At 35.7% G+C, this 70,380-nt stretch overlaps 1 protein-coding gene across 1 annotated transcript; it reads left to right on the top strand.

Moving 5' to 3' along the window:
- The first annotated feature begins 11,942 nt into the window (after positions 1–11,942).
- LOC131941537 (uncharacterized) lies at positions 11,943–50,196 on the top strand. Its single transcript, XM_059300814.1, has 55 exons — positions 11,943–12,519; positions 12,901–13,046; positions 14,299–14,470; positions 14,652–14,769; positions 15,030–15,283; positions 15,394–15,525; positions 15,675–15,785; positions 16,263–16,376; positions 16,575–16,665; positions 16,754–16,871; positions 17,223–17,359; positions 17,850–17,992; positions 18,120–18,268; positions 18,560–18,635; positions 19,188–19,369; positions 19,456–19,544; positions 19,945–19,994; positions 20,252–20,404; positions 26,370–26,999; positions 27,452–27,594; positions 28,477–28,648; positions 28,826–28,943; positions 29,873–30,126; positions 30,533–30,664; positions 31,032–31,142; positions 31,295–31,408; positions 31,662–31,749; positions 31,975–32,092; positions 32,280–32,416; positions 32,630–32,781; positions 33,472–33,620; positions 33,770–33,845; positions 34,927–35,108; positions 35,283–35,371; positions 35,515–35,567; positions 36,195–36,347; positions 41,000–41,605; positions 41,798–41,940; positions 42,220–42,391; positions 42,653–42,770; positions 43,225–43,472; positions 44,172–44,303; positions 44,753–44,863; positions 45,257–45,370; positions 45,555–45,642; positions 45,801–45,918; positions 46,098–46,234; positions 46,538–46,689; positions 46,975–47,123; positions 47,287–47,362; positions 47,510–47,691; positions 47,848–47,936; positions 48,785–48,837; positions 49,137–49,289; positions 50,121–50,196. The coding sequence occupies exons 1-55, from the start codon at positions 12,142–12,144 to the stop codon at positions 50,181–50,183; spliced, it is 8,388 nt and encodes a 2,795-aa protein (XP_059156797.1). The 5' UTR covers positions 11,943–12,141; the 3' UTR covers positions 50,184–50,196.
- The last annotated feature ends 20,184 nt before the right edge of the window (positions 50,197–70,380 follow it).

The raw sequence follows: 70,380 nt of genomic DNA, 5'->3' as shown, positions 1-70,380 counted from the left end.
GTTCAAACCATAGATTAAGCTTATTTTTTTTTTCTGGAATTACAAACAAAAAGTGCGAGTGAGCCGGACGAAAACTCTACCATGAGAATTGTAGCTGTCATCGCTTCACGTCAAGCAATTTTTATTTAACGTGAGCTGTCCCTACAATAATAAAACGTGTGTCGCTGAATTTAAATAAACGTGTTTTTGATTGACCGTTTTTATAAGACACAACCAGTGAGTACATCTCACGGGCTTAGCCTAGTTTGCCAGATCTGCATGTGTTAAGTGGACTGATCACACACATCAACAGCCCCCTCTCCTCCCCCCGAAGAAATTCTACCGCCCCCCACGAACGAATTGAAATTTATATAGAAAATATATACTTTTAATAGTATCCCACCCCCCGGAAATTCTAGTCCGCCCCCCTCCCCCAAAAATTTCAAGTGGCCTCCGCCCCCTCGGTAAAAAGAGTCTAGAAGAAACACTGGTTGTTTACAGAATCAAGTTCACAATTTCTGAAAGGTTTATTCCCTCCTAGAAGTTCAAGCTAATTTCTTTAAATATTTTGGTTGGATAATTCCCCGCAAAAGTGCCTGAATGCCTCCTTTCTCCATTTCCCCCACTCACTACGCCACTCGGCAGTCTACTGTATTAATAACACCTACAACTTGAACTGTAGGTTGGTATCAATTACATTTTCTCAAATTCTTAAATCAATATGTAATTTTCTGTGCAGTACGACTCATTACATAGTTTATAATTTGGCATCATGATATGTGTGTGGCGTAGACATTGGGGAGGGGGGGAGGACTCCGTAATACACACACACACAACTATATATATATATATAATATATATATATATATATATATATATATATATATATATATATATATATATATATATATATATACTAATTTACAGAGGGGAGAGGGGAAATTGCTCCGGGGGTAATATCGAAGGAGTAGGGAATGTTGGGGGGGGGGGGGGGGTAACTGACGGGGAGGGGTATTATCCTAGACCCGTTAGTGGCTAGTGAGGTGTGGGACATTGATAGTGAAAAGTTTGACAAACAAAAGAAGACGACCATGACGACGAAACATTTCAATCACAAAAAAAAAATTTTAAAAAATTAAAAAAATAAAAATAAAAAATAAATAAAAAGGACAAATAAAATTCGTTGATGTAGCAATAGGCCAGGCATTTTGTAATTTGAAGGGGAAAAAAATTTCTTGTAGTTTCTGAAGTCTGGGAGGTGGCGAAGTAGGCGATGTAATTGGTATCTACCATCTGATATGCTCGGCTTCTAACAGTCTCAGCTGTAAGACTGTCGGCCACAGGTCTCACACTTTTTCCTCTAAATACCCTTTTAAACAAGATCAAAGATAACTCCTCGGTCTGCAAGAACCTTGGCTGTTTTTCTAATGTCTTGCTCATATTGGGGAGGGGGGGGGGAATAAAGTGCTTTGTGTGTTTTTTTTTAAAAATATATCCATCTACTAATTTAGTAAAAACAAAGAAATAGCAGATTGATGTTTAAATAGATTAAATATAGGCAAGTACTTGCAGAGGCGTCGCGAGGCGCGGGCCGGGGGTGCGGAACGCACCGGATGACACCGTTTAGGGGGGGGGGGGGTGACACCAAGTAACAATATATATATATATATATATATATATATATATATATATATATATATATATATATATATATATATATATATAAGAAAATGCTTTTTGATAGTTCAAAGGAAAATTAATAAAAATTTAAAGTATTTTAAGTACAAATTGACGATGCCGACACATTTGGAGTGGGGGGGGGGGGGGTGACACCATAACGTATACATGCTAACTATAGAGAAAAACCGATGCTTCTTCCAGCTATATTAATAACCGACTGTAGATAAATATTAATTTAAACTTTGCACCGTTTAAAGCTATCACCCGAGGTGGTGTGGGGGAGGGGGCTTTTTGACACAAACTGCTAAATTTACAGAGGAAATAAAAGTTTTAGTTGAATATTTTCAATAACTTATAAGTCAGTCAATGCCCGGGGTGGGGGTGACACCATAAAAAGCAGCTCCGAACAAAGGTAAAATATAGTTTCTATATAAATTCCATTTCTTTGGGGGGGGGGGGGTGATGATGACTTTCTTCGGGAGCCCCCCCCCCCCCCCACCGAAGAGAGGCCTGGAAGAAACTCTATGAAGATGTTAAGATACAAAATAATAATTTTTAGACACCTTTCTGCGCAGCTTAAACTAACGAACTGCTGGCTCGGGAAGGTAAAATTTGATAAAGATTCCCTTGTGGTTTTATGTTTCATTCGGGATACATTAAAATTTTGGTACAAAACACCGAGATAACGCGCAGTCCCACTCAGTGGCGTAGCGAGGTCGGGTGTCACCCGGTGCGGCACTTAATTTTGTTCCAATTTTCGATTTGCACCCCCCCCCCACTCGAACTTTCGATTTGCGCCCACCCTCAAACTTTCGATTTGCACCCCCCCCCCCTCAAAATTTTCTCTATATATTTTACTATTTTTTGTCTAGGTGTCACCCCCCTAAATGGTGTCACCCGGTGCGGTCCCAACCACCTCCCCCCCCCCCTCGCTACGCCTCTGGTCCCACTTCTCTCTTGTCCCCTCCTTATTGTATTAGTTTTATTGTGCAGTAGGAAAATGCAGACGTTTTTGTTAAAAGGTTTATAGAGATGCAGAGACTATTCTAAATTTCTAAAGCAGTGGTTCCCAACCTTTTTCGAGTGGCGACCCCCTTTTATAAAAAGTAAGTGACCCGCGACCCCCATAGAATTAAAAAGCCGAAATTAGTATGGAAATTAATAAGCACTAAAATAAGATTTTCTAGTAGACTTTCAATATGAAGTACTCTTGATAACTGTTTTAATAGCATGAGTTAAATTGCATACTATTCACTAAACCTTCGTGATTAAGTTTTTAATTTTTAAAAAATTGTTAACGCCAACCTATGTCATTATAATTATCTTAATTTTGTTTTTAATCGAAGAATAGTGTTGAAAATATATTCTCGAAAAGTCAATCAATTTTACGTTTGGGTATGAATGGTGAATACTACACCAAAATTGTGTCTGCAGTTTTTCATCTTACACGGAATCATTCTGCAAATCAAAGAATTCATCTTGTAATTCATCGGGAATGCTGGCAACATCAAGGGAAGAAGAGAATGGGTAATGCGTAAATGCAGATTCTTCTTTTTTCAGCTCAGAGAAATAGCGATGCAGTTCATTTTCAAGAGATTCAAGATGCCCAGAAATCGCTTCTTTCAAAATTTTAATTATCTCACAATCAGATTCATCTACCACACCGCAGAGTTTCTCAAATTTACAATACTTCCAAGATTTGTTTTCTTTACCGATTTTGCAGCTTTGATAAAAATGCCCCGAGATTATCATGGAAAGTTATAATATTCGTTCATTTTCCCTGAAGCTTCAGGTTGAGCTTATCTTGATGTTCGAATATATCTGCTAGGTAAGATACTCTCTCCAACCACTCTATCGTTTTAAGTATACCAAAAAGTCTTGTTTCCTTTGTACTCCCAAGAACAATTTGATTTCAGATTTCAATTCAAAAACACAATTTACAACTTTTCGTTTGACAGCCAGCGTACTGTAGTGTAGAAGAGCAGAACCTCGTGATCACTATTTATGTTTTTGCTCAGTTCTTTGAAGGCTCCAGATTTTATATAATTTACGACTTATACTAGCAATGGACTCTTGATGTCGATTGGTTAGAGCAGTGGTTAGGAAGCTAAATCTTTTCTGTTTTCTGAAAGCCCGATTTTGAGCTAAACATAGATGGCGCACCATCCGTTTTAACCCATTTTAACACGTTTTTAACACGTTTTTCTTAACTCAGCTTCGCGTTTGTTTGTTTGTTTGGATGTTTGTTGTTAAAATTGACATCGAAAATTAGCCCACTTCTGATTGCTCTATAGACCTGAAATTTGGCATGCATGCTACTTTCGCCTAACAATTTCAGATGCAGTCATAAAAACTAGCAATTAGTGACCGTAATTAGCTTAATTTAATTACGCCCCAAGGACCATAAAATTGAGGACATGATTTCTAAAGATACCGACAAGACTGGAGGCCTATTGACCCAGTTACTTCGGCCCCAATCGATGTGAGAGCGCTGGCCGTGATCGTATAGTGGTTAGTACTTCGCGTTGTGGCCGCGACAACCCAGGTTCGAATCCTGGTCGCTCAAGTTTTTAGTCCGTGTATTTATAAACACTTTTTTAAAAACCACGTTTTTCATGTGTAGCAACGGACTAAAAAGGAGAAAATAAAATACTTAAAAAAAACTTTTTTAAAAACCACGTTTTTCTTGTGGACTAAAAAGTAGAAAATAAAATTTTCTTTTGTGCTTCCTCGAGCTGTGCAGGTTCTTGTGATGACTGACAAAAAACGTGGGTCGGGCAGATGGGTCGGGAAATTTGATGGTGAACGTACCCACGTTTTTTGTCAGTCATCACAAGAACCTGCACAGCTCGAGGAAGCACAAAAGAAAATTTTATTTTCTACTTTTTAGTCCACAAGAAAAACGTGGTTTTTAACACGTTTTTCTTAACTCAGCTTCGCGTTTGTTTGTTTGTTTGGATGTTTGTTGTTAAAATTGACATCGAAAATTAGCCCACTTCTGATTGCTCTATAGACCTGAAATTTGGCATGCATGCTACTTTCGCCTAACAATTTCAGATGCAATCATAAAAACTAGCAATTAGTGACCGTAATTAGCTTAATTTAATTACGCCCCAAGGACCATAAAATTGAGGACATGATTTCTAAAGATACCGACAAGACTGGAGGCCTATTGACCCAGTTACTTCGGCCCCAATCGATGTGAGAGCGCTGGCCGTGATCGTATAGTGGTTAGTACTTCGCGTTGTGGCCGCGACAACCCAGGTTCGAATCCTGGTCGCTCAAGTTTTTAGTCCGTGTATTTATAAACACTTTTTTAAAAACCACGTTTTTCATGTGTAGCAACGGACTAAAAAGGAGAAAATAAAATACTTAAAAAAAACTTTTTAAAAAACCACGTTTTTCTTGTGGACTAAAAAGTAGAAAATAAAATTTTCTTTTGTGCTTCCTCGAGCTGTGCAGGTTCTTGTGATGACTGACAAAAAACGTGGGTCGGGCAGATGGGTCGGGAAATTTGATGGTGAACGTACCCACGTTTTTTGTCAGTCATCACAAGAACCTGCACAGCTCGAGGAAGCACAAAAGAAAATTTTATTTTCTACTTTTTAGTCCACAAGAAAAACGTGGTTTTTTAAAAAGTTTTTTTTAAGTATTTTATTTAAAAAGTTTTTTTTAAGTATTTTATTATTAACTCAGCTTCGCGTTTGTGTGTTTGTTGTTAAAATTGACATCGAAAATTAGCCCACTTCTGATTGTTCTATAGTTCTGAAATTTGGCATGCAGGTTACTTTCGCCTAACAATTTCAGATGCAATCATAAAAACTAGCAATTAGAGACCGTAATTAGCTTAATTTAATTACGCCCTAAGGACCATAAAATTGAGGACATGATTTCTAAAGATACCGACAACACTGAAGACCTATTGACACAGTTACTTCGGCCCCAATCGATGTGAGCGCGCTGGCCGTGATCGTATAGTGGTTAGTACTTCGCGTTGTGGCTGCGACAACCCAGGTTCGAATCCTGGTCGATCAAGATTTTTAGTCCGTGTATTTATAAACACTTAGTCAAGTCATACAATTGGATAAAGTAGAAAATAAACTATATAAAATTTTTTTTTAAAAAACACGTTTTTCATGTGTAGCAACGGACTAAAAAGGAGAAAATAAAATACTTAAAAAAAACTTTTTAAAAAACCACGTTTTTCTTGTGGACTAAAAAGTAGAAAATAAATTTTCATACATTTGATGACAAAAAACGTGGGTCGGGCAGATGGGTCGGGAAATTTGATGGTGAACGTACCCACGTTTTTTGTCATCAAATGTATGAAAATTTATTTTCTACTTTTTAGTCCACAAGAAAAACGTGGTTTTTTAAAAAGTTTTTTTTAAGTATTTTATTTTTTAATCATCCAGTTTCAAAAAAGGTATTTATTTTCTCCATGCTATCTTCACAAAAGAGCAACTCTTCTTTGCTATCATCCGCATGAATATAGACACAGACCAGCAACTGCGAACACGAACTCACGTGTGTTGATTTATCAACTTGAAAAGCAAACAATGGTGTTATTTAACATTTACGTACATGCAGCGTTTGATGAGATTTTCTCCTATTGTTTTTTTTTTTTTTTTTTTTTTTTTTTTTTTTTTTTTTTTTTTTTTGCTTGGCATTTTCTATCGCGACTTCATTTGATGCTTGCACTAATGCTGGTGAAAACTTCCTGTTCGATCAAGTCTCTGGCGTTTGCAACTAGCTTCTTATAGACGAAAGAACTCCATATATTTTTGGTGTGTTCCGAATGACTCGTCTCAAATGACGTTTTAGTTTTGAAGATTTCATAGATTCGTGACTGAGAACAACTTTGTACAGTGCGCTTTGTTTCTTCTCTATTACATTTCCAGTGATGTTAATGAAGCCGAATTTCAAAAATTCTTCTAAATATTCATGTTTTGTTTCAAATTACTAAGGTTTAGTATACCAGTTGGCGACCCCCCAGAAAGACCTTCGCGACCCCAGGGGGGTCGCGACCCCCAGGTTGGGAACCCGTGTTCTAAAGTGATAGTACTAGTAATATTTCGCCACTATTGTGAGAACTTGTAATACCGTAAATATCCTCAACCTATAATTAGAACTTGAGCAGAAGTAGCGTTACATAAAACTTCGGCCTACATTTCTGTTGTTTTTTAATCGTTGTAACCAGAGGCGTCGCGAGGCGGGGGCGGGGGTGCGGACCGCAACGGATGACACCATTTGAAGGGTGACACCATGGCGGAAAATTGCACAATATATAGAACAAAATGCTTTTTCCCAGTTCAATTAATTAATGCCATTTGGCAAAATGGGAAGGCGAAGAGACCAAATGTAACAATATATTTATGTATGTATGTATGTATATATATATATATATATATATATATTGTAACGTTTTTACTACTCTCAAATGTACTGTTCTATTGTAATATTCTTGCTTCTATCAATTGCAACGTTCTTCTTCTCTTCTATTTCTCACTCTCAGTCACAGTCACAGACGATCAAGAATGAAGAATAAGCCGTCTTCTGCAAATCTTTATTTGACTATCTTTCTTGAGCGGGAATTGTCTGTGTAGCGCGCATCTAACAAGACTATAGCGCGAATACGTGTGCTGCATAAATTACTGGCTAGGGCCGTCGTTTCTCCATCCCCTCTAAGGCTAACGCACCGGCTTATATACCCCACCCGCGAGCGTCTCGGATGACACCTTGCTCTTGGCACGAATTCTAACGCTTACCTGTGAAAATTTCCCCCGCTTTTGTGCTAACCGACCCCAATTAACCCTATATAAAAACTTAACGCGATCTCCTAAAATTCTAATAAGCTTATCTCTGAAACCACAGACAATTCCCTTTACAATGATACAAATTACAATAAACATCAATAAGTTGTTCTTCAACAATAACACTTCAAACATGCAAATATTGTAAAACTATCATCAAATACACCTAATTAAAGTAGATTTCCATAATATCGGCTTGCTCCTAACTAACACAAAGATATTCTAATTAAAGATCAAGCTTGGCCTAATAGTTCTTCCAATTTTCAGGCTATAATAATAACTATTTATTAAGATATGAATTTTTCTTCTTGCCCTACTAAGCACAATTGACTGATTTCTAACAAATTCACTACATTTGACCCTACCAAAGTTAAGAATTTTGTCCTCAAAATTGATTTAATTTATTAAAGGTTTTGTATATTCAACATCTTAAATCACATCTTCATAAATGTGATACATCATAAACATCCATTATAATTATCAAAATGCAACATAATGATCAAATAAAAAAACAACAACAACCAGAAACTGGCTCCATTGTAATATCGATTAACATGAAGTTATTATACAGTCTTGTTTTGCATTTGTAATGTCTACGTTCCTTCTGGTTAGATCTGTACATCTTATAATTTCAATGTTCCTGTGGTATGTTCACAGACCAAACCATGAGCATAATTGTAATGGTTCTAAATCTTCTATATTGGTCCTAGCACAAAGTTAAACTGTATCTACTTACATTTCGTTGGAATACATTCACATCCAGGAATGTAATGAAAAACACCCGATTTTACAAAAATTCACAAGGTATCTTAATAATCCAGATCATTATTTAAGAATTCACACGATATTTAAGTAATTTAGAACACTATTTTAAGAATTCACACGTTATCCAAATAATCCAGCACACAGTCTATAGTTATCAATTTAACAGGCTCTATTTTTGTTAATCCAACAGTCGACGAGGTCGTTTGATTTCTCGTCGGGGTCTTGTATTTCCCCTTGCGTCGTTGTGTGTAGTAATAGTTAGTTTTGGGCCTGTTTCATCAACCCCGTGATCATTTCCTCTCTCCGACAGCTGACTCTCTGTGTCTTGACCTTCGTCGCCTGTCTCATCGTCCGTTAAGTATTCCGACAGTTGAGGTGAACCACCATCGGGATGAAGTTTGAGTTGTAAGTCAACGATCCATTTCGTTGGTTCCCGTTGGTGAAATGGTTTTAATTTGTCGTGGTGCACGACTTTTGTCTTTTTGTCCTTGTTCTCTATCTCAAAGAGAAGGTCACTTAGTTTTCTTCTTATGACGTATGGACCTTTCCAGTGTCTGGGAGCCAGCTTCCTACTCACGCCTACTTTCCTTGCCTCCTCCAGACACAACACTACATCTCCAACATTGTAGTCATTGGAGACAATGTTGAGGTCGTAGTATCTTTTGTTCCTCTCGTGTAGGCCTCCTGTCTTCTCGACAGGTTGTTGCCTAACTTGACATCTCTCGCAACAGTTCACCCAGTTGGTGACCTCATGTTTCATTCTAAACCAAAAATAATATTCTTGTACCTTGGCTAATGTGTTTTGAATGTCAACATGTCTGGCACCCTTATTATTGTGACACTTGTCTAGAACCTTAGACATTAGGAGATGTGGCACTATCACCTTTAGTTCTGTCTTCCGTTCTTTTGTCACCCACTTCCAGCATAATATCCCCTCTGCAAATGTCAGTCTGTTAAAATTCAGCCAGTAATAGCGGAGTTCCCGGCCTTCTGCGGTTAACTCCCTCTGTTCAGGTCTCTGTTCGTTCTGCACCCAGGTAATACACTTCTTCAAAACATTATCATCCTTTTGAGCCTTCTGAATTTCCTGCTGGGAGAACTGTAGACCCTTCCGCAGATAGAATCGATCATGTTTCTGGTCTGTAATAGAAGCTTTCAATATTGCGGCAACTGGTGCCACTCTATGTGTATTTTGTGTGCTTCTTGGAACTGCGTCATTAAAGTTGTAGAAGTTGGACCGCCATCTTTGGTCTTCTACTTTGAACATCTTTTCTCTGCTTCTGGTCTGTGTTGGGACTCTTCTACCATTGAGGTATAAGCCCTTTTTAGCCGAAAATTGAAACTCATGTTTCATTAGGAAGTCCATCCCCAAGAAACCATCTTCCTCAATGTCAGCTATGACTGTTGTCCACCTTGTGACAACATTGCCAGCTCTCATATCTACTGTACATGTGCCTAGACAGTTTATTCTGTCACCCCCTGCAGATTGCAGTGTGACCTTTCTGTCCATGGGTTTAAGTTTGTTTCTAATGGCTTGTGGTAACTTGTTGAAGGCTCTTGTGGACATGACAGTGACAGCAGCGCCCGTGTCTACCAGAAACATCATATTGTGTCTTGCTACCGTTACAGTCACCACTACTGAACACCCAGGGGCAACACTACGGATTGAAATCTCTGTTGGCACGTCCACTTGCTTGTTGCTTGCCGCGGCTTTTACTTTCAGAAAGTTAAGGCCTAAAAGATTTTCATCATTGTTATCTGTATCATTCTGTCGGATTTCATTTATTCTGGCTGTAGCTTGGGTCGGCCGGGCTTGATAATTGTTTCTATTAGTTGACCGACGTTGGTTTATTTCTTGAAATCTACTATTTCTTGGGCAATTCCTAGCCAAATGTCTGCCCCCACAAGTGTAGCATCCCGAGTCGCTGGGCCTACGTTGATTACTGACCATCTCTTGTAGTCTTTTCACCTCCTGCTGTAGGCTATCTATCTGGCTCTGCTCCTGCACCGAACACATTTTCGTTTTTGTTGTGCAGTCTCTAGCACTGAGGTATTCGTCCAGAATGTTTCTGGCCTCATCTGTGCTAACTGGGCGTTGGGCGGCAATGATACCCGCGAGGTGAGGATCTTGTAGCCCCTTGAGAAAATAACGCAGTGCAACTGTTGCTTTAGTTGCTTGGTCAGCTGACGGGAAAGCCATGGCCGTCAGTCGTTTCACATCGGACGTATATTCAGCGGTTGTCTCCCTTGCTGACATCTTTCTATTCTCTAACTGGGTCAGATGTGTAGCGGTGCCCACCCTGGTGTCAAATCTAGCGCTCAGTGCTGCGACAAACGTTCCAAGTGTTGCTCGGTCAACTTGAGTGAGTTCAAGAAATGCAAAGTTGGCCGCACTCCCCTCCAAACAAGCTGGTAGATGCAGTAGCTGTCTATCTTCATTCCAGCTGTTAATGCGAGATATCGCTTGAAACTTGTTCCAAAACACTTGGAATGGCGCTGACCCGTCGTATTGTGGTAACGCCTGGTTCATACTTAATGGTCGCTCATCTTGTCTAGCGATTCTGAGTTCTTTAATCGTTTCTTGCAGGTTTCTTATTTGAGCCTGTAGTTCAATCTCTGCCATTTTTGTCCTCTGTATTAACTAGCCTGCTTTCAGTCTCTCTGGTTGCGTGTTAAAGATCGTTTCTTTCGCTGCCACCAAATGTAACGTTTTTACTACTCTCAAATGTACTGTTCTATTGTAATATTCTTGCTTCTATCAATTGCAACGTTCTTCTTCTCTTCTATTTCTCACTCTCAGTCACAGTCACAGACGATCAAGAATGAAGAATAAGCCGTCTTCTGCAAATCTTTATTTGACTATCTTTCTTGAGCGGGAATTGTCTGTGTAGCGCGCATCTAACAAGACTATAGCGCGAATACGTGTGCTGCATAAATTACTGGCTAGGGCCGTCGTTTCTCCATCCCCTCTAAGGCTAACGCACCGGCTTATATACCCCACCCGCGAGCGTCTCGGATGACACCTTGCTCTTGGCACGAATTCTAACGCTTACCTGTGAAAATTTCCCCCGCTTTTGTGCTAACCGACCCCAATTAACCCTATATAAAAACTTAACGCGATCTCCTAAAATTCTAATAAGCTTATCTCTGAAACCACAGACAATTCCCTTTACAATGATACAAATTACAATAAACATCAATAAGTTGTTCTTCAACAATAACACTTCAAACATGCAAATATTGTAAAACTATCATCAAATACACCTAATTAAAGTAGATTTCCATAATATCGGCTTGCTCCTAACTAACACAAAGATATTCTAATTAAAGATCAAGCTTGGCCTAATAGTTCTTCCAATTTTCAGGCTATAATAATAACTATTTATTAAGATATGAATTTTTCTTCTTGCCCTACTAAGCACAATTGACTGATTTCCAACAAATTCACTACAATATATATATATATATATATATATATATATATATATATATATATATATATATATATATATATAAAATAGGTTGTTTCTGGGGGGGGGGGGGTGACACCATGAGGTCCTGCACCGGGTGATACCCGACCTCGCGACGCCACTGGTTGTAACAACACATTTTCTAAACCCTATTTCAATGTATCTTAAATTGATACCATTTTAAAATGAGATAACATATACCACCATCTTACATGCTGATAAAACAATTGCTTTTCTTTTATTTAGGCTATTTAGATGTAGATAAAATACTTTAAGTAAGTTAGAGTATTTCTTTCAGTACTTTAGGTATTAATTCATTTCACTGCATCTTGAGACGTTGATATGTTGGATTAAGAACCAACAATTATATCTCTAGTGTAGCTGGAATTACTTGTAGGCAGATTCCAGTGACGTAACTGCAACATTCTAGTAAGATGTTCGCACGAAAATTCATCTTACAAACAGTTTGTTGTTTGTTAGTTTTGTTGTTCGTGATTTCACTCACTCATGCAGCTGATCAATGCAGCATAGAAGAAAACAACAGGTTCGACTGCTGGCCTGACAGGAGCGGCTCCACTGAAGAGGCATGTAGCAGGAGAGGGTGCTGTTGGAAGCAAGCAACGTTCCCTGATACTGCCCCCAACTGTTTTTATCCGTCAGACTATAATGGATACACCGCGACAGAGGTGACTATGACGGCGGAAGGTATAGATGCAACGCTCGTCAGATCGACTGCCAGCTTTTACTCCCCCGACGTCAAAGTCTTAAAGCTAAGAGTTGACTACCAAACGGAGTCTCGACTGAGAATCAAGGTAATTCTAATTATAGAATCACGGTAATTCTGATTATAGAATCACGGTATTTCTAAATATAGAACCACGGTAATTCTTATAATAGAACCAAGGAAATTTCTAAATATATTTTCGTTTAACTTTAACTTCTTAACTATAGCACTTTAAAAAATAACGTCATGTAAAGTCCATGGGCCAATGGTTCACAATTGCTCGAGTGAAATTCTTTTTAATAAGGTAGGCTACTAAAGAATCACCAAACTAGGATAGGACTACAGCTTATTGCAATAGTGGATTTACGGGGATAATGCTACTTTATTTTTTTTTTTAATTTTCTTCAACGAGTATCAATGAAAAAAATCCCATAAATACGATACAATCTGATTGTTAACTTTTTTTTAGTTCTACGATCCAAGCCACACAAGATATGAAGTTCCCCTGGATGTTCCAACAGGCTCTATCAATGTGCAGAATCCTCTGTACACAGTCAGCATACAGAAACAACCTTTCAATATTGTGGTGTCTAGGACATCAACAGGGGCTACAATGTAATATACTTTCAGAAATTATCTCGTTTAATTTAAAGAAGTTTATTTTTGGTTTTCAAAACTTCTAATTAATGCTAAAATAGTGACCAGAAAATTGTGCAACAGAAGACTACTTCCGGTCATCGGAAATCACTCAAAATTTGACAGAAATGTCCTCTATCTATCACAAACTACTCAAGTTATAGGCTTTTGAAAAACCGAAAGTTGAATCAATTATACTTCCGGTTACCGGAAATAGCTGAAAAGTTGAAACAAAGCTATAAATTTGATGTAATACTTATATATAAAATTTCTTTAACCTAGCTTTAGCGGTACTCAAGTTATCGTATTTACAGACACAAACACACACAGACGTACAGACAAGATTGCAAAATTAAGTTTTTCCGACTCGGTGACGCGTAAAATGCCGAGATTTTGATAAATCTGGATTTAAAGTTTATGCCCGATTAAAATAAGTCACACATAGGCCTACCGCATACACAGTGCATATATTATGATGAAGTACTGAGGTGTAAAAAGGTGAAAACTCAAAATTTCATATGATTTTTGTGCACGATTACTTACAATATTTCCTCCATACACTGTAGTAAAAAGGATTCTCCTACTTGCATTTTAATAGCTAATTTTCACTGAAATTGTACTAATTTGTAGGCTTTAAAAAAAAAAGCTTCGGAAGAAGTTGTGTTTAAAATCGTCACAAAAATTTATCAACAGAGCCTATAGAATAGATCTACTTGATCTTGGAATGGTTTTCTAAAATTTTCTATGCTGAACAATTTTAGTGAATATGGATGTCCTTCGCAAATCAACCTAAGAATAGCAGAGGCGTAGCGAGGGGGGGGGGGGGCGACACATGTACCAAATGGGTTGGAAAAATAAATTGAAAGGTTGAAGGGGGTGCAAATCGAAAGTTTGTCCCCGGGCGCCGGGAAGGGTCGCTACGCATCTGAAGAATAGCGGAAAAAAGTTATTTGAAGTAGCTTTTGTCTTCTATTGGTTTTATCCCATTATAAGGGAAATATCAATTCATGGTTTAGAAATGGTTATGTTAAAATAATTTTAAATTTATTTTTTAAGAGGCTGGAAAGGACGTCTTTTTATTTTTAGAATGGGAGATGGTGTTAAAATTCCGAAAAAAACAAATAAAAACTGTCATTATTGACTGATGGTATATTTCCAATTTTTAAATAACACATTTTACGCTATTGAAAAAAAAATGAAATGACACACCTACAACACTTTTTGCCCCCAGATTTGATACCACAGGAACAGCACCGCTAATTTTTTCAGATCAGTTTCTGCAAATTGCCACCAAGCTTTCCACGAGCTATCTGTATGGCCTCGGTGAACATCGCTCCTCGTTTATACAGATGTTAACAACATGGAAGAGAGTTGCTTTTTGGAACAGAGATGATGTGCCCAAGGTTCGGCCATTTCACATCTTTTGATTCGTTGAATTAAGTTGACTTTTAAAATACAGAAAAATACTTAAGAATGTTGTAAGTGATGTGATACATTTTTTTTATTACTGCTTTGCTTTTTAATTGTTTAGAATAAGTTAACTATATCGAGACACTGTTTCATATTTTATGTTTATTTTTACAGGTAGATAACAATGGGTATGGAACTCATCCATTTTTCTTGAACTTAGAGCAGTCCAGCGGTTCTCAAGATGGTCCATATGATGCACATGGTGTATTCTTATTCAACAGCAATGCAGGAGGTCAGGTGAAATTTTTTGGAGCAGCTGTTACCATTTAAAAAAAAAATAATTGTCACATGATTTAAAACTTTAAAATCGTATTATAGTAGGCTTACTTATACAATAATACCAAAATTTATATTTCTAGCAGTAAATAGTATGTGTTTTTATATTAATTTAATTTGTAATTTTGAACAAAATAAACACATTTGAAGAAGATTCAAGTGATTTAGTTTGACAAGAATTATAAATAAATTTGGAAAACATTTTCTCATCTTCAGAAGTGGCGCTACAACCATATGGTCCAATGCAGAGTGGTGCTATAACATTCAGGGCTTTAGGAGGAGTCTTAGATTTCTTCATCATGATGGGCCCTAGTCCATTAGCTGTCTCTGCCCAGTACACTGACATCATTGGGCGACCATACTTGCCGCCATTTTGGTCCTTAGGGTTCCACCTTTGCAAATATGGAATAGCCAACACCACTGTGCTTAAGGATGTCATTAAAAGGAACAGAGAAGCTGAGATGCCATATGTAAGACTTTAAAAACATTATATCTAAAAAAATATTTGCACAGATTTAATTTTTTCCCCATTTATATAGGGTTAACTATTTTTGGTATAATGATTTAATTTTTTTTTCAGGATATACAGTGGGGTGATATAGATTACATGAATGCATCAAAGGACTGGACCTATGATCAAGAAAACTATGGTGATTTGCCAAGTGTCATTGAAGATTTGCACAACAATCAACAGCGATATATTATAATTATAGTATGTGAAAACTATTTTCTGTTATAAAAGTATTAAAAGCTATTCAATTTATAAAACCTCACATACTCAAAAGTGAATTATTTTATATAGTGAAAGAAACTAATAAAACATGGAGGGTATTTACTGTGCTAGTTTTAATACATTTTAAGGACCCCGCTGTATCTGTAGAGCAGCCAGCTGGGACATACCCACCCTTTGATGATGGACAGAAAATGGACATCTTTGTGAAAAATGCTAGCAATGAAATTTTGATTGGAAAAGTAAGTACTTATTAGGGATTATATTTTGTATGTTTAGTTTGCAGTAGTATTGTACAGAAAATGGACATCTTTGTGAAAAATGCTAGCAATGAAATTTTGATTGGAAAAGTAAGTACTTATTAGGGATTATATTTTGTATGTTTAGTTTGCAGTAGTATTGTACAGAAAATGGACATCTTTGTGAAAAATGCTAGCAATGAAATTTTGATTGGAAAAGTAAGTACTTATTAGGGATTATATTTTGTATGTTTAGTATTGTACAGTGGAGAGCTTTGGGATTTCCCTTCAAGCTTCAAATCCACAAAAGATGGGATAGATTTCATATTCTCCACTTCGCTAATACATTATATAGCCTACTAATTTCTCAAAATTTAATATCTTGTATTATTTGAGATTCTAAGGTACTAAGTAACAAACAGCACACCACTGGTATTGATCCATAAGATAAATAATTTGTTTCTATTTTTGCACTTGCAGCTGTATTCTGGGTTGGTTGCCTTTCCAGATTTTTTTCACCCACTAGCCTTTTTTTACTGGTACAAGCAAGCTCAAGACTTTCACAAACAACTGGCATTTGATGGATTGTGGCTGGTAACATGCATGAACTTTTTTTTGCACACAACAATGCCTCCCATTTAGTCAAACTATAGATAGACATTTTTCATGCCTATTCTTAAAGTTAAAGTGAATTTTTATTTTCATAAAATATTACAGTTTAAATGATGGTACTTATTATTTTCAGTTTTACTGTAGCTACACATATACATAGAATAATGTGTTTATTTACAGGACATGAATGAACCTTCAAATTTATATGCTAATGGCTCTATCCATGGGTGTCCACAGACTTTGTTAGATAACCCACCGTACATCCCTGCAAGTAAATACTGATAAATGATAGAAGTGTCTTTTAAGTACAGTTTTTACAACGTTCTGCATTTAACTTGAACTTGTATTGTCTAAACTAGCTTTAGATGGTGGAAGTCTTTTTATACATACGGTTTGTCCCTCTGCCAAGCATGCAATATCAACACACTACAATCTCCACAACTTATTTGGTTGGTCAGAATCCAACATCACCAGATCGTGAGTTTAATCCCATACATTGTTAGCATTGCTAATTAATCTCATACCTTGTTGGCATTGGTACCATTTAATCTTATACCTTGTTAGCATTGCTAATTAATCTCATACCTTGTTAGCATTGCTTTTCAATCTTTACCTTGTTAGCATTGCTAATTAATCTCATACTTTGTTAGGAGTGCTGCTATTTCATAAGTCTTAATAATAGGATTACTATTATATATTTTTTAAGTGAACAAAATTATATCAAAACATACATTTTTTAAAATGTGGTATAACTTAGCAAGTAATTTTATATCTTTAACTTCACTAAGTGTACAACACAAATCCAAACTAGCTTTTTCTTTGTTCCAGTGTTCTACACACTCTATTTCCTAACAAAAGAACGCCAATGATAAGTAGATCAACATTTGCAAGTAGCGGAAGATTTACCGGCCATTGGATGGGAGACAATAGTGCACTGTTCACTGATATGTATTATTCAATTCCTGGTCAGTGGATTTATTATTTGTGTACCAGTAGGTGTATATAAAAGAATTGTGTGGCCAGCAGTATCCCCAGCAATCTTACTGAACAGGTTCCCATCAGAGCTGAGTCGACAGGCACTTCATAACAACCTGAATATCTCAGATTGTGCATTCTACTATGTATTCTCATTCATCATGTTTTTCTATAAAATTAATATGAAACTAAACGTAATCTATATTTTATTCAAAGTCTGATAATGTATCTTTGATCACAGAATAAGCCCCTCTGGATGAGTATTTAAATTCTTGATTTGTATAAACAGATGATGTGCAGTAGAGCACTAATGGCTCATGTACTGAGTTGAGATGGCTTTGAGCTGTGGGGAATATCTGATGAAAGACATAAAATACAGCACAGCATTGTGCTGGCCACACATAGCTATTATATATACCTCATGTGCTAGCTGGCCTCAATTCAGGGTGTATGTTTGCATATTTTTAAATTTATTTTCAGCAATTTTAAACTTTAATCTCCTGGGAGTTCCTTTTGTTGGAGCTGATATTTGTGGATTTTGGGGTACACCAACTCCAGAACTGTGTACCAGGTGGCATCAGCTTGGAGCTTTTTACCCATTCATGAGAAACCACGCTATAACGGTACTTTTGTTGGCACTTAGTTTTTAGTTACATGGATAATCAAACATTTAAGTCAATCATCTGCCGTTAATACCTGCACTAATGTAAGATAATATAGTTATGTCACTATGTAAAATTTGTATTGTAGTTCCATGACCCTGCCATCTTCCCTGAGCCTTACAAAAGCTACATACGTCAAGCTCTACAGCTGCGCTACACACTTCTAGCTGTTCTCTACACTGCTTTCTTCAGAGCACATGTTGATGGTCATCCTGTTGTCCGACCTTTGTTTTACAGGTAGTTTACTTTGAATTTCTCTGTGTATAGGCACTAAAAATAATAACTTTCCACTTGGTTAGATTTTGATAACAAAAAGAAGTTTATTGCCTCATAATATCTAGATTTGATCTTTTAAAAGATTTTTAAAACCAAGTCACAATTATCCAAAACTTAATACAAATACTGGCCTGTTTTTCAATTAATTTACAGAGAAGTATGTTTTAATGTGGATTTGTGAAAATGTTGAAGTTAAATAGAATGATTGGCAAGTTATAATCATTAATGATGATTTTACACTGATCTGAACAGGTACAAAGGAACAGAATACATTGATAAACAGTTCATGTTGGGAGACTCATTGATGGTGGTACCTGTACTAGAAGAAGTAGGAAATTCACTGCATATAACTACTAACTTTAGCAGATATTGTTTAACAGATACTGATTTAATACCAGCTTTGGTTTACAAACTAATTTGATAAATTCTTTGCTATTACTAACTATACAAATAACTATAACACATATTGCTCAACAGTCATTGAAGAGCTCTCTTTAACAAATTAGCATGCTTAAATTTTTTTCTATTAATGCTAACCATAACACATATTTTATAACAGTTATTAAATTATGATAAACTCTGGTTTACAAATTAGATTGCTGTCGATGAAAATTTGTCCTATGATCCAATTTAAAAAAAAAATTAAAAGCAGGCAATGAAAAAAACTCTTGTCTTTTTTTATTGTGACTTGACAAACCACTATAAAAAATATATAATTATATTGCAGACTTCTTCCTTCACTAATTTGTAAAATTAAGTAAAAGTACCATTATTTTAAAAAATCTGAAAAATAGATTAAATGAAAAATAAAAAAAGAATAATTTTTCAACAGACCTTGAAATGAAAAGACGAAGTGTTAAATTTTTTTTGTCATTTCTAGAATGCAAGACAAGTGAATGCCTTTATTCCGAATGACACCTGGTACGATTTTTACGATCACAGTGTAGTAGTAGCTAAGACTACCTACATAACACTAGATGCACCTTTGGAAAAGATTAACTTACTTGTGCGTGGTGGATCTATAATTCCTCTTCTGCCAGCCGCTCAAAGAACAGATATTTCGTAAGTAACTGAGCTAATGAAACAACATAATGTTGAATGTCTGAATTATTTTTTAAAGCTTAATTATGTTTTCTTGTTTTTTAAAGTCGCCAGGAAAAGTTTCAAATTTTTGTTGCTCCTGATGTTGATGGTAATGCACTGGGAGAACTTTTTTGGGATGACGGAGAGAGCTTAGGTTAGTCAAGTTAGTGGGCCAAAAAATATTTTGGATTTAATGTGATGCTACACTGACACTGTATGATCAACTCTTACTGTGACCTTCGCGTATGGAGGAATAGCAATGTATGACCTATGCCCAAACGAACAGTCTCTATAGAATTAGATTACTAATCAGAAATGTTTGAGTTTGGGCCAAGCCTTGGTTTGATAAGATAGCCCTGGTCCACCTAGCTCTGATAGGCACCCGATTCACGCTGGGGAAAGTATAGAGCCAGAGAAACAGATAAGCTCTCTTTCATCTGCCTTATGGACCATTTGGTTTAAATGGCTACATTAGACTTTTTTCATTCTCTTGGTATTATTAGCTTTTTTATCTTTCCTACCAAGTAATATTATAAATATATATTTTTTTTCAGATAGCATTTCATCAAATGTGTTTTCCCATATAATCTTCAGTTTGCATGGAGTAAGTTTAATAATAATTTTAAAATTTTACTAGATAATTTAAGGAGGAATTATAATTATTCACAAGCGTAAAAAATGCACACAAAATATTATAAATAAAAAACAAAGTAAACAAAAATAATTTAAAATTTAAAAATTAAGCAGAGAAACAATCTAGATCTATTTGTTTCTGTCATTTTTAAGAATATGATCAATGGTAAAATTGGTGTTTTTAAAGATTTAGTTTAAAATTTAAATATTATGAATGTCTTTTATCAGGATACTCTTGTAAATGTAATACTGCGATCAGCATATAATCCACCTCAAGGTGTAAAAATGGATGAAGTTGTTGTAGGTAATGTTCTACAGTCCCCAACAAAAGTATCACTGAATGGCTCACCAGTTACATATGAATATTTTCCTAATACACAGGTATGCCTAATTAGTTTTACCAATACAAATGGTAGGCTTACCTTAAAAATCTTAATTGAAAATGTAAAGATTTATTAAATTTTTTTCCACCGCATAAAATTTTCTAATAACCCAAACAAAAGTTTGGAAACATATTAACAGTTCAAAATACCTGTATGCTGATAATTATATGGCAATTTACAAAACTGTTTCTTCATTTTTCCCCCTTGTGATTTCTTCTCCAGGCACTAAGAATTTTTCTAGTGGAAGTGGATTTGCTTGAACCATTCACAATTACCTGGAATAATTAAACTTTAAGTTTAATTAAGAGCAAAATTCAAGTTACCATTTTTGATCTGCTTGCTACATAGAGCAAGGGAAATCGGTAACAATCCACCAGTTTCAACTGCCAAGACATTCCAAAAAAATGTGCTTTATTAAGTATATTTATTAGAACTTTTGTAAAGATAAATCAAAATAGTTTTAATTAATTATTTCTTAAACATATGATCAAATGTATTTTGTTAAAATATTATTTGTATGTTGTACTGGTAATAATTTTAAAAACTTAATAAATGTCAGATTCCAAACATGGTGTTTGTCATAATTCTCTAGAAGTAAACACAGGGTATGTTTGCACATTCACCAAATAAATCTAATTACCTTAATTGAATATGTTCTTTTATGGATAACTTAACTCAACTAGAGTTTCAAACCCATTGTAAGTAAATTTTATGCCTTGAAAAATTGTTTCTAAATTTATCATGTTTAATAGTTGCCTTTATTGGCTCCACTTGTTTTTTAGTTTTTCTCTTAATAATGGTTTTCATGTGGAAAGATGCAAGTCAGAAATATGAATTACATTTTGCATCCAGGTCATAAATAGTGTTAGAAATAGTTATTTGTAATTGTTATTTGTGTTTTGTTTCTGTTATGTTGTGTTTTGCTTTGTTATCTATCTATTATACTTGGTGAGCACAGTTTAAAACATGCTTATCTGATGCCTTAAAAAAAAAATTCACTGTCATTGTATAAGTCATGGTCAGATTTAGAGGTGTGCTTTTTATTTTTGTTGCTTTTGTTTTGGTATTTTTTTTATGTGTAGTGTTTTTGTTGTTATTATTTTTTTCAACTTTTAGTATGATATGATGTGTTTTGTTGCTTTTTGTGTTTTTTTTTTTTTAATTTTTATTTATTATTCTGTATTTCAGTAGCTTGTGTTGCATTTTAATTGGTAGCTGTTTTGCTGTGTTCCATTTTTTATTGTGTTTTGTTTTGTATATTTAGTATGATGTTTTGTATTTCAAACTGTAGTTTGTTGACAGTTCATGTCTCGTAATCACATTTCAAAAAGACCTTTTTTTAAATATTTTGCACAATTTTTTGGTTTATAAAAATTAGTTACCCTTTCAAACCTGGCAGTCCATGGAGCAGATGAAGTTGAGTACACTTGTATCTGGCATATGAAAGGATAGTGTGGCTAACACCATGCCACCTACCTTTACTTTCCCCTTACGTAAGTCAGGGGGATGGTGGATATGGGTGGGAAGGGTAAAAAGTAATTTTTGTATGGACATCAACTTGATGACCTCAAATCATTGGCAGCTCTGCTCTAAGTTATAATTTAGTAGTCTTCAACAAATTTGTGAGGAGCCTCTTCCCCTTGTGCCTCACCCACCTCCAGTGTTTCTTCCAGACTTTTTTCTCCGGGGGGGGCACTTGAAATCTTCGGGGGGCGGTAAACTTTCTTCGGGGGGGCGGACACTGTTAAAAGTATATATTTTCTATATAAATTATATAAATTTCATTTCGTTCGGGGGGGCGGTAAAAATTTTTCGGGGGGGGGGGGACAAAGCCCCCCCGAAGAGATGCCTGGAAGAAACTCTGCCCACCTCCATGGAGTCACAAAGTAAGGTGACACCCTAAATGGTACCCCGGAGTGTAACTCACCCTCCACTCTCCACCAACTTCAAGGCATGCAGCATACATATATGTTGCACTAAAATTATAGGCAACCTGGAATGTGTTTTCTTTTGTAAGTAAAGTTTTATATAAAAATGGCAAAGGACAGAAAAGCATTGATGAGAGTTTAAAAAAAAAGAAGAAATCAATTTGATAAAATTTTGACACTAAGTTAATAAAGTTCCTTATTTTTCTTTTTGATAGCAGTCGGCACACCCCCCCCCCCCCCCCCCCACCATTGCTATTCCACTATTACAAATAGAAAAATATTAAATATTTTCAGTGCTTATTACTTCTTTTTCTAGATCAAGACCCCTTAAATGATTATAAAATGTGTTCACATTCCAAGGGGGGGGGGGGGGCACTTGCTTTTTCGGTGGGGGGGGGGGGGGTGGCGGGGGGGAACGAAGGACTAAAATTTCCTCCGTGGTGGGGGGAGGGGGGCAGACACTGGTAAAAGTATATTTTCTATATAAATTCTATTTTGTTCGGGGGGGGGTAGTCGGAGGGGGGTGGGCTCGGTCTCCCCCGAAGAGATGCCTGAAAGAAACTCTTTATATGGGACGAGGTCTATTGAAGCATATTTATTTATCGTACTTCCTCCCCATTGTATGGTTTAAGCCTACCTAAACCTTCGTTTCCTCCCCTGAGTTACTGAGAGTGTAAAAAGTAGGACGAGAATAGATTCGGAAATCAGCTGATCCTATCAGCTGCAGCAGACATAACATTAGGCTAAGTCTACAAACAACAAGAGTTTATTACTTTATATTGTGAATGCCACTTGGACTATGGACTCTACTTTTTAATAATTAATAATTAACGTTTCCTCTATATATCCAGATCTAGATCTACTATGTTATAGTTTTAGTATACTATACTACTAGTCTAGTAAAAATAAAAGGACTGCGACTTAGTTCGGACTTAGCCCAATCAACTTCAATCAAGATCAAGGTGAAGGTATTTCAATTTCAACTAATCTAGATTCTAGACCTTACTAGATCTATATTAATTGTTATATTAGTTATTTATTACTAGATCTCTATTTCATTTTCAAGGTAAGCCACACGACAAAATTATTTTAAGTTCAAGGGCTAAATACAAAATAGTAAATAAAATAAAATCTTGTGTGTACATTTAATTTAGATACTGAATCACTGATAGAATCTAGCTTCTAGATCTAGATCTACTTTATAAACTCCTGGTAATCTATCGTTTTAGGTACGTAAAAATCGGCTAGTAAGTAATTTGAAAAAAGGGTGACTCATCAAATATTATTTCACATTTTTAAAAAAGATTTCGAAGTGACTACGCGTCTCGCAAAGCGTGGCCCCTAAAGAATATACTACGCGTCTCGCAGGTTTGATTTGCCATCTTATAATTGAAAATGCTTACTTTTGACATCTCTATCACATTCGCTGTGGTTGAGTCAACAGTGTGCCAGCTGAAGTCTGAAGTTCATAGACCCGGAGTTCAGAGTTTCGAACCCGGGGTTAACTCGGCCAGTATTTTTTTTTTTTTACATTTTTTATTTATATTGAAAATAATTTTTTTTTAAATAAAATTTCCAAACATTGTCATTGTCCTGATTGCTTGCCTTACGTTTACTATTGCATGAGTGGAAAATCCCACCACGGCCCACGGATGGCGAAGTCACTGACTTTAGGCGAGGCCTAAAGCATACGTCATAGACGTTCACACGAGATCGTTTGTCTTCACTTCTCTCTTCCTCCCACCCCCTCAAGCAAATTGAATTTTTTTTAAGTTCACGTAGGATAAATAATATAGACTTAGATCTACTATCACGCATGCTAGATAGCCATGCCTAAAGGTTAAAGGACAGTTTGATTTAGCTAAGTTGCTGCTAGATCTAGGACTATCATCTGACCCATCTGACCTCACAAACTTTCCTTGACACTACACTGTACTGTTTTTTTTACAAGTACTAGACTCTTATGTGTTGAAATAATATAGAGATCTAAATACACTTAAACTCGATCTAGATCTATGTCAACATTAAATTGTTACCACGAAAAAAAATTGGGCAGTCCTGATATCTGTTTTGTTTTTAGATCGCGTACCACCTAGGGTAAAGTTTATGCGTAACGCGGAGCGAACTGCGCAAAGGCGGCCTTACGCGTAACGCAGAGCGAACCGCGCAAATGCGGCCAAAAGATTTATTTATGTACAGAAATGTTTCAACCCTTCATTCATGTACCTGTTTTTAAACAATTGTATTAAAACTTTTCTGTAATAAATAAAGTAAATAATGATTAGCGATGTTTTCATCAGATGCAACCAAGCTCATTTACTTTAGAAGCCATCTTGTTTAATTTTTTGGTAACATTTTAGTTAGCCAGAGATTCAGGGGAAACCACTCTAATTCACAGATGACTGCTGTTTATAAAGCAAATCTTGCTCGCAAACAAGGCTGTTTAAAGTCAATTTCTGGCCTTTATTGATATATTTAGACATTGCTTTAGGTTTATTATTCAACTAGGCATACTGCCTAGCTTCGCTTAGGTTTTAAAAAACATTTGAGGATTTGAATACTTAATTATTTAGAGATGGCTGAGGTGTGGAGTGCTTAAATTTAAACAGTAATGCTATTCAGAGAAAATATTGGAAAGTTCGCAATGTATGACTAAAATTGAATGAGAACTACAGAGATTCCATGAACAGTTTATCTCATGATTTATATTACATTGACTTTTAAAATTAATTATTTTTTTAAAATTAGGATACGTACATTAATTAGCAACTTAATTTTTTCTAAAGCAAATGCTATACTTCGTCATTTTCTGTTTATGTTTAAAATAGTATACAATTGCCCTAAAATTTGTTTTGAAATTACCCTCTGTTTTTCCCATAAAATACAAAGATTATATTGGGAAATACAACTGGTCAGTTTTGACCCATTTCCCGATTTTTCCCGGACATGGCGAGTTTTTTATGACACCCCAAGGCGTTCTCCTACCACCTCAAAAAATTTCAAGGTGGGGTCGTCGGACGAAAGTTTTTTCGTAATAGAGCTCATATAAAGAGAACTCCATTCGCAGTCACTTTTTAGCCCTCGTCGAGGGCTTTGAGTGACACCGACAGGTTTGCCCTACAGTCAAGCCATTTACCTATAAGCATGCCAAAAATTTCAAAGGGGGTCGTCGGGCAAAAGTTTTTTTTCGTAATAGAGCCCATATAAGGCGCCGGTCAGTCGAGGTCAGTTTTGACCCCCTCTACGTGGACTTGTTGGCTAACCGGCACCGGCTCTCGTGTTCTATCGCCCCAAGGACGACTCATGTCAAATTTGAAGCGCCGGCGGCACCGTGTCGGGCACTTGACCACTTTGCTTAATATATATAGATTATCTATTATATTTGACACAAAAACTTTTTAGATTATTAATTCAGCTTGGTTAAAATTAGGTATATTTAATTTTTCTATTGAATTCACAAAAGTGTCTTATATTATAAGTTTAAAATTTAAGATAAAATTCTATTAAAAGTTTTTTAATGTAAACAAATTGATTCTTTCTTTTTACCACCAATCCTTTATCATCAGTCTGATCCCCCACTCACTGGGGACAGCAACCAATCTAGGAGAGAAAACTCCAAAATCAAACAACTGAAATTGAAGTCAATCGCCTATATGGCGCTTTACAGGTTGACACATTATACTTAATTGTGTTGGAGGAAAAATCCAGTTCAACATTAGAATTAAGATGAAGAAGAAGATTTAAAATCAGAACAATATTAGGGTCATACAGTGACACACTTTAGTTTAATCAGGTGATTTTTAAGGGCTGACTCTTGACACAATGGAAACATTTTCGTACGATAAGTTAGCTTACAACACCACCCTACAGGAAAGTTCACTACTTCAGTAGCTGGTGATAAACATGTCAAGTAAGAATGTATCTGTGTATAGCCTACATCTGTGTAGATAAGAGTTGGTTTATTATCTTGCAGGAGCAGTGTTGTAATTAATATCAGATTGTGTTTTGTTTTGTTGCAGGCAAATTGGGATTTAGTTGCTGAACATCTGTGTAGATTGGCCTCCAGTTTTTCTTAAAATGGATTCTTTAAAATTCATGAAACAGAAACTAACCAGAGATCCAACAAGATGGAAGCGCTTACATGACACACAGCAACAGAAGCCGGAAGTCAAATATGACAATATTGAGAGTGCGTTGTACAAATTAAGCATTGACAAGCATCATAAAAATGATTCAAAATGTAGAAAATCTTTAGCCAAACTATCTATGATAGTAGGCTGGTTACTTGTAGTATGCTTGATGGGTTTAGTGGCATTAGTCTTATACTCAGTGTTATCAAAAGCTGTGAAAACACCAAAGGTTGAAGAAAACCAATGTACTACGGAAGAAAATAATAGGTTTGATTGCTGGCCTGAAAAGCATGGCGCTACAGAGGAGGGGTGCATCAGCAGAGGTTGTTGCTGGAAGATGTCTTCTATCCCTTATTCTGCACCTTTCTGTTTTTTCCCAACCAACTACAATGGATACAATGCTACAGAGGTCCTGATAACATCCACTGGCATTGATGCCACTCTAGTTAGAACTACCAACACATTTTTCTCAACTGATGTCAAAACTCTCAAGCTTAAAGTAGAGTATCAAACTGATACAAGGCTAAGAATAAAGGTAATGTGATTTTTAATTTGCTGTTGCCTAAAAATATTTCATAATTAATTTCAACTAGTACACTATTATTTTAAATAAATACCATGCTACCTTACAGAATGAATGTAACCCATTCTAACAGTTTAGTTTTTTATCCTATGCAATAGTTTCCCATACCTTTGAATTGGAAAAATAAATAAATGCTATTACTACTTAAACAGCTTTCTAATGTAGTTGAAAACTGATAAATTAATAATTTGACTTTGTTTAGACTTGATAGTTCAAGTTGTAGCCTATGCATAAATATGACATAAATATTGCCTTATACATTTTCAGGTGTAAAGTATTTAATTAAATATTAACGTTATGATTATGAATCAGATTTAATCTAACATTATTTTCATACACTTTGTGCTACTTTTAATATTATTGTGTGAAACCAATTAGCAATCTAATAAAAAATATTTTTTCAGTTTTACGACCCAAGCAATTCCCGTTACGAGGTGCCACTGCTAGTACCATCTGGCTCTATCATTAGGAATCCACTGTATGATGTGTCTGTACAAAAGGCACCTTTCAACATCAAGGTGACAAGAGTAGAAACTGGAGCCACAACGTAAGTCTACTGAAAACTTAGTTTTATATTAGTGTTATTTAGTCCAAAACTGTAATGCAACTTCTGCAAAGATCTGTGTTCTGTTTTATAAGTGAAACTTTTAAGTGATGCCTAGTCAATCCTATCTGTATCAAATAAGTGTGTTCCATCACTCTAAGTGGTCATTGGCTACACAATTATTTTCTGTCATTTTCCATCAAACAAACAAAGAATATGCATGACCTGAATTGTAAAACATTTTCAAAATTTTACGTCTTTCAAACTTTCCATTTTAAAGTTAAAACTTATCTAGGGTTGTGTACTTTGGTAATAAAGCTATTCAGTCCCAAAATAAACAGAGACATAAAATTTTATTGTGAAGATAACCAGGTAACCTATTTTTAGCTGGGCAAAAGATGTCCAACAGAATGTATCATTAAAATGATATAAAGCATAGTGTGCCTATAATACATAGGCTATACCTACAAAAATAACTAGCATAAATTTAAAAACTAAATTTAGAAAGTTATTTTGTCATTTCCATATATGGTTAAAGTCATTTAATCAATATCATGTAACAAATTAATGTACGACCTTTTCAATTAGAGGCCTAAAAAGTATTTAATTTTCATAATAATTTAAAAAAAATTATTTTGTCTTTGCTTAAGCCTATTGGTAGAAATATATTTTAAAAGGTCACTTATGTGATAGATGTGAAAGTCTTATTGTGATCTCAAGACAAATGTGATTTATTTAGAAACACTTTATGATTTATTATAAATAAATTTATCCTTTTTTATGTTTGATTAAAATATCTTCAAATACAAAATTAAATATTTTCAGTGCTTACTTAGGTATATAGATCAAACACATTGTAAACTAAATTTCTGTTCTTCATCATAGATTTGACACCACAGATACAGCCCCTTTGATCTTCTCTGACCAGTACTTACAAATTGCTACCAAGCTGTCCACCAAATATCTGTATGGTCTAGGAGAACATCGTAGCACTTTTGTTCAAGATTTGTCCTATTGGAAAAGACTGGTGTTTTGGAACAGAGATGCATCGCCCAGGGTTAGTAGTCTTTATATGAGAAAGTAAATTTAAATTTTTGTTTTGGATGTAATGTAGAATTTCTACTTTTTAATTTAAAAAAAAAATCACCTACTTAGTTATAAAGAGAAAAAAACTTAACTATTAGTTTTCTTTGATATCATTGATTTAAAAATTTGTTTCCTAAATTTTTTGTAGGTTGATAACAATGGCTATGGGACTCATCCTTTTTTCCTTAACCTGGAGCCTTCAAATGATTCCACACCTGGACCAAGTGATAGCCATGGTGTTTTTCTACTCAACAGCAATGCTGGAGGTTAGTACAGCCTCACTCAACAACTAGATCAGCCGGGATAGAAATAAATTCTCAGTAGTGTTAAGTTATGGATTAAAATAAAATTCATATTAAACTGGAATATTTAAAAAAAATAATTTTTATAATAATTTATAAATTACAAATTAAATTTTTAGGTTTTTTTTTTTTAATTTTTTAATTTTTAAATTTAATTTAAAAACCAAAAGTATTTTTTTTAAGCTGATAAAAAATAGTTTTTAAAAATATAAACATTTTTACCTTAAATATGCACATATTTTGACACATTATTTTTAATTGACTGATGTGTTAGGTTTTATTTTTAACACTAACTTCACTGCAGTGTGCTCTGATATGTAGAATGATATATTTGAAATGTATCTGCAAGACATGAAAGTAGATAAGGATATAAGAGGGTCACTTAATTTTCAGAAGTGGCATTACAGCCATACAGTAGCTCAGGTGCTGTCACCTACCGTATGCTGGGTGGGATTCTTGATTTCTTCATTGTACTGGGACCCAAGCCCCTGACAGTGGCCGCCCAGTTTACAGAAATTGTAGGCCGAACTTATTTCCCACCATTTTGGGCTCTTGGGTTCCACTTGTGTAAATGGGGCTACAATAACAACAATGAACTTCAGAATGTAATACACAGAAACAGGAATTTTTCAATGCCCTATGTGAGTCTAGATCAGGTTTACAGGAGGGACAGAAGTTAATCTGAATGACAAATGATGCGTCACTGCAGTACAACATAATTTGATGACTAAATTTTGCATAAAAATATTTTATTTTATCTATCAACTGAAAATATATCTCTCTTATTGTTTGAGTTTTGGTTTTCATTTGTCTTTCAAAGTAGCTTTTTCCCTTTTTTGTAAACTTTTTTACTCTGCAGTTTGATAATTTTAGAAAATTGTGTGTTTAAACAGAAGTAGCTCTCCAGCCTTATGGCAGCCAGCTAGATGGCGCTGTCACATACAGGATGCTGGGAGGAATCCTTGACTTTTTTATTGTCCTGGGACCCACACCTCTGTCTGTGGCAGCACAGTTCACAGATATCATTGGAAGAACATATTTTCCTCCCTTCTGGTCCCTGGGCTTTCACATCTGCAAATATGGGATCCATAACTCTTCAGAGCTTCAAGATATGATTAAAAGGAACCGTGATGCTAATATGCCATATGTACGCATTTTATGTCCATTCTGTAGAAATATTTTTGTCTTCTGATTAACAGGATTTTTTTTACTCAAAAAACTGTTTGTGCAAAATATTTTCTGTGGTAGTATAAATATAAGCTGCTAAATCGTGTGTTATCACTATTGCTAGTAGTAGATATACTGAAGAAGCAAAACCAATTTGAATTTGCATCACATATTTTACCTGTGCAGTTGTCTTTCAAGATATTGTAGAGTTATTTCCTGTCAATTTTTTCCCCTAGTTTAGAGTCGCTACTGATAAAAGCTTAGTGTGAGTTTAAGGATATCCTTAGTATCCTGTATATAACTATAATCTGCCATGTTAAAACAGTAAATATTAAATATGACTAATGTGAGTAAATAAATCAATGTGCAATGCTCTACTATCCCAGGATGTCCAGTGGACAGATATTGACTACATGGATGGACATAAGGATTGGACCTATGATAAGACTAATTTTGCTGGACTACCGGGCATTGTTCAAGACCTTCACAACAACCAGCAGAGATATGTTTTAATGGCTGTAAGTAATGGCTAATGTCTTGTTTCACCCACTAGAGGGCAGGCCTGTTTTAGTTGGGCTACAAAAGCTTATTTACTTGAGTGACCTTAACATTGATCTTATATGACAAAATAGCTACTTACCATATCTAAGATACTTTTTCCTGTCACGGCTGAGCACAATTATTAAGCTTATAATAATATTTTTTTAAATTCTAAATTTTTACATTCTGAATTTATTTAACAAAAATGTAAATGCAAACATCCTAATTATATTTTACCGAGGCAAAAGTCCCTCAAGTAAGTTGTGAATATTGAACTAATTTTTTGTGGATTTGTGTAGCGTAGGACATCAGTAGTGAATGCCAGATAATTGTGATGTTTTTCAGGACCCAGCCATATCTAGTGAGCAGGCACCAGGCACTTACCCACCATTTGATGATGGTAAACAGATGGATGTGTTTGTAAAAAATGCCAGTGGGGACATTCTGATTGGAGCTGTAAGTTAAACTGTAATTTATCATAACAAAATGAAATTTCATTTGTAAAATTTAAATATATATATATATATATATATATATATATATATATATATCCAGTTTTCTATATATTTTATTCAAATTTTTACTATATTAAACTAATTTTAATAAAGGTTTGGCCAGGTAAAACAGCATTCCCAGATTTTTTTCACCCCAATGCCTTCCAATATTGGTATAAACAAGCTAGTGAGTTTCATGCCATACTTCCATATGACGGACTATGGATTGTAAGTAATGTCACCACTTTATATTAAATTTAATTAGACATAATTATCTTTTAATATAAGCAACATAATTATTGTTTAAGATATACCCTTTTAGAAACTACAGTCTTTTTGTTTTAGTAAACACCTGTTTAAGCAAGAAAATTTTATGAGATATTTTTGTATATATATTCACATTGTCAATTTGAACTGTTTTTTTCCGCCAAAACTATTCAACTTATTTTTTATTACTAACACAAAATATTGTTTTTAATAGGATATGAATGAGCCTTCTAGTTTTATTGATGGATCTACAGATGGTTGCACAAATTCTTCATTGGATAATCCCCCTTTTGTTCCTGAAAGTAAGTGATGTGAGAACATTTTTTTCCAAGGAGTTATGATCATAGAGTGAGTTTTTAGAACTTCATCAATTTGAATTACAACTCACTCTTTTTTATTGAGATAAAAATATATCAAACTTATCAGTTTTGTTGCAGAACAGTTATAATGTAAAATTACATTGGAAATAATCTACTTCAATAATATATGTTGTTTAACTACCTGGTAATTATTTTTGTGTGAAATAGCTATAGATGGTGGAAGTCTGATGTCTAAAACTATTTGCCCTTCTGCTAAGCATGCTGTGTCAACACATTATAATCTACACAATATGTATGGCTGGTCACAGGCCAACATCACCAGACAGTACGTCTTGCTTTTGTGTTGTTCTATGGTTTATTTTGTCAATTTAGTTGTCTTGTATTAATCACAAGCAAAAACAATTTTAATTAGTAAAAAAAAGTAATGTTAACTTGATAGAACTATAATTTTTTTTTATTCCAATGTCATTAATACAACACAAAATCTTTAAATAAAGTATGTAATATAACAGGGTCCTGACGACACTACTACCTAACAAAAGGTCACCACTTATAACACGCTCCAGCTATGCAGGAAGTAGCAGATACACTGGGCATTGGCTAGGAGATAACAAGTCAGATTTTGAAGATCTGTATTACTCCATTCCAGGCTAGTCAAAACATTTATTTTTAATTATAAATGCTCGACAATTTTTTTAACAAATCTGGAAAATGGGTTTGATATTTACTTTTTGAAACAAAAATATTCCTGCAAAATGTTTTTAGCAAATTAAGAAAAAAGTATGCTTTGAAAACATACTCTTGCTCTAAAATAACAATAGAAAACCTAAGTTGCTTTTTAAACAAATTATTTTTTCCCCAGGTATCCTGAACTTTAACTTGTTTGGAATTTCTTTCATTGGTGCTGACATTTGTGGCTTTGGGGGTGTCACTACACCAGAGCTGTGTACTCGCTGGCACCAGCTTGGGGTTTTCTACACTTTCATGAGGAATCATGCAGACTTAGCATCTCCGGTATGTGATTAATGGGTCTTAGACATTACCCCCCCCCCCCCCCCCCCCAATTACCCCCCTCTTTAGAATATATATATATTCTACTAATCACTATCCATCTCCTTACCCCTAACCCATCCCTTAACTCTCTATTCCTAATAGGATCCCTATCCTTAACCCTATTCCTAATTATTATATCCCTATTCCTACTAATATTATCCCTAACCTTATCCTTACCCCTATCCCTATCTTAATGACCGTAGAGGGGTGGGGGTATTGACAAATGTCTGACATCAATTGTTTCGGGCAGTATGTGGGTACAGGGGATAATTGATGTGGGGGTTAATGTCCTACTCCCATAATTTTTATGCTAAAAAACACAAAATGTTTATCATTAGTTTCAAAAGTAGAAATAATATATATATATATATATATATATATATATATATATATATATATATATATATCATTAGTAAAAATAGAGAACATTCTGAGTAGTTAGTGCTGGAATTTAAATCTTGTTAAAAAAAAATATTTAAAAAAAAATGGCTTCCTTTTCAATTAAATAGAAATAATCCAATTACTCTTACTGTTTTAAATTTTTAAAAATTAAAGTTCCTAAAATATTTATTTTATTCTCAATAACTAAAAAGTAACATTTTAGTTCCTAAAGTAAGGCCCAATTTTTAAATTGTTTAAACATTTTTGTAGGCACAAGATCCTGGTACATTTGATGATCCCTACAGAACTTACATTCGTGATGCTCTCAAACTACGTTACACTCTCCTGGCTGTGCTCTACACTGCCATGTTTAAAGCCCACTCTGAGGGACTTCCAGTTATAAGACCTCTGTTTTACTTGTGAGATATCATTCTAAGAGATTTTGAACTCTAGAGTAAACATTATTTTTATGTATATCAGTAACAAGATTTAAGTAAAAATACTATATTCTCGAATTGATTTACTTAGCAGTTACTAATTAAGTTTTAATTGCACTCCATTCTGCTAGGTACAAAGGTGTAGAAACCATTGACCGCCAGTTTATGTGGTGTGATTCACTTATGGTCGTACCAGTGTTGTTTGATGTAGGTATTTAGATATTTAGGCATTTTAAAAATGTGTGAACAAAGCTTTTATTTAAGAAAGCAAATTAGTATTATTTTATTTTCAATAGATTTAAAAGTTTGTTATTATAAAGGTTTTTATATTATTTTTTTTTTAATTATCTCTAAAATTAATCGTAACATTTGACTCCTCAATAAAGCTTAATTTTATTTAAACAAGTTAATTAAAAAGTCTAGTGACAATTTTAGCGCAATTTCCTTATGTTATCTAAAAATAGCTCTGTCGTAGCGTAAATCAAGAGCAGGGTTAGTAAAACCATTGGTTAGTTATTAAAACGTTTTTTATTAAATAAACCTAACCACTAACTAAACTAAGCACCTTGAAATCAAGAGCAGGGTTATTAAAACCATTGGTTAGTTGAACTTGATTATCAACATGATAATCATTAAGATGATAGATCTCTACTTCCGGCATGTATATACAACCACACCACACGCGTCATCACGTTCAATAGATGCGTCATCGCGTTCCATGGCTGCGCCATCACGTTCAGTAGGCGCGCAAGTTAATTAAAAAAGTCTAGTGACATTTATGCGCAATTTCCTTATGTTATCTAAAAATAGCTCTGACGTATAATGATGGGGTGCGTTCAAGCTAGAAGAGCGATCGGTTTGTAGGTGTTTATGTAATTTTAAAATTTGTGACCGAACGAGAGGATATTTTTGAAAACTTTCTTCGGCAATATTGTTCTAAATTATGGCAGGAATCGATTGGTACATGTTTCAAGTCGCTAAGTGGTCTGGTTGCCGAGATATCGGCCAAAAACTGCATTTTTTCGAGGTTTTTTTGCTTTTACGGGAAATACATGAAAGAAACCCGGAATTTTTATGGCCTATGCTCATTCTCGTAACTTGCTTAACATAATTGCTTTTGGAACTAGTCATCGATATTGCTTCGTTGAGGAGGAGATACGACTTAAAGCCCGGACACACATTCATCCATCCATCCATTCCCAGAAATGACGAGTTAATAAACGCAATTCTCCAGAATGGAAATTGCGCTAAAAATAATGTTTTAAAAAATTGTTTCCAAAATTGTCAGAAACAAACCACAGTGACTGCCTACGTTCCAAATGACAGTTGGTATGATTTTTATGTTGGTACCCCCATCACAACAAGAGGAACTTACATTCAACTTAATGCTACCCTTGATCACATCAACGTTTTATTACGTGGTGGCTCTATTATACCACTGCTACCTGCCACTGAGCGTACTGATGTTGCGTAAGTTTTATTTATAAATTGATAGGATATATGTCTACACTTTTTATAAAGGGCCACCCTTTAAAAACACATTTTTAGGCACTAAAAACTCTTACTCCTATTTAGATAAAAGTTAATGTGACTTTACTTTCAATTATATGTTTGATTATAAAAATAATTATTTACTTTCATTAGACGACAGCAAAAGTTCAAAATTCTTGTCGCCCTGAATGACACTAATGGCGCCACTGGTGAACTGTTTTGGGACGATGGTGAAAGTCTGGGTAAGTTGTTATCATCTCAGGCAGAGATTTCATAACTGTTTGTGATAAATGTTTCTAAAACATGTCAGATGATAACAAATAGCTTAGTTAAGATAAAAAACCATGCAGTTTTGATTATACAACAAACAAAATTTTTTATACAGACAGCGTGTATGCCTTAAAGTTCTCTCAGATTTACTTCTACATGAATAACAAGGTAAGTTTAGACAGAAATTAATACTAAATATCTTTGATATGCCAATATAAAAAGAAAAATTTAAAGCTTGGAAAGATGTTTTAGTGCAATTATATTGTTAAAAGTAAAACAATGGTCGGCAAAAAAATTAGAAGTTTTTTTTTTCTACAATAATTAAAATTCAGAAAAGAATCATTTAGGGAACTACAGTGAAAGTTATAATTTAGATTTGGTGAACTGTAGAAGCTACATAGCAAATGTTACAATGTAAAGTTTTTCAATAATCTTTTAGTTATCACTTTGTAGATATATACCAATATGTAAGGAAAAGAGCAGTGGTATTTATTTCAAACAGCTGAGTGCTACAAACCACTGAAGAGTGATTTACTTGCTTATAATGTTGAAAAAGGTGAAAAATAAATCATAAGTCTGCTCATCACTGTTTAGATTTTAGACCATTTTACACATGGAATTATTGAAGTTAATTTTCACCAAAAATTTTTTTAACTTGCTTCAAAAAAAAAGGTTATGTTAACACCTTAAATTAAAAAGTATATAATAATGTGAAATTCTTTCATGTAAAATAATTATTTTCTCACCCTTTTTTGATACAATAATGTATTTACTTTTGTATTTTCTTTTTGCCAGAACACTCTAATGAGTCGAGTAGCCCAGGCAGGCTATAACCCACCACAAGGTGTTAAGATGAGTGATGTTGTTGTCTATGGGGTCTCTCAAGCTCCATCTGCTGTTTCAGTCAATGGAAACTCTGCTACATTTTCTTACAACTCAGACTCTAAGGTTGGTGCATTAGGTTATGAAACTACTTAAAAGATTAACTTCTATACATAAAATGCAATCATATGTTAATTTACATTAAACTTAATTTAATCAATTTTGAAATGTTGGATTGAATTCCTTGTAGTCTCAAAAATTGGGGGTGAAAGGGTGTGTCTGCAAGCAGTGACACCATTTGAGGGTGACATAATAAAACAATATCACAAAATTTATTAACAAAACAAAAATAATACAATGATATTGTTTGAAGAATGATACATTGTTGTTTTTGGACATTTTAAGTTACCCTACCAAACAGACACCAAAATATCAGAATCAATGTAAGCTACCATTTTATTTTAAATTTCATGTTACCATTATTGAAAGATATCATTCACCTCAAGATGTTTTGTTCTCTCAGGTGTTAAATATTACTGGCCTGGATGTGGATTTGTTGAAAACATTTACAGTTACCTGGAGTTAAAACACCATCATAGGTTCTGAATATTTAACAAGATAGTAGAGCTAAACATTAAAAACAACTGTTAAATATAAAATACAATCGAATATTCTGCTTGTGTTCACACATTACCAATGTGTATTAAGGTCATGGAGTTATTAATTCCAAGTGGGTGTTGTATTCAATTTTGAAATGATATTGTGGTAAGTTTTGTAAATTATATGACCATGACCTTTTTCAGTATTAATAAAATATTTACCATAATTATATTTTTAAATATATTTTTGTAACTTCAATCATAGAATTGGTAATGTAAATTATTTGTATGCATTTTTATGGAAAGCTAATGCTTTTTTTACTACTGATTTGGCCTTCTTAATGAAAAAGTAAATCAACTATTTATTGTCTGTTTACAATTAAAACTGGGGTTACAATATGTATAACAATTAATATTTTTATGCTTGTTAGTAAAGACAAATTAGATTAATTTGTTTGCAAGTAAAATATGTTTGAAATTTCCTTATTTTAGTGCTTGATGTGACATTTTAAAAATATTTTCTCTTTAAACTTGTCACTATTTCCAAAGCTTATGAACAATTTAATCAACTAAGAATACTACTGTTTTTTATATTAAAATGTGCCTTTATAAATGTTAATGCATATCATCATAATTTCCCTGAGTTTTTTCCCTTTATTGTTGAATGTTGGTGCAGATGTTAGTGAACTACTTCACTATTTATTTTATTTTTTTTTTTTTTTTTTTTTTAAATTTCTTAGTAGCAACAAAATAGAGTTAGCTTTTGAAAAAAGATGCAGTGAAATCTGAATACATTTCCTTAAAATAATCTTAATGCTTATTTCTATGTATCCAAGACTGTTTTTCAGATAAATTTTCAGTCTGTCAAATTATAATTTGATGAGTTGTCAAAACATTTTACTCTTTGTCTTTCAGATGTGAATGTTGAATTGATTTTACTATATTTTTACCAGGACGTAAAGTTTGTTTGAATGGAATACTTTATAATTTTTTATTTTTTTTGCAATTATATCTTTTTATAACTCTCACTTTTCTAATCATATAAAATTAAAAGATTTAAAAATATTAAATTTGTATTTCTTCTTTGTGAGTTTAGGTTAATTATTGTGTTAAAGATTTTAAGCTTTCTAGTTCTTGAGAGTTTGATTGCCCACTTAAACTGCTTTGCTTACTCTGGCTTCACTTTCCTTGTTTGGTAGGTAAAATGTGTAGTGCTGTTAATCATTTGTAGGTACATTTTTTAATATTTATACATTGTCTTGCACCAGCTAAACTAAGAGCAAATTTCCCTGAGCCCCAAGGAGATGGACAATTCAAGTAAATATTCATTATTATGCTTTTGTTTTTGGGTGAAAATAATATTTTAATGGTTGAACACGCGACTGGAGTAGCCAATCTTCCATCGAGTGCCTCTCCGGGTGGCGACGGGTGGTGGGTACATGAATGCCTACTACAAAAGTGCAGCGGGGTGGGGCAGCACCGGATGATACCATTTAGGAGAGTGACACCATGGTAAAAAAAATTGCAAAATGTACAGAAGAAAAATGCTTTCTGCCAGTTCCTTTAATGATTATTTAAAGTTAAATAGTCTTTCAAGTACAACTTGACAATTATTACAAGAGGGTGTGGGTGACATCATGACGTAACCGCGCTAACTATAGAGAAAAAACTGCTACATCCAACTGAATTATTAACAGACTATAGATAAACATAAATACTATTAAGCTTGCCGTGATTAAAGATTATGCGCACACATGTACGCGTATGCGACATGTTTAAATTATAGGCCTATGTAAGCCGGTACAAACATATATATATATATATATATTTATATATATATACTTTGTTTCTATATATGGTAGTTACCGGGGAAATCAAATACCCAGTGTGGACTAAAATCAGAAGCCATCATGAGAGCTAAAAGGGGATTCCCAGAAGAATGGGCTAACAGAATTACCTCCAGCCATCTCGTCTCTTCCCCCCCCCCCCCCCGAACAAGATGGAATTTATATAGAAAACATATTTTTACCCAGGTTCGTTTTATTTTGTGCTCCAGTATATAGATCTAGATCAACCTGTATTTTGAATTGGAAAAAAATATTTTTTTATTTGCCTGTTAAATTAATTAAGAAGGGTTCGGTGAAGGGGTTTATGACGCTAGTGAGGTTTGGTAACTCCAGAATTTTTTTTAAGAACCACTGATCTAGATCAGGGGTCTCCAAACTTTTCAGTCCGAGGGCCGCATTAACTATAAAATTTCGGTTCGGGGGCCAGTTTCTTCCAGGCATGTCTTTGATTTTTCTGGGCAAAGTTCCTCAGCCATCACCAACAAACGTTTTTAACGTGGACAAAAAGATCTCCGCGGGCCGGATGAGAGGACCTCGCGGGCCGCATCCGGCCCGCGGGCCGTAGTTTGGAGACCCCTGATCTAGATATAGATCGAGATATATAATACTATTATATAAAGTTTATAAAAAGCTTCTCAATTCACTAAAAAAATAAGAAAATGAATATGTTAAGCAAGTTCCGAGGATGATTGTGGGCCAAAAAAATTCCCGGAATTCATTCCTGGATTTCCCGGAAAAGCCAAAAAACCTCGAAAAAATGCAGTTTTTGGCCCACATCTCGGCAAACAGACCACTTAGCGACTTGAAACATTTACCAATAGATTCCTGCCATAATTTAGAACAATATTGCCGAAGGAAGTTTTCAAAAATATCCTTTCGTTCGGTCACAAAAAATTAATTAAGAATTTTTAAACTGAGCATCGTGTAGGCCTAGGATGATATTTTTAATTTAAACTGAGCATCGTGTAGGTTTTTAGCGCAAAAAAATATCACAAAAAATTAAAAATTGTTATGGATAACATAAGGAAATTGCGCTTAAATTGTCACTAGATTTTTTTATTAACTTGTTTTTTACTTGCCTTAAGAAAAGTCTAATACCCTCCCTTGATTTCCCAACTATGCAATCAAGGAAAACCAGGATTAGAATGGATTCGGAATAATTTTTAAATAACCTGGTCTTCAGCTGAAAAGCTTTATTTTTATACATTAGATTTATACATTAAATATAATTAGTTTGCTACTTAATATTTATGATCAACAAATAAACATGTGACAGTAGTTGTAGTGCTTAGCGAAAGTATACATATAATAAATGTAAGATATATAATTAATAATAATTATATATAGGCCTATAGTATATAGTGTATATAATATATATATTATATATATATATAGGCCAACTCTAGACTACAAATAATATTAATATAATAATAGATCTATGCCTTTAGGCCTACGTGACATTATTATTGTCATTATCATTATCTAAAATGTACTCATGATTTAGTCTATTTTACTAAAAAAAAAAAACCGTCCTAAATAACTTCTCACCCCCTACCCCTCTCACACACACCTTCGTAGCCTGTAGCAGACTACACAGCCTACTCTAAACAACAGCAGTTTTTTTAAAGTGACACACACATACACACTTAAAGACTACTCTAACTCTCTATGCTTGACTGACTGCTTTTTAGATGGATTAGAGAGGCCTAGATTTTTTATAATATGGCCAATATTTAGCAAAGTAAAAGTAGATGATTACAGTTACAGCAAGTGGTATTCTTGGTTAGTATAGTATAGTAGGCCTATATAATATATAGATATAGTATTATGTATTAAGTATTATTCAGTTAGGGCCTAGTATTTAGTTACATTGATATATAAATATTTAAATATTTTTAATGCCAGTAGGGCCTATGTAAATATATTAATATAATATTTATATATTACATATACTATATACTATATACTAATAGTTTATTACTTTATATTAATATATTTCTAGATCTATATATATATATATATATATATATATATATATATATATATATATACTAGAAATATGTGAACTCTACTTCACTTGCTCTGTGGCATCAGGTTTAAAAAGGGAAATTAATTTTTTTTAATGTATACATAATACATATATTCAAATATATTGATAATAAATAAATAGGGCTTACATACTTACTTATTTATTATTTAGGCTTTATTTTAAATAATTTTTGGTGCAAATAATGAAATATGTGAGAATTTCTAAAGCATATCGTTTCATTTTTTGTTGTTGCAAATGATTCTAGATTTAAATCTAATTGCTTAATATTTAATATCTGTGTAGGTCTCCATTCTTCTTCAAATGGATTCTATAAGTTACATAAAACATAAATTTACCAGAGAGCCAACACATTGGAAGCACTTACATGATGCATATTACCAGAAGCCAGAAGTCAAATATGACAATATTGAGAGTGCGTTATACAAATTAAGCATTGACAAGCATCATAAAAATGATTCAAAATGTAGAAAATCTTTAGCCAAACTATTTATGATAGTAGGATGGTTACTAGTAGTATGCTTGATGGGTTTAGTGGCATTAGTCTTATACTCAGTGTTATCAAAAGCTGTGAAAACACCAAAGGTTGAAGAAAACCAATGTACTACAGAAGAAAACAATAGATTTGATTGCTGGCCTGAAAAATATGGCACTACGGAGGAGGGCTGCATCAGCAGAGGTTGTTGCTGGAAGATGTCTTCATTTCCATACTCCGCGCCCTTCTGTTTTTTCCCAACAAACTACAATGGATACAATGCTACAGAGGTGCTGATAACATCCAATGGCATTGATGCTACTCTAGTTAGAACTACCAACACATTTTTCTCAACTGATGTCAAAACTCTCAAGCTTAAAGTAGAGTATCAAACTGATACCAGACTAAGAATAAAGGTCAGGCAATTTTCATCTAAAATACAAATTCATTAATTTTATCTACATTATTTCACTATATAATTACACCTAGACTTGTTATAATTAATCTTTTTTACTTTATCTTACCAACTCTTTATGCTACATTCAACCTATAGGAGTGAAGGTTTTAAGGGCTTTAATAAAAGATTGCATTGCTTGTTATCCCCTCAGTTTTACGACCCAAACAATGCCCGTTACGAGGTGCCACTGCTAGTACCATCTGGCTCTAGCATTAGGAATCCACTCTATGATGTGTCTGTACAAAAAGCACCTTTCAACATCAAGGTGACAAGAGTAGAAACTGGAGCCACAATGTAAGTCTACAGAACTCTGTTTTGATTTTTTGATTAAGTAAAAGTCTTTTTACTATTCTCAACTTCTGATGAACATATTTTGATACAGTAACAAAACAATTCCAAACCAACTTATAGGTTTACCTAGACATAAAATTTAATGTAGGATAACCTGGAAAAGCAATATTTATTTTTAGATAGGCACATTGTGGCATACAAGATTTTTAAATTTCTAAAAAATTTCATTACTCAGCTATACATCAAACACATTGTAAACTAAATTTCTGTTCTTCATCATAGATTTGACACCACAGATACAGCCCCTTTGATCTTCTCTGACCAGTACTTACAAATTGCTACCAAGCTGTCCACCAAATATCTGTATGGTATAGGAGAACATCGCAGCACTTTTGTTCAAGATTTGTCCTATTGGAAAAGACTGGTGTTTTGGAACAGAGATTCTTCCCCCAGGGTAACTAGTTATAGTTTTATAAAAAGTTAGACTCTTTTCACCATTCAATCGGTTTTTTCTTCTATAAAACAGTATACAACAAATATTGATGTGGTACTAAATGCTTTTAGATTTAAATAGCAAATTGTGTTTAGTAGGTAATGTGGTGGAGTAGATTAGAGTGGAAAATGCTATCAGAGTCTAAAGATAAACATGCATTCAATTATTTTAACATTTCATTTTGACTTTATTAATTTAAAAAAAATGTTTTTATGAATCTAGGTTGATAACAATGGCTATGGGACTCATCCTTTTTTCCTTAACCTGGAGCCCTCAAATGATTCCACACCTGGACCCAGTGATAGCCATGGTGTTTTTCTGCTCAACAGCAATGCTGGAGGTTAGTACAGCCTCACTCAAAAACTAGATCAGCTGGCATAGCTGTAGATTCTCAGTAATGTTAAAGCCTAGAGTGAGATGAAATTCATATAAAACTAGATCTAGAAATCAACAAAAACTTGAATGAAGTTAAAAAAAAAAGATTCTTTTCAAACATCATAAAAAAATTGATTTTATGTAAAGTGGAATATATTTAACAATGTTTCAAAAAAATACTTTGAATTTTTAACTGAGATCTTAATTAAAAAGACATTCTGATTTTAACAAAAGAAAAAGTGGATATTACTTTAAATCTGCATATAGTTCACACATTTTTTGAAACTATTCATAGATTTTCATTGAGGTTAAGTATACTAAATCTGCTGCCCAATTTTCAATATGTAAATTAAAATTTTTAATAGAGCAGCATTATGTGTAAATTTAAAATACAAATAATAGCAGTACTTAATTTTCAGAATTGGCATTACAGCCTTACAGGAGCTCAGGTGCTGTCACCTACCGTATGCTGGGTGGGATTCTCGATTTCTTCATTGTACTGGGACCCAAGCCCCTGACTGTGGCAGCCCAGTTTACAGAAATTGTAGGCCGAACTTATTTCCCACCATTTTGGGCTCTTGGCTACCACTTGTGTAAGTGGGGATACTATAATGACAGTGGGCTTTGGAATGTGATACACAGAAACAGGAATTTTTCAATGCCTTATGTGAGTGTAGTAGGCCTGCAGTTTTACAAGTGGGACAGACCTGAATGACAAATGATGTTTGAACACAAAATAGATCTTGGATAAAAATATTTAAATTTAAGTATGTAATAATGAAAATAATATTACTCCTATTTTTGCTCGAGTGTGCATTTTCATTTGTCTTTCACAATAGCTTTTATCCTCTTTTTTTGTAAACTTTTTACCCTTTAAATGTCCATTATTCATACATATTTTAATTTTTTTTATTGATACAAAGATTTGACTCAAAGACCTAAATCCTAAAATATTTGCTGTTTTAAAAAACTAACAACTACATTTTTAAAAAATATCATAATTGGACAACAATAAACTTATTCTTCCATGGAAACACAAATACTACTTAGATCTAGTATGTGTCACATGCCGTGTCTTGGGAGAGCTTTTTAACTAAATGGCAGGGGAAATAGAATTTTCACAGTTATCTGCCCATGCTTTATGTGATCACTGAATACTCATCCACCATGTTATCCCAATTTACAATCAGGTAGTCAAGTCCTAATGAATGCATTAACACTAGTTATTGACCACACAGTAACAAAAATTAAACCCACAGTTGCAAACCTATAATGATAAGAGTTAGCTGTACAAATTAGCTACACTCAACTTAAAATTATCTTTTTTTAAAATTTCTGACTACTAATGCCTCACTAACTACCCTAGGATGTCCAGTGGACAGATATTGAGTACATGGATGGGTACAAGGACTGGACATACGACAAATCTAATTTCTCTTCTCTACCCAGCATTGTTCAAGACCTTCACGACAATCAACAGAGATATGTCATAATGGCAGTAAGTGGTTTACACATGACCTTTGTGCCTTGTCTCCTCCGCTAGAGGGCAGTAGATTTAGCTGGGCTTTAAAAGCTGTTTTATAAGTGGTTAAAATGGCCTAAGTCACAGATCTGTTCTATATCTGAATTATTTGTCCTGTTGTAGGCCTACTTTAAAAAAGAATCCAGCTATCATTTAAGAAAATTCTTACTTTTTTCATTGAGTTGAAATTAAAAAAGAAATAAAGCAAATTTTATTGATCTATGGCTATTATTAGCTTAGAAAATTATTTTTAAAAAGTCAGTTATAAATGCTTTTTTAAAACGTCCATTATGTTGTTAGACTAATTGACTTACTACAACAAAAGTCAATGAAATAAGATGTGAATGTCCAGCCTTTGTGGACTGATGAATCTTATAACATCATAACTGAATATTATTTGATATTTAGGATAATTTTTTTTTCAGGACCCAGCCATATCTAGTGAGCAGGCACCAGGTACTTACCCACCTTTTGATGATGGTAAACAGATGGATGTGTTTGTAAAAGATGCCAGTGGGGACATTCTGATTGGAGCTGTAAGTGTGTTATAAGACAGACTTTGCTTGTGGGTGTAAACTGAGTTTCAATGATGGCCAGGATAGACTTGCTGTTAGAGCATGATGTCATGATGACAAAGATTTGGCTGTAGTGATAGGCACCTGTCAGTGATGATGTCTATGACAAACATAAGTTTGGGATATGTCACAATTCAAAATAATTCATTTAATTATATTCTAATCATTTAAAAATTATACAGGTTGATAATAAAATTACTGTTGCTTCTAAAAATATTGGATTATTAGTATTAAATAACTATTATCTCTATTTTTTTTAAAGTTTGAATATCCACATTAAGTGTAAGTGTGATGTATTTATTCTTTATTTTTAATCCCTACTTTTACTAACTTCTTAAATTATCTTAATTAAAGGTTTGGCCAGGCAAAACAGCATTCCCAGATTTTTTTCACCCCAATGCCTTCCAATATTGGTATAAACAAGCCAGTGAGTTTCATGCCATACTTCCATATGACGGACTATGGATTGTAAGTAATGATGTCACCCTATTTAAAAAAACAATTATTTTGGTAATAACACACCTTTTATCAATTTCTATAAAAATCTATTGCAAAAACAGTCTCGGTCTATTATTTTTACAAACATTTTTGTATAGAATGCTTTTTTCTTCATACATCTTAGTTAATGTGTCTAAAACACTAATTTTAATAGGATATGAATGAGCCTTCCAGTTTTGTTGGTGGGTCTACAAAAGGTTGCACAAATTCTTCATTGGATAATCCCCCTTTTCTTCCTGAAAGTAAGTGTGTGGCATTTTATTTTCATTGTTTTGCATTGTATTGTATCTACTTGATTTTTAAGTTAAGAAATAAAACAGATTAAGTGTTATGTGAAATTATATGATTTCAATAATTTACTTGTTAAACTAACTCTACATTTTATTATTGTGTGAAATAGCTATAGATGGTGGAAGTCTGATGTCTAAAACTATTTGCCCATCTGCTAAGCATGCTGTGTCAACACATTATAATCTACACAATATGTATGGCTGGTCACAGGCCAACATCACCAGACAGTACGTCTTGCTTTTGTGTTATTTTAATGATTTATTTTGTGAATATATTTGTCTTCTTTTATCACAAGTAAAAACAATTAGTAAATAAATAGTGTTAATTTGATGAAACTATAATTTGTCTTTATTCCAATGCTATTATTACAACACAAAATATTTAAATAAAGTATGTAATATAACAGGGTCCTGACGACACTACTACCTAACAAAAGGTCACCACTTATAACACGCTCCAGCTATGCTGGAAGTGGCAGATACACTGGGCATTGGCTAGGAGATAACAAGTCAGATTTTGAAGATCTGTATTACTCCATTCCAGGCTAGTCAAAAAGGCTTTGTAACTATCTGATAAGTTAATGTAGGCTTTCATAAAAATCTTTAATTAAACACAATTTGTGTTTTACTTTAAATCCCTTTAAAATAAGTTTTACAACCACTTTTATAACAATAATAGTATAACATAAAACTAGGAGCTAACAGTAACGTTTAAGTATTATCATAACATTAAATTAAAAGCTAGCAATATTATTCATATATTTTCTTTTGTTTTATAGAGATTTAAAATATTCTAAAATAACCATGGAAACCATTTCTTTAAAAGACGCCGAACATTTTTCCCCAGGTATCCTGAACTTTAACTTGTTTGGAATTTCTTTCATTGGTGCTGACATTTGTGGCTTTGGGGGTGTCACTACACCAGAGCTGTGTACTCGCTGGCACCAGCTTGGGGTTTTCTACACTTTCATGAGGAATCATGCAGACATTACATCCCCAGTGCGTTCTCATGGGTTTTTTTTTTAAATCTCTAAACAAACAGTACAACTTCATAAAGAATTATGCATCCTCTGTTTGTTAATATAGTTTTTTAAAAATTATAACAACATCAGTTGCAAACAAGGAGAATCTTTTATTAGCTGTTGACTTGTATTCTTAAGTAATACCTATAAATGCTAATTACAATTAAGTTACTTATTATATCTATTTTGTATCAATAATGTAAAAAGTCTCTTTTTAGTTTAGTTGAAACACTAGTTACTAATTATTTACCCCTTTTTGTAGGCACAAGATCCTGGTACATTTGATGATCCCTACAGAACTTACATTCGTGATGCTCTCAAACTGCGTTACACTCTCCTGGCTGTGCTCTACACTGCCATGTTTAAAGCCCACTCTGAAGGACTCCCCGTCATAAGACCTCTGTTTTACTTGTGAGATATCATTCTTAGAGATTCTAAACTCACACTCTAGAGTACTCAATACTTTGTTATTTAATAAATTACAGTTGATACAAGATTTAAGCAATATTTTAAATTACATAATTAATTTACTAGCTATTACTGATTAAGTTGTTACGGCGCCCTATTCTTTAAGGTACAAAGGTGTAGAAACCATTGACCGCCAGTTTATGTGGAGTGATTCACTTATGGTCATACCAGTCTTGTTTGATGTAGGTATTTAAAACAATTTAACACACTACTAATCTATTTGTCAAAAATATGTTAGAAAAATATTTCAATAAAATTAAGTGTGTAATGAGATGCCTCAATAAAGCTTTCTATTAATCATAAAAAATTAAAAAAAAAAAAATATTCAGAAACAAACCACAGTGACTGCCTACATTCCAAATGACAGTTGGTATGATTTTTATGTTGGTACCCCCATCACAGCAAGAGGAACATACATCCAACTTAATGCTACGCTTGATCACATCAACGTTTTATTACGTGGTGGCTCTATTATACCGCTGCTACCTGCCACTGAGCGTACTGATGTTGCGTAAGTTTAATCTATAAATAGATGGGATGTTTGTCTTCACTTTGTTCAAAAATGTGTTTAGCTACTATATACAGTTACTTTTATTTAAACAAAAGCTTCTATGACTTTATTTTGAACTAATGTTTGATTTTAAAAATAATTATTTACTTTCACTAGACGACAGCAAAAGTTCAAAATTCTTGTCGCACTGAATGACACTAATGGTGCCACTGGTGAACTGTTTTGGGATGATGGGGAAAGTCTGGGTAAGTTCTCAACCTCTCTGGCAGAGATTTCATAACTGTTTGTGATAAATATTTTACTCTGTATTAAATTTCTTAAACATCAGAAGAAAAGAAATTATTTTGTTTTAAGAAGAAACCATGGTATTTTGTTTATACAATAAATCAATAAATATTTATATAAATTTTTAGCGCAATTTCCATTCTGGAGAATTGCGTTTATTAACCCGTCATTTCTGGATGGATGAATGGATGGATGGATGAATGTATGAATGTGTGTCTGCAGCTTTAAGTCATATCTCCTCCTCAACGAAGCAATATCGAGGACTAGTTCCAAAAGCAATTATGTTAAGCAAGTTACGAGGATGAACATAGGCCATATAAATTCCGGGTTTCTTTCATGGATTTCCCGGAAAAGCCAAAAAACCTCGAAAAAATGCAGTTTTTGGCCCATATCTCGGCAACCAGACCACTTAGCGACTTGAAACATGTACCAATCGATTCCTGCCATAATTTAGAACAATATTGCCGAAGAAAGTTTTCAAAAATATCCTTTCGTTCGGTCACAAAATTTTTTTTGAATTAATTAAAATTTGGACCGAATTAGTAGGCATTTTTATCCAACCACACCACACGCGTCATTACGTTCAATAGCTGCGCCATCACGTTCAATGGCTGCGTCATCACGTTCAGTAGCTAGGCGCGCAATGGTTTTTAGTCATGTAACTCTATTGTAAATAAAACATGTATTTTAATCAATGGTTTTACTAACCCTGCTCTTGATTTACGCTACGACAGAGCTATTTTTAGATAACATAAGGAAATTGCGCTTAAATGTCACTAGACTTTTTAATTAACTTGTTTTTATACAGACAGTATATCAGCCAGGAAGTTCTCACAGATTTATTTCTATATGAATAACAAGGTAAGCTGAGACCAAAATTTTGAATGCATTAAAAAGTGGGATATTGGATGAAATTTTTTTGTTACATAAACTATAAAAAGGGGACAATTTGTTATCCTATTAGTAATGTTGATGATTCTTGACTATCTGACACAAATTTAATGATCAATCCTACTTTTAATTTTTATACTGTGGAGTTTAAATTCAGATTGCTGGTTGTTAAGATTTGATTTTAACAACATAACTTCATATCTACTCTTCAGCAACCTAACATAAAATAACAAACTTTAAATTTTTAAAAATTATTTCTCTTTTGCCAGAACACTCTAATGAGTCGAGTAGCTCAGGCAAGCTATAACCCACCACAAGGTGTAAAGATGAGTGATGTTGTTGTCTATGGTGTCTCTCAAGCTCCATCTGCTGTTTCAGTCAATGGAAACTCTGCTACATTTTCTTACAACTCAGACTCTAAGGTTGGTGCATTAGGTTATTAAAATATTTAACACACTAATCATATGTTCCTTTATTTTAATCACCTAGTAATTTAAAAACAAAAATCATTTATGATATATCATAATTGCAACACATATTTTAAAAGCCTATTGATTGATTTTAATTTTGATTTTTGTACTTTGAAAAGAAGTAAGTAAGTAAAGTTCCCTTTCAAACCTGACGGTCTATGGGGCAAGTGAAGTAGAGTTCACTTGTTTCTGTGACCTTGGCATATGCAGAGATAGTGTGGTCAGCAGTATGCCCAGCCGATTTTACTTTCCCTAACATGAGTTAGGTACCCATCAGAGTTGGGTGGACTCAGGGACAGTCTACTGAATTGAACCCAGATTCAAACTTGAGACACTGGTTAGTAGTCCAGCTCTCCACCGCTAGACCACTCCGTCCCCTACTTTGAAAAAAAAAATGTTCAATATTCATTTCAACTAATGACTCACCCCCCCCCCCCCCACCACCACACACCCACATTTTTCTAGCCAAGTGTTTGATAATATGATGATAGAATTGATACATAAATTATTGCACATATAGGTTAAGCTTCTAATTAAACTATATTTAATAATTTGAACTAATAGAACTAATCTTGAAAATTTTCTATTATTGACTACAAATTTTAAAAATTTACATAACCTTGAAGTAAATAATAAAGTTAAAACATGAGACTACAATAAATTAATACTTGCTTCTCATGAAAAGTGTGTTAAGCTTAATTTAAAATACAAGTGGTTACATACATACTTATTTGTCTCACATTACCAAAAACGTAAACATTTACCTGGATTATTTTCCTTCAGGTGTTAAATATTACTGGTCTGGATGTGGATTTGTTGAGAACATTTACAGTCACCTGGAGCTAAAAGCAGTTAAAGTTAAAAATGTGACTGATGTTACTTCTAACCGTTATCTCATGTGACATATGTCATGGCGCTACACGTTCCTGTAATGTTATGGAGCTGTACACCCTGTCATGTCACCTGTCAAGTACATACAACATGTGTCTGATACTAAATTTTAACAAAGCTAATACTGCTTTAATAGGGGCTTATTGTCAACAGTACATATTTAATGCTAATATGTTTTGTTACTCTCACTATCTAAACCAAGACCCTAAATCATGACTTTAATGCTATTATGTTTTGTTACTCTCACTATCTAAACTATTTCTAAACCAAGACCCTAAATCATGACTTCATCTTTGGCCCTTACATTTACCAAAACACTTATCATGACGCTAGCAATACTTCTGGCAGTCAAAGTTCATTGGTACCATTTGGTATTATCTTGAATACAGGAGTTTATTTCTTACAAATATTTTTACAATCAATGTTAATTTTAGTGGATTGAATAAAAAAATTATTTACTAGCCCTTTGGAAAAAAAATCTGTTCATAATAGAGCCCTTCTTCTTCATCTTCGTTTGTAGTTTTATTGTCAGAAGAGATTGCTACCAGGCTCAAACACAATTAAGTATATTATGTGTCAACTTGTTATGTGCCTTATATGCCATTGAGTTGTCTCTCCTAGATGAGTGGCTGTCCCTAGCTATCAAGACTTTCAGTTTCCAATTTATTTGTCAAGTTCTGAGTATACAAAGTTTTGTATGAGTTTACAATTTATTTGTCAAGTTCTGAGTATACAAAGTTTTGTATGAGTTTACAATTTATTTGTCAAGTTCTGAGTATACAAAGTTTTGTATGAGTTTACAATTTATTTGTCAAGTTCTGAGTATACAAAGTATTGTATAAGTTTACAATTTATTTGCCAAGTTCTGGGTATACAAAATATTGTCTGAGTTTACAATTTTGTTGATGATGCCAGGAAGTTTTTAAAAAGTTTGAATGTGGACAAATGCTTTCAAATATCACACTTGAAGTGTTAGCTTCTACAGCAGTGCGTAGCCTTAAAATTTTTTCTGGCAAAATAAATTAATATTATGTTTTTTTTCTTATAAAATGTCCTTTTTTTAAAGCTTTTGTAGGCTACTTGCTTTATTTAAAAAATATAATTGCATTTCTTCATTAAAATTTCTGTTCTTTTAAAAAATATCATAAGGCTTTCTAATTATTTTATAATGTAAGGCGCAGCTAATAATGTTAGCCTACTATTTTTCTATTTCTTAGATTTTTTTATTTGTTAGTATTAATTTCATAATAATTAAACTAAATAACAGGTTTATTTTATGTAAAAGAAAACAGTTTTTATCACATATGGATGCTAATTTTTATTTTTAAGCCTGCAATTTAGGCCTAGAATTAGTTTAAATGAATATCTCAAGGAACATTTGGATCAGTTTGTCAATGTAATTCAGCACTTTGTCTTTCAAATTTTGTAGTTTGAATTGATTTTACAAAAATCTACTTAGTTTGCCGGGATGTTTTTAAAAAAAATTCTTTTGTATGTTTTATTTTTCTACTGAATTGAATAAAGTTTTTTTAAAAAATCATTTATTAATTCAATATAAATATTACACGATTGTAAATTGTCTTTGTAGGCCTGCTGTGTAGGCTGTGAGCTGCATTTGTTTACATGTGTTTAGCTCCCTCTACCACATGTTTACAGAAAGGTGGGAGATTTTATTAGTGAACTAAGACTGGACTCTCTGCAAGAGACGTAACTCTATTTGAAATTTTACAAAAACGTTTTCATGATTACCTCTCTTTGAACACTATTTTGTGTACACACAAAAAAAAAGGTGTTGTGTCTTGGGTAAAAAAAAAAGTTACACAGAACAGTCGGTTTAACTATCAATAACACAGACACTATTCTTTTGTTGTTTTGAAGGGAAGGAAAAGAGCGCTTCTGATGATGTGTTCTGTAAGATTGTGTAGAAGGCTAATCAAAATAATGAATTTTGGGGCTTTGTGTGTGTGGAAGAGGAGGGGAGTATCGAATGCAAAATTGTCTTTCTGAAAGAAAGATGCCTGGAAGAAACTTTGCTCTAATGGCTACCTGACACACGTTAGGGAAAATTAAAGGCAGCTGGGCATAGTACTGCTGACCACAGTACTGCTGACCACACTATCCCTTCATATGCTGAGGTCACAGAAACAGGTAAACTCTACTTCACTTGCCCCATGTACAGTTACAAGTAACTCCACTCCTTTCCTAATTGTCTTGTATAAGTTTTTGAATAAGACCCTCTCAACCCCCCCCCCACCCATTCATATCAACATAATCACCCGCCGACAATCTATATGTTGTACACATCGCTTTTATATTAACCCGGCGCACAAAACATACACATTCGACATAATGCCCACGACATTATGTCTCACGACATTATATCCCACGACATTTACCCATAGGACATAATGTCCCACGGCATTTAGCCACACGTTGGTCCCACGACATTTAGCCTCACGACATTATATCCCACGACATTATATACCACGACATTATATCCCACGACATAATATCCCACGACATTATATCCCACGACATTATATCCCACGACATTATATCCCACGACATAATATCCCACGACATTATATCCCACGACATTATATCCCACGACATTATGTCCCACGACATTATATCCCACGACATTATATCCCACGACATTATATCCCACGACATAATATCCCACGACATTATGTCCCACAACATTATATCCCACGACATTTAGTCCCACGACATTATATCCCACGACATTTAGCCCCATGTTCGCTTTGTACGCCTCGCCAAGCTGAACACCCCTCCCCCCCCCCCCCCCCCCGCCCCCATCGAGTGTGCTGCCACCACGACAAACCCCTCTACCTGGACTATATTAACCAGACACCGTACGCTACAAGCCGTACAAACAACCCCCTACGGTGCCCCCATCCCTCATTCACCGACCCCCAACAAGCACAACACCTATTGAACTCGATCAATGAACGCTAACTTCATATCCGCAGTTACCAATACAAAAAGAGCCTCGCTGATCTTTCTTCACGCCCTGATATTTGCTCTTGAGATCTGAAGCAGATCTTCAGTCTGATACTAGAAGAGTTTAAAAAAAAAACCAGACGAATCCACTACAAAAAAAAAGGGTAGGGGAAGTAACATAAAGAACGGCTTATGGCCCTTGGAGTCAGTTTTTTTTTCTTCTCTCCCCTTACAGTCAATAACCCTTGTTGAATAGAAAGAAGTGAACAAGCGGTGCTGGTTTCTTGTGCTAGGCTCCACAACACCTTTCTCTCGTGATTTCAGGTGGGGGAAAACACTATCTGCCTGGGTTATAGGCCGCAACACAAAGACAAGAATGTGTAGCCGGGTGTGGGAGAGGGGAAGGGGGGGGGGGGGGGCTGAGGATTATCCGGGTAATTGCCCACTAATCTATATTTAGATTTGTAGCTTATAGAAAAAAAAAGGTTTGTGATTTTTTGTTCAGGGTTTAGGGTATGGAGAGTTGCATACCTGGGTGTACAGAATGTGGATTAGTGTCAATAGTTCACGCGATTATGCTCTTGTATCGAGTCGGGCATGGCGGCGTTTTCATGGAATGTTGAATGTCTACAAGGGAACAAAGGGTCATAGGATCTCAGAGTTATGGGACTTTGAATGGAAGCGTTCATGTAGGGACATAAGCAAATCGAGATCAGAGAACATTTTTGTTGTAGAGAAACATTGAAGGGTCGTAAATATTCTCTAGTAATGGGTTTCGGTCTAGTAATATATACTTGGTTTTTATTTTGTGGCATAAATGTTACAAAATATTTAACGGCTTTATTTTCCGATTTGAAACCAAGACATTTGCGAGGAGGCTTAATCAATTTTACAACAACAAAAACGAAAAAAAACTTATTTTTAGAGTTCTTTGTACTGTACTGAATAAAATCAATCCCATGTTTTTTTTTTTTTTTTTTTTTTTTTTTTTTTTTGCCTCTGCACGTTGAACGTAAAGTAACGAACAGCCTCGCAACACAAACAACACAAACACATTAAAAAAACGGAGGTGAAACATTGGATAGATTGCTGGCGATAAAACGACTTCAAAGACTGGAACCAATCGAAGCTTCCTGCTCGCGGTCTCCTGTTACAACACGGATTAACGCCAGCAATTAGCCCGGGTGGACCAGCACCAGTCCATGATTCGCCACAATAGTCTGATCCGGCGCCCTATTGGCACGATACACTCCATTTGTCTAATTTACCGGTTTCCTTCACACTTACACGATACACTCCATTGGTCTAATTTACCGGCGCCCTGTAGGCACGATACACCCCATTTGTCTAATTTACCGGCGCCCTAAGCACACGATACACCCCATTTGTCTAATTTACCGGCGCCCTAAGCACACGATACACCCCATTGTTTTAAATTTACCGACGCCCTAAGCACATGATACACCCCATGTGTCTAATTTACCGGCGCCCTAAGCACACGATACACCCCATTTGTCTAATTTACCTGCGCCCTATAGACATCACACCCCATTTGTCTAATTTACCGATGCCCTAAACTACATGAATAGGATTGCGTTCCTGCTCTCTAAAAATCTCTCCAAAACAGGTTTCAATTTTGTGTATTGATTTATCTCCCTTTGTCAAGTTTCCAGAGTGATCCCCCTTCCATTAAACACACAAGACAGCTACGCAATTATTTTTTGTGGTCGTTTATTTTAAATTTCTGTATGTTAAGAAACCATTTCCTAGAAAAAGAAATAATAAATGCTAGACAGAATTCACTTCTTTAATTTTAAATACCTTTTTTTTTAAAATTAATAAATAACATTTTTTGTATCATTTGAACAGGATTATAAACTAACAATTATCACAAAGATCAAATAGGTGTCATTTTTCCATTGAACAAAAAAAGATCAACTTTATCTGCATTCAACGCGAGAAGCGGGGCTGAATGGTTTTTTGAGTAACTTCCGGCATTTGAAATTTCCCATGAACCTCTCCGTCCCATTTTCCCACGACACAGCCATATTCTTTCCATTCTGTCTGGCCACAAAAGGATCTGATTCTAAACACAATGCACACAGCTGAGACTGGCTTTAGCACATTATTTCATTACAGCGGTCATTGTAAGAGTTCGTATACACATTTCACACGAGTCCTTCACCTCATTGATTTGTTTTACTCTGACCAGAAACTATACGATGATATATATCTTTTATGCTGACCATCAATTATACAGTTATATGTTTCATGCTGACCATAACCTATACAATTTTATATATATATATATATATATATATATATATATATATATATATATATATATATATATATATATATATAGACAGTGGCGTCGCTAGGTCGGGTGTCACCCCCCCCCCCCCTTTTTTTCCTCTGTAAATTTTGCAGTTGGTTTATCTTCCCCCCCCCCCCCCCTGGGTAAAAACTTTAAAGTGTTCACATTTAATATTAACGATGTTTATATATGGTCAGTTGTTAATACAGCTGGATGTAGCATTGTTTTCTCTATAGTATGCATGTTTACTTCATGGTGTCACCCCCCCCCCCTCCCCCTTGTCGGGATTGTCATTATGTATTTAAAATATTTTTTAACTGTGATTAACCATTCATTGAACTGGAAAAAAAACACACATATTTATTCTATATATTTTGCAAGCCTTTTGTCTTGGTGTCACCCCCTAAATGTCGTCACCTGGTGCGGTCCGCACCCCCCGCCTCTGCATCGCAACGCCTCTATATAGTTATTTGTTTTATACTGATTATAACCCATAGAATAATATATTCACATACAAACGCTAGCAGCTAAGCATGACATGTAGGTAATAGTCTACAACCTCCCCTTTGGGTCATGACCATAGACTCCAAACAACGAACAATAACGAATGACAATTAGTAGCTGGGTACTTAGTTTAATAGGAAAACACGGGTGGCCAAATCAAGATTACGACAGCACAGTTTCTTTCTGACATTTATCTTGAAAGGGGGGGGGGTCGAGGACGAACGGTAAAGTAAATATTTTCATAGGCAATAATTTTTTTTTTGGATTTCGTCCTAGTGCCAATATCACCATCAGAACATCAACTAGCCCCCTTCACAATACATAGTCTCACTGCCACCTACCCACATACTTAACGACATACCCCCAACAACGTTGATGTGTGGTAACAGAACCTCCCCAACACACCACGCACAAATAAACAACACAGCTTTTAATCAGAACATCAACACAGCGGTCGAGTTCACCCAGTTCAAAACATAAACACAGAAACGAAACAAAAAAAAGTTAAAACCTCAGTAGCAAATTAAAAAAAAATTCGTTTGTTCAGTAGCTTGACATGAACAATACAAATATCCATCATGGACGATAACTTTGTATTTATTTAAATAGCGGCGCAGGTTTGTTTTTCTTGCGTTAAACCAAACAAGAACATAAACATGGAGTTCTTTCCCCGCACGTGGCGTCGTGAAAAAATAAATAAAATATCATGGGTTATCTCCCCTTGCTCGTTCAGTTTCCTGTTGAGTTGATGTGAGTTCAGCAACACTCTTGTCTCAATATCTTTTGTTTTCAGTTAGTGGGACATGTCGTAATGATTTAAATTGCTTTTTTAAATGTTTTTTTTTTTTATAAATTCATTTTCTCTCTAAATATTCTCTTTAAGAAATAAAATAAAATATAATTCACTATTTATGTAATGTAATTCTATTAAAATGTGTGGTCTTTTCCAGATAAACCCCGCCACTAATGTAAAAAGTGTGGGAGTGAAAAGTTAAGCCCCGCCACATTTTGCCAGCTACAACCTTAAGGGTTAGGGTTAGAGTTAGCTAAATACAGACCTTTTCATGCAAATTAGTAATGACATCCCGATTTCATCCTCTCCAGTAAAAACCAATTACAAGTTTCGGTGGGGCTTATCTGGAAAAGATATGAAATGTGGATCTAGTCGCTTTTGAAATGTAACTATAGATATCGACCTACGTGCTGTTTTTTTTCTACAATACGCATAGTCGCATCTATCATTTGTCGTGTTCATTAACACAACAGTACAAGTGTGGTTCTAGTGGGCAGAACTAGGCATGGTGAAGGGCATCAAGCGTATCACGAGACCGTACATAACCTAGCTACTCCAGTCAGAGGCGTAGCGAGGGGGGGGGGGGGGGGCGGGGGGTGCGGACCGCACCGGGTTACACCATTTAGGGGGGTGACACCAAGGCAAAAAATAGTAAAATATATAGAGAAAAACTTGAGGGGGTGGTGGAAATCGAAAGTTTGAGGGTGGGGGTGCAAATCGAAAATTTGAGGGGGGGGGGGTGCAAATCGAAAATTTGAAAGTTTTTCCCCGGGAAGGAGCACTACGCCTCTTGGGGGTGACACCATTAAGTGCCGCACCGGGTGACACCCGACCTCGCTACGCCACTGACTTCAGTGCCCAGAACGAGCCCCCCCCCCCTCCCCTCCACATGTACTAAACGAGACTCTCGTGCATAGAACGAGACTACCGTGCCCAGAACGAGACCCTATGTCCAGAAATAGACCCTCGTGTCTAGAACGAGACTCTCGTGTCTAGAACGAGACCCCTGCCTAAAACGAGACTATCGTGTTATTGATTCACGTGTTCATCATTAGACCTTAATGCCGTAATAGCCGTTCATCAATTGGTTTACACATTATATATATATATATATATATATATATATATATATATATATATATATATATATATATATATATATATATATATATATATATATAATGTAATAGATATTTTGATATATCAGTTACATGATTCAATTCATTATATTAACGTTTAATGTTTGCACTTTTACTATTGTCCTCATTATTTAGCGCTCGATTGAAAGATTAATAAGGGTCAGGTCAGGAATTACCAGTAAGGTCACTGCAATAACAAAACTGTCAGAGGCGTAGCGACCCTTCCCGGCGCCCGGGGACAAACTTTTCGATTTGCACCCCTCCCCCTCGAGATTTTGATTTGCACCCCCCCCCCCCCCTCAACCTTTCGATTTGCACCCCCCTCGAGATTCTGATTTGCACCCCCCCCCCTCAACCTTTCGATTTGCACCCCCCCCCCCCCCCCTCGAGATTTTGATTTGCACCCCCCCCCCTCAAACTTTCAATTTACACCCCCCTCAACCTTTCAATTTATTTTTCCAACCCATTTTGGCGCCCCCTAAGCTCGGCGCCCGGGGACATAAGTCCCCCCCCCCCCACCGCTCCCCCCCCTCGCTACGCTACTGCTTGCTGTCATGATTCACTATTAAATTCTAAGTACGAATTACGCGTTGATACGCTTGTAAAACTAAAACATTATTTTCTGGGTTTTCTCCCTTTGATTACATTTGAAATGAGACAAAGCAAATGACTGGACCAGTATCGCCGACACTATGCCATTTTGCCATTTTCTCTTGCCGCGCATATCGGAAGTTGTGAAACGAAGGCTGGTATTGGCTGATTGGTTTATTTTCAGAGTTGGTGCAAAGGTTAAATATATTCATTGGTGCTAATTGTCAGAAGGCACAATAAAGAAAAAAAATGAAAATGGTGATATGTAAACAGTGGGGTTTGGTGGGTTTATACGTGACCGAGTTTACCCGTGTATCACGTGACCAAGTTCGCGTGTATTGATTGGACGAGAGCCCGTCTGGGTGCCACTGATTTATGCAATCAAATTACTCACAAACTTGACATTGTTGTCGCCTAACAAGTTAATTCTATCTGGCAAGTTTTTTTTCTTGTCGCCTCCTGGCTATACTTTATTGGTTTTCTTTACCGTTGGTGATAGGGTTGGGTTTGTGCGGGTGATAGGGTTGGGTTTGTGCTGTTGGTGATAGGGTTGGGTTTGTGCAGAGTTTCTTCCAGTTCGCCCCCCCGAAAATTTTTTACCGCCCCCCCCCCCCCCCGAACAAAATGAAATTTATATAATTTATATAGAAAATATATACTTTTAACAGTGTCCGCCCCCCACCCCCCGAAGAAAGTCTACCGCCCCCCCCCCCCCCCCGAAAATTTCAAGTGCCCCCCCGGAGAAAAAAGTCTGGAAGAAACACTGGGTTTGTGCTGTTGGTGATAGGGTTGGGTTTGTGCTGTTGGTGATAGGGTTGGGTTTGTGCTGTTGGTGATAGGGTTGGGTTTGTGCTGTTGGTGATAGGGTTGGGTCTGTTCTGCTGTTAGTGATAGGGTTGGGTTTCTGGTGATAGGGTTGGGTTTGTGTTGTTGATGATAGGGTTGGGTTCATACTGTTGGTGAGAGGGTTGGATTTGTGCTGTTGGTGATAGGGTTGGGTTAGTGCGGTGATATGTAGGGTTTGTGCTGCTGTTGGTGAAAGGGTTGGGTTAATGCTGTATTCGCACAAAATTCTATCCCTTACTCTCCTTTCCCATCCATTACCATTCGTCCACCCACCCACTCACCCACCCACCCTCCCACCCACCCACCCACCCACCCATCTATCTACTCCTTGTATCACCAACCCCCACCACCCTCACGTTGGTCTAAAGGTGACTTATATTGCCCATTCTATTAACAAAGCATCAAAGATCTTTATTGGAATTTGACAACCAAACATTTATCATTTCCCATAATTGAGAACTCGACTGTGAATGCGTGCATGGGTTAGCTCCCATATGCCAGTTAAGACAGTTTTATTACAGTCCCATTGCGAGACACCGAACCAGTGTTTAGGGAGCACGGAAAATTACACAGGTCTCAAAATCGATCAAACTAAATGGATATTTTGCCTGACACTCACAGTGCGCGGGCATGAAATCTCCAGGCCTTCAAGTGGCCAGGGACCAGGGGAAACAACTGGAGACACGATTTGCTTCAAGGGAGGTAACAGAAATTAAACTGAAGAGCAACAGTTTAAAAACATTGACACTTAGACAAGTGCTTCGACTTTTTATGCTTGTGGCGTTCTTTTTATTTTGCTGATTTGGTTGAATTTAATTAATTATTTTTGTTTCGTTATGCAGTTGAACAACTTCACGTTTTAATAATTCACTTTGCTAATTCAAGTCAGTTTAAGTTTACAAGAGTTTTCTGGGATAATTTTGAAGATGTTTGCTTTAATTACGTCGGAAATTTAAGATTAGAAAAAAAAAATAATATCACTATTTTAATAATTAAACTTGCAAAGTTGCAAAATCATTAAATTAGAAACTTAGTGACCAGTTTAGACATGTTCGGTATAAGTAAATTTTGGGATTGGTGTCAAACCACTCGGGTGATTATATTTGTCGTGTTATCAGCAGTTGTTTTAAATATTATTTCGTTTCCTTTTTGTCGACAACAGCTTGAATCATTGATCTGGTCTTTTTTTTTTTTTTTTTTTTTTTTTTTTTTTTTTGTTTGTTTGTTAAAAAAAGCATCATTCGCAAAAAAATAAAATAAAAATATAATAATAATTTAAAAATTTAAAAAAGATATCTCACAATTTTATTTTTTCTACGTAGCTGGAGTTGGACCCCTCCCCCCCCCCTCCCCACAAATTGAACAAGAAGCAAACAGGAATAACTCATCTAACCTCAATCGAACCTCCCCTCCTCCATAGCCACTGCCACACATAACTACCCACCCCTGCATCAACTACTCCCAATTTTCATTTCACCTTTGATCCTAATTTCTAATATTAACATGCATTAGGCATAAATGGATGACGTAACAATTAATTTTTTCCCATGTAACATTTCTATAATTGTCCAATGGCGAAGACCATTTCCGTTTATTTTTAAAAGCATTTTTTCATTTGCTTAAAGCTTCTAGTGTTTGTAGGCATAGAAGTTTCGATAAAAGTGACTGATTTAAACAAATTTTATATATATATATATATATATATATATATATATATATATATATATATATATATATATATATATATATTGACAGAGAGAGAGAGAGAGAAAGAATAAAAAACGACAGTTCGCCAAAACATAATTTTAATTTCGCACGGATTTCTTGTCAAGTGTGAATTAAAAGACGACAACCTTATACCAGAACTGCCCCATCGTCGAATTTGCTGGAAGATCAACCTTGTGACATTTAAATTCATTGTGACACTAATCTGAACATTATGAAGCCCCCCCCCCCCCGCCCCTCCACCACGCTCCCTGTCCGCTTTTTAAATTGTATAATCTCTTCAGTCTACCTCCATGGTGTCTCTGGAACATAGACCAAGAAAATCATGACACAATTGCCTGTCTTTATTTGAAATAATGTGTCAAATTTTTAGGGATAAGTTAACTTGATAATGGTTTTCATCTTATCATTTCCAAGGCGTCTGCTGCAACTAGATTCTATGCCATGATATGTTACCAAACGTCAGTTTATGGTGTCCAAATGTCACGTGATCGGTCTTCGTGGATGTGACGTAGCTCATATCTTGGCCAAGTTATTAACAATGTATCATGGCCAAGCTATTAAAGAGGTATCATGGCCAAGCTACATGTAACATGGCCAAGCTATTAACGAGGTATCATGGCCAAGCAATTAAAGAGGTATCATGGCCAAGTTATGAACGAGGTATCATGGCCAAGTTATGAACGAGGTATCATGGCCAAGCAATTAACGAGGTATCATGACCAAGCTATTAAAGAGGTATCTTGGCCAAGCTACTATGTAACATGGCCAAGTTATGAAAAAGGTATCATGGCCAAGCTATTAAAGAGGTATCTTGGCCAAGCTACTATGTAACATGGCCAAGTTATGAAAAAGGTATCATAGCCAAGCTATTAAAGAGGTATCTTGGCCAAGCTACTATGTAACATGGCCAAGTTATGAAAAAGGTATCATGGCCAAGCTATTGAAGAAGTATCTTGGCCAAGCTATTAAAGAGGTATCTTGGCCAAGCTACTATGTAACATGGTCTAGTTATTAACGAGGTATCATTACTGTGGCTTGTTCTAACGAAGACGGACATCCTAAACGTTTACTTTTCCGTCGGGGTTCTAAAACTTGCTTGAACAACAAACCTATCCTCTAGTCGCATGACCTGTCGACACGATGTGTAGTACACAGTGAAGGACACGCCTGTCATGACAAAATCCCATCCATCTATTGTACTTTCACATGGCCGATAGAAAACCAACACGCCAAATTCAGCCATAAAACAATAAGTTAACACCCACAATTAATCTTAATTCCAAATCCCCCTCCCCCACACAAACTCTAAATCCACCCCGTCACATCTTAACTCTGTATCCTCCCATCCTATCTTAACTCCAAAATCCAACCTCCTCCCATATTCTTAAACCTGAATCCACCCCCCCCTCCCACACCTAACCCTCCAACAAATTAAGCCGGCAAATTCGTCTATTTTCTCCATCCTATGACTTAAAAAAACCTCACCTTTTCCTCGACTTCTGTTTTTTTCACCCCTTATCCTTATTGTCAACAATTTTTCCGTCATTCTTCTCAAGCGCCCAAAGCCAAACCCAATCTGCCCCTCCCCCAAATCGTTAACCATTAATGTGGCTGCTCCCCCTGACCGCCGGGAGGACAAAAACCCGGGGGTCCCCTCTTGTCCGCGCGGTCGGCTGATGGGCTGACCAGGAAATCAAAATCATTGATCTCTTCGGCCGTTGTCCACCCTGTCGGGCTAGCCGGCTTCCATACCACAGTCCGGTTTGCCGGCCTCCAGACAACGGTCCGGCTAGCCGGCCTCCAGACCACAGTCCGGTTTGCCGGATCGGCTTGCCGGCCTCCAGACTACCGTCTAGCTTGCCGGCCTCCAGACCACGGTCCGGTTTGCCGGCCTCGAGACCACCGACCGGCCGCCGGCCACCAGATGAATCTCTTGCTAATAATTTATCCGTTCAGTCCATCCCAGAATTCATCATATGCAAAGTCAGGACCGGCCATTTTTAATCAAATCGTTATGTTCATAGTTTGACCCCCCCCCCCCCCCACACACATTGATACAAGCGTAGGACCAGCACACTCTTTAAACATAGAGTGGACAGGTCAGTTAACTGAGGGTCTCACTAAGATCTCTAGCACCAAGCCTGACGAATGGCTCGTTAGAACTGCGAACTGGCCGGCCATTTCGGGAACTGGCCGAGGAGTTTAGCAATGTTCTATGTGCTGGAGATGGTCAGTTTATTTTTTTTCTTTGGCCACTTCCCATAAACACCGGAAAATCCCTGAACAATGTGTCGGTTCTAGTATGTTGTCGTTGTTGACTTTGTTATAAGTACCAAGACATCATAAACATGGGGTCAGCAGCCTGCTGGTGTTCGTACTCTCAGTGTGCCAATATGATCAAATATTCAGATGCACGGCCCGACCAACTAAGGTTGGAGATAATGTACGCATGCTTATACCAGTGATCCACCAAGTGGTCTTTCATTTGTTGTGAATATCAAGGGCCCTTGCCCTCTATATCAATACACCAGTCCTCTATATCAATACACCAGCCCTCTATATCAATACATCAGCCCTCTATATCAATACATCAGCCCTCTGTATCAATACATCAGCCCTCTATATTAATACACCAGTCCTCTATATCAATACATCCGTCCTCTATATCAATACACCAGCCCTCTATATCAATACACCTGCCCTCTATATCAATACATCAGCCCTCTATATCAATACACCAGCCCTCTATATCAATACACCAGCCTTCTATATCAATACATCAGCCCTCTATATCAATACACAAGCCCTCTATATCAATACATCAGCCCTCTATATCAATACACCAGCCCTCTATATCAATACACCAGCCCTCTATATCAATACACCAGCCCTCTATATCAATACACCAGCCCTCTATATCAATACACCAGCCCTCTATATCAATACATCAGCCCTCTATATCAATACACCAGCCCTCTATATCAATACACCAGCCCTCTATATCAATACATCAGCCCTCTATATCAATACACCAGCCCTCTATATCAATACACCAGTCCTCTATATCAATACACCAGCCCTCTATATCAATACACCAGTCCTCTATATCAATACATCAGCCCTCTATATCAATACACCAGTCCTCTATATCAATACACCAGCCCTCTATATCAATACACCAGTCCTCTATATCAATACACCAGCCCTCTATATCAATACATCAGCCCTCTATATTAATACATCAGTCCTCTATATCAATACACCAGTCCTCTATATCAATACACCAGCCCTCTATATCAATACATCAGCCCTCTATATTAATACATCAGTCCTCTATATCAATACACCAGCCCTCTATATCAATACATCAGCCCTCTATATCAATACATCAGCCCTCTATATCAATATACCCGTCCTCTATATCAATACACCAGTCCTCTATATCAATACATCAGCCCTCTATATCAATACATCAGCCCTCTATATCAATACATCAGCCCTCTATATCAATACACCATCCCTCTATATCAATACACCAGTCCTCTATATCAATACACCAGTCCTCTATATCAATACATCAGCCCTCTATATCAATACATCAGCCCTCTATATCAATACATCAGCCCTCTATATCAATACATCAGCCCTCTATATCAATACACCAGCCCTCTATATCAATACACCAGTCCTCTATATCAATACACAAGCCCTCTATATCAATACACCAGCCCTCTATATCAATACATCAGCCCTCTATATCAATACATCAGCCCTCTATATCAATACATCAGCCCTCTATATCAATACACCAGCCCTCTATATCAATACACCAGTCCTCTATATCAATACACCAGCCCTCTATATCAATACATCAGCCCTCTATATCAATACACCAGCCCTCTATATCAATACACCAGCCCTCTATATCAATACATCAGCCCTCTATATCAATACACCAGCCCTCTATATCAATACACCAGCCCTCTATATCAATACACCTGCCCTCTATATCAATACACCAGCCCTCTATATCAATACACCAGCCCTCTATATCAATACACCCGTCCTCTATATCAATACATCAGCCCTCTGTATCAATACACCAGCCCTCTATATCAATACACCAGCCCTCTATATCAATACACCAGCCCTCTATATCAATACACCCGTCCTCTATATCAATACACCAGTCCTCTATATCAATACACCAGTCCTCTATATCAATACATCAGCCCTCTATATCAATACACCAGTCCTCTATATCAATACATCAGCCATCTATATCAATACACCAGCCCTCTATATCAATACACCAGCCCTCTATATCAATACACCCGTCCTCTATATCAATACATCAGCCCTCTATATCAATACATCAGCCCTCTATATCAATACACCAGCCCTCTATATCAATACACCAGCCCTCTATATCAATACATCAGCCATCTATATCAATACACCAGCCCTCTATATCAATACACCAGCCCTCTATATCAATACACCAGCCCTCTATATCAATACACCAGCCCTCTATATCAATACACCAGCCCTCTATATCAATACACCAGCCCTCTATATCAATACACCAGCCCTCTATATCAATACACCTGCCCTCTATATCAATACACCAGCCCTCTATATCAATACACCAGCCCTCTATATCAATACACCCGTCCTCTATATCAATACATCAGCCCTCTGTATCAATACACCAGCCCTCTATATCAATACATCAGCCCTCTATATCAATACACCAGCCCTCTATATCAATACACCCGTCCTCTATATCAATACACCAGTCCTCTATATCAATACACCAGTCCTCTATATCAATACATCAGCCCTCTATATCAATACACCAGCCCTCTATATCAATACATCAGCCATCTATATCAATACACCAGCCCTCTATATCAATACATCAGCCCTCTATATCAATACATCAGCCCTCTATATCAATACATCAGCCCTCTATATCAATACACCAGCCCTCTATATCAATACACCAGTCCTCTATATCAATACACAAGCCCTCTATATCAATACACCAGTCCTCTATATCAATACATCAGCCCTCTATATCAATACATAAGCCCTTTATATCAATACATCAGCCCTCTATATCAATACACCAGCCCTCTATATCAATACACCAGTCCTCTATATCAATACACCAGCCCTCTATATCAATACATCAGCCCTCTATATCAATACATCAGCCCTCTATATCAATACATCAGCCCTCTATATCAATACACCAGCCCTCTATATCAATACACAAGCCCTCTATATCAATACACCAGCCCTCTATATCAATACATCAGCCCTCTATATCAATACATCAGCCCTCTATATCAATACACCAGCCCTCTATATCAATACACCAGCCCTCTATATCAATACATCAGCCATCTATATCAATACACCAGCCCTCTATATCAATACACCAGCCCTCTATATCAATACACCCGTCCTCTATATCAATACACCAGTCCTCTATATCAATACACCAGTCCTCTATATCAATACATCAGCCCTCTATATCAATACACCAGCCCTCTATATCAATACATCAGCCATCTATATCAATACACCAGCCCTCTATATCAATACATCAGCCCTCTATATCAATACATCAGCCCTCTATATCAATACATCAGCCCTCTATATCAATACACCAGCCCTCTATATCAATACACCAGTCCTCTATATCAATACACAAGCCCTCTATATCAATACACCAGCCCTCTATATCAATACATCAGCCCTCTATATCAATACATCAGCCCTTTATATCAATACATCAGCCCTCTATATCAATACACCAGCCCTCTATATCAATACACCAGTCCTCTATATCAATACACCAGCCCTCTATATCAATACATCAGCCCTCTATATCAATACATCAGCCCTCTATATCAATACATCAGCCCTCTATATCAATACACCAGCCCTCTATATCAATACACAAGCCCTCTATATCAATACACCAGCCCTCTATATCAATACATCAGCCCTCTATATCAATACATCAGCCCTCTATATCAATACACCAGCCCTCTATATCAATACACCAGCCCTCTATATCAATACATCAGCCATCTATATCAATACACCAGCCCTCTATATCAATACACCAGCCCTCTATATCAATACATCAGCCCTCTATATCAATACACCAGCCCTCTATATCAATACACCAGTCCTCTATATCAATACATCAGCCCTCTATATCAATACACCAGCCCTCTATATCAATACATCAGCCCTCTATATCAATACATCAGCCCTCTATATCAATACACCAGCCTTCTATATCAATACACCAGCCTTCTATATCAATACACCAGCCCTCTATATCAATACACCAGCCCTCTATATCAATACATCAGCCCTCTATATCAATACATCAGCCCTCTATATCAATACACCAGCCTTCTATATCAATACACCAGCCTTCTATATCAATACACCAGCCCTCTATATCAATACACCAGTCCTCTATATCAATACACCAGCCCTCTATATCAATACACCAGTCCTCTATATCAATACACCAGCCCTCTATATCAATACATCAGCCCTCTATATTAATACATCAGTCCTCTATATCAATACACCAGTCCTCTATATCAATACACCAGCCCTCTATATCAATACATCAGCCCTCTATATTAATACATCAGTCCTCTATATCAATACACCAGCCCTCTATATCAATACATCAGCCCTCTATATCAATACATCAGCCCTCTATATCAATACACCCGTCCTCTATATCAATACACCAGTCCTCTATATCAATACATCAGCCCTCTATATCAATACATCAGCCCTCTATATCAATACATCAGCCCTCTATATCAATACACCATCCCTCTATATCAATACACCAGTCCTCTATATCAATACACCAGTCCTCTATATCAATACATCAGCCCTCTATATCAATACATCAGCCCTCTATATCAATACATCAGCCCTCTATATCAATACATCAGCCCTCTATATCAATACACCAGCCCTCTATATCAATACACCAGTCCTCTATATCAATACACAAGCCCTCTATATCAATACACCAGCCCTCTATATCAATACATCAGCCCTCTATATCAATACATCAGCCCTCTATATCAATACATCAGCCCTCTATATCAATACACCAGCCCTCTATATCAATACACCAGTCCTCTATATCAATACACCAGCCCTCTATATCAATACATCAGCCCTCTATATCAATACACCAGCCCTCTATATCAATACACCAGCCCTCTATATCAATACATCAGCCCTCTATATCAATACACCAGCCCTCTATATCAATACACCAGCCCTCTATATCAATACACCTGCCCTCTATATCAATACACCAGCCCTCTATATCAATACACCAGCCCTCTATATCAATACACCCGTCCTCTATATCAATACATCAGCCCTCTGTATCAATACACCAGCCCTCTATATCAATACACCAGCCCTCTATATCAATACACCAGCCCTCTATATCAATACACCCGTCCTCTATATCAATACACCAGTCCTCTATATCAATACACCAGTCCTCTATATCAATACATCAGCCCTCTATATCAATACACCAGTCCTCTATATCAGTACATCAGCCATCTATATCAATACACCAGCCCTCTATATCAATACACCAGCCCTCTATATCAATACACCCGTCCTCTATATCAATACATCAGCCCTCTATATCAATACATCAGCCCTCTATATCAATACACCAGCCCTCTATATCAATACACCAGCCCTCTATATCAATACATCAGCCATCTATATCAATACACCAGCCCTCTATATCAATACACCAGCCCTCTATATCAATACACCAGCCCTCTATATCAATACACCAGCCCTCTATATCAATACACCAGCCCTCTATATCAATACACCAGCCCTCTATATCAATACACCAGCCCTCTATATCAATACACCTGCCCTCTATATCAATACACCAGCCCTCTATATCAATACACCAGCCCTCTATATCAATACACCCGTCCTCTATATCAATACATCAGCCCTCTGTATCAATACACCAGCCCTCTATATCAATACATCAGCCCTCTATATCAATACACCAGCCCTCTATATCAATACACCCGTCCTCTATATCAATACACCAGTCCTCTATATCAATACACCCGTCCTCTATATCAATACATCAGCCCTCTATATCAATACACCAGCCCTCTATATCAATACATCAGCCATCTATATCAATACACCAGCCCTCTATATCAATACATCAGCCCTCTATATCAATACATCAGCCCTCTATATCAATACATCAGCCCTCTATATCAATACACCAGCCCTCTATATCAATACACCAGTCCTCTATATCAATACACAAGCCCTCTATATCAATACACCAGCCCTCTATATCAATACATCAGCCCTCTATATCAATACATCAGCCCTCTATATCAATACATCAGCCCTCTATATCAATACACCAGCCCTCTATATCAATACACCAGCCCTCTATATCAATACATCAGCCCTCTATATCAATACACCAGCCCTCTATATCAATACACAAGCCCTCTATATCAATACACCCGTCCTCTATATCAATACATCAGCCCTCTATATCAATACATCAGCCCTCTATATCAATACACCAGCCCTCTATATCAATACACCAGCCCTCTATATCAATACATCAGCCATCTATATCAATACACCAGCCCTCTATATCAATACACCAGCCCTCTATATCAATACATCAGCCCTCTATATCAATACACCAGTCCTCTATATCAATACATCAGCCCTCTATATCAATACACCAGCCCTCTATATCAATACATCAGCCCTCTATATCAATACATCAGCCCTCTATATCAATACACCAGCCTTCTATATCAATACACCAGCCTTCTATATCAATACACCAGCCCTCTATATCAAAACACCAGCCCTCTATATCAATACATCAGCCCTCTATATCAATACATCAGCCCTCTATATCAATACACCAGCCTTCTATATCAATACACCAGCCTTCTATATCAATACACCAGCCCTCTATATCAATACACCAGTCCTCTATATCAATACACCAGCCCTATATCAATACATCAGCCCTCTATATCAATACATCAGCCCCCTGTATCAATACACAAGCCTCTCCCCCACCAGTACACCCGCCCTTCCACACTAATACACCAGCCCTCTCTATTAATAAACTATCCCCCCTCCCCATGAATACACCAACCCCATCAATATATC

This window comes from Physella acuta, unplaced genomic scaffold, assembly GCF_028476545.2.
Source record: "Physella acuta isolate Inbredline_101_S28 unplaced genomic scaffold, ASM2847654v3 ptg000364l, whole genome shotgun sequence".
In the NCBI taxonomy this organism is placed as follows: domain Eukaryota; kingdom Metazoa; phylum Mollusca; class Gastropoda; family Physidae; genus Physella; species Physella acuta.
This window is presented reverse-complemented; position numbering and strand designations above follow the sequence as displayed.

What these genes read in the sequence shown, in the direction of transcription:
- LOC131941537 (XM_059300814.1), top strand. Translation starts at nt 12,142, where the DNA reads ATGTTCGCACGAAAATTCATCTTACAAACAGTTTGTTGTTTGTTAGTT. An exon ending in GGATGACGGAGAGAGCTTAG is followed by an intron (nt 19,545 to 19,944) that starts GTTAGTCAAGTT and finishes ATTTTTTTTCAG; the next exon opens with ATAGCATTTCATCAAATGTG. An exon ending in TCCCCCTTTTGTTCCTGAAA is followed by an intron (nt 31,750 to 31,974) that starts GTAAGTGATGTG and finishes TGTGTGAAATAG; the next exon opens with CTATAGATGGTGGAAGTCTG.